The sequence below is a fragment of the Ischnura elegans genome, chromosome 8 (assembly GCF_921293095.1).
Source record: "Ischnura elegans chromosome 8, ioIscEleg1.1, whole genome shotgun sequence".
Taxonomy (NCBI): domain Eukaryota; kingdom Metazoa; phylum Arthropoda; class Insecta; order Odonata; family Coenagrionidae; genus Ischnura; species Ischnura elegans.
This window is the reverse complement of record NC_060253.1, coordinates 16,992,722-17,053,669: the sequence shown is the minus strand read 5'-3', so window position 1 is coordinate 17,053,669 and position 60,948 is coordinate 16,992,722. Positions and strand designations below refer to the sequence as shown.

General features: G+C 37.8%; 2 protein-coding genes across 2 annotated transcripts; one reads left to right on the top strand and one right to left on the bottom strand.

Moving 5' to 3' along the window:
- Positions 1–926: 926 nt before the first annotated feature.
- On the bottom strand, positions 927–33,758 carry LOC124164201 (carboxy-terminal kinesin 2-like). The gene is made up of 12 exons (XM_046541422.1): positions 33,662–33,758; positions 33,487–33,570; positions 30,074–30,223; positions 25,209–25,377; positions 18,656–18,875; positions 16,816–16,930; positions 16,638–16,735; positions 13,854–14,012; positions 10,118–10,264; positions 9,812–9,977; positions 5,340–5,476; positions 927–3,279 (listed from the first exon to the last, which is right to left on the bottom strand). Exons 1-12 carry the CDS (start codon positions 33,669–33,671, stop codon positions 3,085–3,087), a joined length of 1,650 nt encoding a protein of 549 aa, XP_046397378.1. The 5' UTR covers positions 33,672–33,758; the 3' UTR covers positions 927–3,084.
- Positions 33,759–54,851: 21,093 nt separating this feature from the next.
- On the top strand, positions 54,852–55,700 carry LOC124163781 (zinc finger protein 121-like). Its single transcript, XM_046540865.1, has one exon. It carries the CDS (start codon positions 54,852–54,854, stop codon positions 55,698–55,700), a length of 849 nt encoding a protein of 282 aa, XP_046396821.1.
- The last annotated feature ends 5,248 nt before the right edge of the window (positions 55,701–60,948 follow it).

Sequence of the window (60,948 nt, the reverse complement as noted above, 5' to 3'; positions counted from 1 at the left end):
AGGCTAAAATACCATACTTTAATCTACTATAAATATGTGCATAGTAAATTGATATGGCTGTTTCTATATTTGTGAGCTGAATCACCTGTCTAATTATGTAGCAGCCTGAAGCCACTGAGGATGAAATACAATTAATATGGGTATCCCAGTTTAGATTTTCATTTATGGAGATGCCTAGAAATTTGGTATTAGTAACCCGCTTAAGAGTACAATCCGAAAATTTAATGTAAGGGCTGTAATCAATTTTTTTCTGAGTAGGATGGAAAAATATAAAGGAAGACTTGGATTTATTTATAGCCACTTTGTTAGTTGAACACCATGTTTCCATTTTGATGACAGCATTTTGAGTGGGAACAACAATAATGCCATCACGTTTCAGTAGATGATTCGTATCGTCAGCATGCATAAAAATATTTCCTTTTAATTGTGAGGGTAGATCATAGATATATAACAAAAAAAGCAGGGGCCCAAGAATGGAGCCTTGAGGAACACCCCTCAATATCTCCTGGTGAGGTGAGGTATGTTTAACCATGTTATCGGTTATAATGGTTACTGCCTGGGTTCTTTTTTCAAGAAAAGACCTGATTAGATGGTTTGCAATTCCTCTCATACCATATATATGAATTTTCCTCAAGAGAGTTTCATGGTCAACAGAATCAAAAGCCTTAGACAAATCATAAAAAATACCAACAGTATTAAGGTGATGATCAAGACCTTCAAGAACAGTCAATAAATTTATAAATGGCAAATTCTACCGAAAGACCACCTATGAAACCAAACTGAGATTTGGATAAGATGTTGCTTTTATCAGGAATGACATTATTCTTTTTGAAATGACTTTTTCTAATATTTTAGAAAAAACTGAAAGTTTTGATATGGGTCGATAGTTTTCAATTGATTGAATATCACCCTTTTTGTGTAGAGGAGTTACAACTGCCATTTTTAGTTTGTCAGGGAAAATACCCGAGGAGAGAGAAGCATTGACCAAATGAGTGATAGGAGTAAGAAGATATCTTATGCAATCACCCTTCAGGAGGGAGCAGGGAACCCCATCCCACCCAGCTGAGTATTTTGTATTGATTTTATTGATGATTGATTCTATTTCTTTCTCACTAGTAGGGTAAAGGTACATGTTATTTAGAACTGAGTTATTTTGAGGACAATTATCTGTATTGACTTGTAACATAGATGATGTTTTCAAGGGATTGAGAAAATGTGTATTGAAATTAACTGCAATCATGTCTAGGTCTGAAACAAGAATATCATTGCGTAAATTTCTTTGGGTGATTTATTCTTTCTCAATTTTCCAGAGGTGTTATTGATTATATTCCATGCTGTTTTTGATTTATTATCTGAAGAAGAGATGGAATTGATATTACAAGTCCTTTTAGTAGTAGTGATTAAACTTGAGTAGTACTTTTTGAAAGCAACATATTGTTCCTTAATATCATTGTCATTGGTAGCTTTGTAGCTGACCACAGAGATTTTAGAATTTGTGAATTTTGTATTACTTCAGGAGTAACCCAGGTTTTATTTTGAGGCTTATTTGAACTAGCTTTTACAAGAGGAAAGCAACCATTGAAGAGCGTAAGGAAAATATCAAGGAAATTATTAAATTTATCATTCACTGATTCTGCACTATATACAGAATCCCAAGTAGTAAGTTGCAGATTGTTGCAGAAATCTTCAATGTTTTCCAAGGTGAAAATTCTTTTCTTAGAAAAGAATGATTTGGTAGACGAGAGTGAGGATATTGGTACTTCTATAGTTGTAACTATGGCCTTATGATCTGAAAGATGGGACTCAATGGCTTGACCTACACTGAATTGTAGATTGCAGAATATATTATCAATAATAGAGGCAGACTGAACTGTTTGTCTAGTGGAGACAAATATTGTTTGCTTAATATCATAAACTGAGAAAAGGTCCCACAAGCAAGTAGTCATATTGTTGACCTGACCAAAATTAACATTAAAATCTCCACAAATAATAATATAATTTCTTTTATGGAAGCATTTCTCCAAGAGCATACCCAAATTATCTAAAAATAAAGGAAAATTTCCAGGAGGTGATCTATAGACTCCAACAACAAATAAATGATACTTTTCAATCACCAGGTCCAATACACAGCACTCAAAATCCATGTCGCAGCACAGGTCCAAGGCTATTTTAGAAATGGAGGCATTTAATCCATTTTTAATATGCACCAATACACCACCACATTTCATGTTCTCTCGGCAGTAAGGGGCAGCAATAAAATAACCTTCAATGCTAGCACTTTGCACTTCGTCACACACCAACCAATGCTCTACTACACATACAATATCAGCATCTTGCTCTTTCAAAAATAACTCTAAGGTTTCATATTTGTTTCTTATACATTGAACATTCAAGGATATGACTTTAAGATGCCGCACTAGTTGGGATTTTTGGACATCGGTAACAGTGACATCCTTTTCAGCAACGGTGTGCTGAACCTGTACATGAACATAAGCTTTTCCAGGCAATGCTTTAAGATTTCGCACTAGTCAAGACTGAATGTCATTATTTGCAACATTAGATGTACGAATAGTTTGGTTTCTTTGCTCAATAAACCTATTAATCACCGCATTTACCGGCCAAATATTTGGGTCCGATACATTTTCGTATTCATCCTCTTGGACGGAGATTTTAAAGGATGAGTACGGTCCCCTAGACGTTAGTGCCATCACATCGATATCAAAATCGAATTTTGATTTCAAACACTTATCTACATCGTCCTGTTTCGTCGAAGGGTCCAAATTCCAAACATCGACATGTGCTTTAACGGCACACGCCACCAGCGGGCAGTCAGCTACAGCTTTGCCTCTCACAATAGCTCTGCGTTTTTTGCGAGGATAATACGTCTGAAACTCATCACAGTCCACTTGAGGCAACTTCAACTCTCCAGAATTGGGAAGCGCACCATGAACAAATTAAAATAGTAAATAAAATGCAATTATAACTTCTATCACAAAATAAAACGGTTTGTATAATTCCCAAGGTAAAACTTTACCATACTACAAATTCATGAACTTGAACTTCGAAAAAAAAAAGTTAAAATATTCACATTAACCTTCTCCGAGCTTGTCCAATATGGCACTCACTAACTCTGACCGCAAACCTCAGTGAGTTGAGTGTCTCTTCCAAGCATTCTTCTCTGGGAGAGATATTTATAAGCATCAGAGTCTTTGAATTTCCACCAAGGTTGGGCTGTAGCAGATGTGTCAACTTAGAATTTCTATACGGCACATGTTCACTCTGAAATAACAACATAATCTTTTTACATTCAAAGAAACTAATGGAAAATCATAAAAAATAGCCAACACATTCTACACCAAATTTCCCATTCAATAAAGTTCAACATGTGAGACACCAAACTGGAAAAGAATCACTGAGTTAGCAAACTATCATATTTTCCTTTTAGAAAATTAAAATGACACCGTCAATACAAGTCAGCATATCTGCATAATAGGTTCAACTATGGACTTGAGCCTATGGATCCCATGGTAATCATGAGGATGTAACAATGTCTAGTTAGTTCCATTTACGAATTAAAAATACTACGATATAAATCTTAAGGCCAGCTTACACAGTACAATAACCTGTATGAGCTAATTTACGAATGCAAAATTGAACCATGTAACCACCCAAATGGTGCAACTGCACCAACAGAAAATACAACCTATTCTAATTTGATTCATGCATCCATTCATTAAATGGGTCTTAATCCCTCTTTTTACTTCATTCTGTGCAAGGGGATTCTCTACTTGATGTCATTACCCCTTATAAGTCACTGCTTTCATTACCTTCCTAAGTGCACAAAAATTTCCTTCTCTAATGCGATTTTCACAAAACTGTTTCCACATAATTCCATGCAATAGTCTAATTCTGCTAACCTGATTCACTTCCTTGATGAAATCTAGGCCAGCTGAAACTGATCTTACAATGTATGTTAATCTGATCAGGAGTTCACTCATTGCTAGATGAAATAAATTGTGAAAAGGCCTAGTTACAAAATACATTAACACGTACAGGTTAATGTCTAAATGTATGAATGCGAGAATGTACACCAAAATGCACTGTGTAACCGCCCAGCTTGAGCAAATGCATGCACAGAAAATAGAACCTGTTCTCATTTGGTTCATGAGTTCATACATATTCAGTTTCTGTCCACCAAAATCAATCATGTAAACGTACATTAACTTGTACATGCTAGTGTACCGTGTAACCAGGCCTTAACAGCCTGTGTCAGCCGCATCAATCCATCAAAAAAAAAGTCCTAAATTAGTCATTGCATTGTCATCCAGGGTCCCTACTTCTTCTCTAATCTGAATGCAGCTATCATCTTCGTTAAAGAGTGGACTTCTTCTATACCAGTGTATATTTTGACGTGTTACCTTGCTGAACTAAGCAAGCATTATTAGTGTCTGCCTAATGGAGTATATACCCTTCAGAATCAAATTTGCCGATAGTGATGATGCAGCGCCTAATTGTCCCAAGTGGAAAATTGGAATCACATTGGAATGCATTAAATGGCGCATAATTTATTTACCATTCATATCAAAGACCTTAATCATACTTTATAATTTCTTTACCCCATGCACTTTTTTCGGGTACGTGCTCTAATTTCCCTCATTGATGTTACCCTAGCTTTGATTCATCGTGCTGCAAGCAGGTAAACTAAAGGGATAAAGAGGAATGGAAGGGTGTGACTGGCCATTGGCAATGGGGCAGTGTAATTTTGGCAGAGAACCAAACATAATAATATAAATCAATAAGCTAAAATAGCAAAAAGAAAGATGGATTGAGGTACATATATATTATTTTAGGTTATAGGGTTCATTGTGAAATTGTGAACCAAATATATTCATAGCCATGCGTGCCTACAACAACTGTAATTTAATCACCGACTAACAATTGTGAAAAACTACCGTATTTCTCCGAATATAGTCCCCCTCTGAATATAGTCCCCCCCCCCCTAATTTTGAGGCTTCAGTTTCGGGAAAAGTTAAAAAAATGCGCTTGAATATAGTCCCCCCCATAACTTTTACCATGGGCATTTTTGGAAAAAAAGGGGGGAATACATTCAGAGATATACAGTATGCAGTATTTGACAACCATTCATAAAAATACCATGTTTTTTTCCTCTAAAGAAACGTTTATACAAGGTTCATTAATACAAACCTACAAATTTTCAATCCTGCGAACTTCATACTAATGAGAGTCCACTGTAATCGTGGAATTACATTCTTGCATTGACAATATTGAAAATCTTTACTTTTACGACTATTTTATACCAATTGGTAAAAGGTACTTACTTTATTTGAGAGTGCTAAAATCACATTGCCAAGGTTAGATAGAGATTTGTTGATATGCTTCGTCTCTATCACTCTGCCACATTCGGAGATGTCCACCAATCTCTCCGACCCAGCCAAATCAACCAAGCTAAGACTAGCTGTGGAATACATAAATAATGCACTCACATGAAATACTTACAATTAGAGATGTGCGAATAGTATCCGCGAATACTCGAATACCTCGAATACTAGAAAGTATTCAAAATGTCAAATAATCATGCTAAAGTTACAATCTTGAATACTTTGAATTTCGCGCAATACACTGTTGCATGCACATTATTGGTAGTTGACTCGGAAAATTTTAAAGAACTCTAGTCGTTTAGTGCATTCCGCACCGTTTTAGGCAAGTTGACGAACTACATCAAATTTGTGGATTAGAGCGGTGAAAAGAGTTCGACGTGGGGAACCGAAAATGATCGTGTGAAAAAATCTGAAAATCCCCCCCCAGTTTCCCCCACCAGGAGAATCTCAGTGCCGTGGGATATTAACTACGTAGCACAATTCCCAAAATCTGGTACCCCCTCCATCCATCAGCCTTCGGCCCATACTCTGACGCTTTCCTCCTCTCCATAATCAAACAAAATGCCCCAGCTCGCGCAGTTTGTGTTACGAAGACCATAAATGAAAAGCTCCAAAAGAGAATATTAAGTGACAGGAGAATAATAGAATCGTGTTTCACCCTTCCCTCTTTCTCCCCCACTGACCTTTTTCTGCCTACCTGCTTCAAAGTTCCCGATTTATGGAGGTCAACTGCTGCATGAGTCATCTATTAGCACAAAAGGTGTCTAACAATGACTTCTGGCAATGGATACTACAACTTTATTGGATTGAAATATTAGTAATGCGCATGTAATTTCAAAAAGAATAAGACCAAACGCGACGTATTTCTAACTTTATTTAAGCATTTTACGCAAAGAAATAAATGTCAAAATACGACGGAGACTTAGCTACCAGGCAAAACTCGATATCCTTGCAGCCGAGCTTCTCGCAAGTTGATGCGGTACATTTTTCCGAAAACATATATCAAGTTACAATTTATGAGTAATGTTAAAGATCTCTATTGTCACAGTCACAAACCAAGGGATATTTTCTCAGGGTATTTGGTTTCTCCCTGATGGCAATTCGAATTCATCTTCTTATCTCATGAGAACTTCCAAAGATGGACTGAAAATAATTGAAGAAGAAGAAAATCCAGTGGAGAAGCGCGTGTATTTTGCATAACGCCTCAGATGGTCCGCTAGCACTTGACAGTAGGAGTGGGGATAAAGCGAGCTACCTGTTGAAAATAAGAAGTTGGTTGCAGCCGAGTATCAGATGGGCGTGCCGCTGAAATGGCGTTTGGTAGATAAGAATGTATACATCAGACAGAAATCCATCGTGGCAGTGTAAATGCTGAGACGGCATGCAATCATTTTTTCGCGAGGTGGTGTGTCCCCCTAGAATACTTGAAAGAGATGTTAGTTGAATCAACTATATTCCCAAATTGTTTCCATAAAATTAAAATATTCAATTAATCAGTTGAATTCCTGTTCAAATCCTGTAAAGGAAATCACAATTACCAAAAATCTTTGGTTTCCTGCTGCATAGGCAACCTAGTCAGACATTCCCGCATTCATCGTTTTTTTCGTCCATAGCCTTGAAAAATGATAGATCGAGGTTCCACTGCATACCTTTTTATTTATACATTCATCAAGCGAAATAGAAGAAGAAACGTACGTTTAATATACTTTGCTCAATTCTAGTATTCGAGGTATTCGAATATTCTAGCAATGATTTAATATTCGAATTTGATAATCGAGTTCGAGAAATCTGCTATTCGACCCATCTCTACTTACAATAAAAAAAAATCGGCCGTTACGGTGGTTGACTCACAACTGCTTGTCTTTATTTGTCCATGGAAGATCACTTTTTTAAATACAAGAATATGATTGTTACATGACCCTTAAAAGGCACACAATAAAAGCTTACTGATTCAAAAATATAAATATAGCAAGAACTGGTACGAAAAACTGGAATTTTTATTTCTTTAATGATAATTTTATTTAATGTGATGATAGATTGAATTCCATATTTAAATTTCAGAAATATATTCATATAATCTATTAATTTACTGATTTATAACACCGGAGTGCTATTTACCAACATTATTTTACACTATTCCATACATAATATTCATTAATATCTTCTCTATATTGAGGTTATTGTAATGCCAACAAATTAGGCAGTAATGCAGTGGGTAATGCAAAAAGTAACGGGTAGGTATAGTTATATTTACTTTAATCAATAGATAAACTTAAGATTAAAACAATATAGCTGATACTAATTTACATATACAGTACACTCCCGATTATCCGGGCTAATGATGGGTAGATACGGCACGAATAATGAGAAAACACGGATAACCCAAACTTACACTTAAATGTCTTGCAATTTTCTTAATCTATCTAAAACAAACATTATACAGAAGATTCCGGTTAATTGGGACATATGGGGACTTGTGCACTTGGCCCCAATCAGGCATACTATCCTGTATATGGGCATAAACAATCGTTGAAATGATGGAAAGAAGACTAAAGAATATTTATAATGCAACGTAAGTTGATTGAACTATTAATTTGATTAATAAATCAGCGAGTTTAGTTAATTTATTATCATTTTTAAGAATTATAACAATTTAGTTAAAAACATTTTTCACAGCCTCGGGCGACGCTGAATGAATGTCTTTTACTAAGTCCTATTAAAGAAAAGTCCTATCCTCTTGCGGATAGTAAAACAACAAGAGCTTTCAAAATAGGGCAAGAATAGGAACATTTGTGGAAAATAAGAGTAAATCAAGGGAGGAAAATATAAAAAAAATAGTATTCTGAAAACAAAAAAATTTAATTTTTTTGCGAGTATGGAGTCTATGTTGCCGACTCATGGCCCAATAAAGTGGCATGCTGTCCCAATTAAGCGGAGAATACTCTGGGATATTCCTCTATTGGGTTCTGTTCTCCAAGATCTGCCCCAATTAAGCGGCTGCCCCAGGTACCTAACTGGTGGACCCATGAAACGGAATCTACTGTATTATTATTTATGCAGATATTCTGTTATTGTAGAATGCTTCCCAGATTCAACGAGAGCTTTATTTGCCAGTTCGCAATCGTTTTAGTGGCGATAACATGGTTGTACTTGTATTATTAATGCCCCTGGTTTCCTTCGCTGTTTCACAAAATAAAATTTATTTGCGACCAGTTTTGAAAGCTAAGTCTTTTCTTAACCTCTGCGCATCATGAAGGAGTTTCACCATGTTACGCCAACCACCATCGCATTTCGCCCCTGGTTTCGAAAACCACACATCCGTGGCTGTGTGATCACGGATATGGAGAAGTGGTTTGTACGAATGCTTCAAGACCACTGCGCGACGTTGGAAACAACACTTTCAGGCACCACGCAACGTAGTCACCTATCGCACAAGTTGCCCGCGTTGCAACTGCTGCGCAACGTGTATCCGTGATCAAGGAGCGCGGTCGTGCACTGCGACACTTGGAAAACAGGAACACGGTGCTCCCGTAAATGCAGCTAGCATGCGATCGCTTCTATTTCACGAAGGGGAGTCTAACGGAAATAATAAGCCCGGTGTATCCTCGCATTAATGCAGTGATTCCAATGCTTTTGCGTCTGATTTTATTTCTTTAAAGGTCGCGGAAAAAACTGAGTGAGAGTGATAATCATGCACGGATAATCCACGGCCAAGATAAACCGCAGCCGGATAATCGGAAGTCTGCTGTAAAAGAATAGATGAATTCCTAACTTAAAGCCAACCTCCTTAAGAAAAAGTCCACACAAAATACAAAAGCTTGTACAATTCCAGGTTTACTAGCAGCAACTTATGGAAATTTCAACGCATATTAGAGGGGTTATACACAAAAGTTGTTCACAGTGATTTTCTGTTGCTTGCTGTAGGTTTTCTAGGCTGTATCCTACAAGTATTGAAATTGATAGAAAAGAAGTAAGAGCAAACCTATGCAATAGAAAATGAAGGCAGTAAGAGTAATACCAATTGGATTTTTAAGGATACTAAACCAGAAACACAGTCTAACAGTGTAGCACAGTAGATGATTTCGGTACTGGAAGTCTAATTTCGTGAAAACAGTATGATAAATATTGGATAAATAGAGTGAGAAGATAGGAAACTTTAAGAAGAATAGAAGAGAGTCGAATTCTCTTAAAAACCTTGGGAAATAAACAGGACCACTTCATCAGTCACATCACGAGACAATGTGCCACAACAATCAATGAATGACAGGTGGAGGGCAAAAAAATAGTAGATGTTTTTTCACTCTTTTATCTTGAGACAGCAAATTAATGGAATTAATTAATGGCGAGAGCCAACACACGGTTGCCTGACATTCCCAAAGAACAAAAGGAAAAATGATTCTTCTAACACTTACAATCAGTGCCTTTCCCAGTTTCACCACTTGTCGTTTGAATTCTAAGCTTGAATATGAAGTGGGACCTGGATGAATGGTCATTATGAACTGTAGCTGCAACAGCTCTGTTTGTCCTGGCCAAATCCAGCAGTTCATTCACTTCAACAGCTGACTTAACACTTCTGACCTAAATTGAAATATGACAACATCACATTTTAATCACCGTAGGCAATTAAAAAAACTAATCGAGGAAAATTTTTTCAACACACAATTCAATTGTAACAATTATGCCTAAGTATATTCTCAAATTGACAAACATAACATCACCTTTAAGTTGGTAACAACCATATCTCCTCCTGGAGATGTAGGATTCCTTAATTTCCATGGTTTATCAGCCTTTGAAGTATCTAACAAATCTCGTATTTGCTCATTATATATTTCAAGAAAAGAAGCCTCAACTGTAGAAGAACGGCCCTGAAATAAGAAGAGTAAAGTAATGCATTTTGTGACTATGAAGACATCTTATTCAAGAAATAAAAAATAGACCATTCAATTTCAAAGAAATCAACATAATTTATTTCTCAGGCACTCTCAGGGAACATAGAGTAGCATAAGAAGAATTAGAGGAAGTACACAAGCATAGTAACCACAAAGGGATAGCAGTAAAACTGTCACTCTGCGAAAATTATCAATGATTAGTAGCATGATGTATAATTTATTTTGCAAAATGATATAGAAAAGGTTTCTCAACTTTGTCATCATTTTTGGCTTCTGGACTCAAATAATACACAAGATGATAATGCAAAACAAAAAATCTGAGACTCAGTGAAATGCCTGCAAATGTATATTTCAAACTCTTTCTTATAATTTCGACCTGTCAAAAGCATTCGACAAAGTAGAGCACAATCGGCTTTTAGAAAAAATGAGAAAATTACCACCTCAAACAGACAGTAGACTGTATTTTTGGGTCGAAAATTTCCTGAAGGGTCGAACGCAAAAGGTTAAAGTGGGTGAAATGTGCTCCGAAGAAGCACAAGTAACGTCGGGTGTCCCACAAGGTAGCGTCCTTGGACCGCTTTTATTCTTAATTTATATAAATGACCTCCCAAATAGCATTAACTCCCATATTAGGCTTTTCGCAGATGACTGCATCATTTAAAGGAGAATAGAAAGGGAAAGCGATCGAGAAGTGCTTCAAAATGACATAAATAAAATGACAGTTTGGGTGTCAAAAAATGGAATGGACATAAACGTAAAAAAGTGTAAATTTATAACTTTTAGTAGGAAACTAAATGGACCTAGGAGAGAATATTTATATTCAGGGACGGTTATTCCAAAAAGTGACCGATGTAAATACTTAGGGGTGTATTTAATGAAAGATTTAGGGTGGGAGGCAAATGTCGAACAATTAACAAAAAAGGCGTTCAAAACGTTACATTGGGTGATGAGGAATCTTAAGGAAAGTGATCGAACTACAAAGGAGAAGGCGTATAAGACATTAATCCGGCCGATTTTAGAGTACGCGTCACTAGTGTGGGACCCGTATGAAAAGGGACAAACAGAATCCATCGAGAAGGTGCAAAGAAAGGCAGCAAGGTACGTCATGGGGAAACACAAAAAGACCGAAAGTGTCGGTAAAATGCTGAAAGAACCGGGATGGGATACACTAGAACGGAGAAGAAAAATAAATAGGCTTTGCGCACTCTTCCGCACACTGAAAGGGGAAAAGGCATGGGGGGAACTTCGGAGGAAGATTGAATACCCCAGCTATATTGGTAGGCATGATCACCAATTCAAGATGAAATGCCGGCCGCAAAGGACTAACGTAAAGAAATTCTCGTACCTTAACAGGACGATTATGGAATGGAATAGACTCCCTGCAGAACTGTTTAAGCCCTACCCTAACAATGTAAGGATTTTCAAAAAGAGGTGTAGAGGATTAATATTGGAAAATTAATATCACTGAATTTTAATACTTTCCAGTTTCATTTTGGTAATGTATTTCTCATTTGCTATATTTTTGTTTTTCTTTTTATTTTGTATAACCTGTTACCACCTGGCAAATAGCCAACTTGTAACTTGTACTATATAATAATAATAATAATAATTTACTACACCTGCAAACCGAAGTTCTACTAAAAATTGCTACCAAAGCTGTTACTGCATTTTACCCCAACAATGACAAAATAATATTTTAGGAAATAAATTGTTTTGAATGTACCTCAATCAAATTGATCCATACTGAAATAGCAAATGCTAAATAGTTTTTTATTTAATTACAGTGCAGGAATATAAACCGAGTCTGCAATAGGAATCAATTTTATAAAGATATGGTGAAGATCTACATATGTAATATCTCACGAGTCACCTCAAGGGTGGGGAAAGGATTCTTGCCTATATCCTCCTGGTAATTGGCTGCATGACTCCCAACAATACGAAGAATAACTAGTTCTTCATCCTCAGGGGAGCTTCTGAAAGCCATATCTCAATGTGGTCCGGTATATATACATCAACATAATACCCCGCAAGCCACCTACAAGGCTTGTGGCATGGGGTGTTAGGACACCAGCCATTTGCACATAAAAATGAAGTGCTCTAACGAAGTTGAGACTAGCATTTATTAAAATCCTTTTTAGTTTGGGGGAAAAACAATTTCCCATATCTATCCGTTCGGCAAAAAATCTCTCTTAATTTATCGCTTGTATCGGACCTGGAAATATGGTGTGGCTCTAGTATTATGTTCTCCTTGTCACTCTGAAAGATATCCATTAACAATTGTTCAAGCAATCTAAGCCGAGCGGTTTGGCTTCAAAAAGAATAATGGAAGGAGGCAATATGCATTGATACAGGGAACACCTTATAAAGGAAGCTATTCAGATCCTTTAAACCTTCTATCGGGCGCAATGACAGGCACAGTGCGAGTATTTTTTCATTTCTCCATGGCACTAGGTGGCATAGACACTTGACGCTCATATTTAGCTGTTTAAACATGCTCTACGTGGCCTTCTGCTTTCCGCATTTATGCCGACAGATCAGTAGTGGATTTAATAGCATAATTGAGCCAAGTAATGGCACAATAAAGAAAATTAAAAGCATTATTAGCTAAATAAGTTAGGAAAAAAAAACTCATCTTATTGAATGCACATGCTAAAATTCATTACTTGTAATAATACTTAATAGCCGAAAGAGGACGTTTAATCACAACTTGATAGATCAGTCCAGGGTCGTATGATGGCGTGCAAAGGGGCCTATGCAGAGTGCGTAAGATATCCTTTAAGGGTTAGACTACACTAATAAAGGAGCTTTAAACTTTAAATGTGTACCACTGAGCCATGCTTAGAGTTAATCATGTATTTTCACCTCTGTGCCATTCAGGCACATTGTGCCTGAACTCAGCAATTCCAGTATTGTGCCTGACAGAAGGTTAAATCCCCAACAACATCAACCGAGACTCCAGACTCCATATCAGCAATGCTTGGAGATCCATCACCACCACCATTATATGAATTAAAAAAGATAGAAAAGCAGAGCGCACCAGAGCCAATCAGATTACATAGGACCCAAGGGCATACATTTACACCTGACCACCATGAGATATGGCATTCAGAAGATTCCCTGAGGATGAAGAACAAGTCTTTTATCGAAACCTCGAGTAACATGCAGCCAATTACTTGGTGAAGAACCCGAGAATCCTATCCACAACTGATACACAGCGAAAAATCTAAGTCTTACACCTCCAGGGTGTTTAGCAGGGAGACAAAAATCCCTGACATGCTAAAGGTTACCCACATGAACACTACATGGTTATAAAAAATATATAAGTACAATAATCAAAATTATGACCACACATTCATGCAGATGGCGTGAGCTCCAACCGATCACGCACACATCTATGCAAACCCAGACTATAACACAAAGACACTTACATAGAATGCTAAAATTAGCTTATGTCTAGTAATACATACATACATGAATGGTTAGAAACACAATGAGTATACAGCAAAGAAATCATGCAGATTAATCAGACAAGAGAGCGAGGAGAAAGAATTCTAGGACGACTCACCAGTTTCTTAATCTCTTCCAGCCTGTCAAATAGCAGGTCCACACTTCGAGGTATCATGCCTCTCAGATCCTGCTCTTGACCACCTTCCATGGTGTACGTCTTCCCAGAACCTGTTTGCCCATAGGCAAACACACACACATTGTAGCCATCAATCACGGACTGAAATGAAAAATGAAATAACCTTCACTTTAAGGTGGTTAAAGTGGCATCAGCTGAAGTCAAGTGATGTCCTCAGGCTACCTATTATTTACGCAAAAGAGCTTTTAAGCAAAAGAAAACATAAATAATTAGAAATGAAATTCGAGTGCAATTTTACACCTCGGAACAATGCTAATGTCGAAAATGATGTTTTTAACGGTATTTACAGCAGTCAACATGGCTAGTTTCAACACTGCTGAGAACCTTTGCACACTGAACTTGACGACATACTTTGACTAAACACAGAAGACTCCCAATTATCCAGCCCTGGTTTATCCATTGTTGCGGATTATCCGTGCGTGATTTTCACTCTCGCTCAATTTTTTCCACGATCTTTATGAAACAAAATTGGATGCAAAATCATCTGAATTACATCATTAATGCTAGGATATACGGAGCTTATTATTTCCGTTAGAACCCCCTTCATAAAACGGATGTGATCACGTGCTAGCTGCATTCACGGGAGCACAGCGCTCCTGTTTTCCAAGCCTCGCAGTGCGCGACCATGCTCCTTGATCATAGATACACGTCACGCAGCAGTTGCAACCCAGGCGACTTGAGAGAGACGTGACTACATGGCTTGGTGTCTGACAGTGTAGCTTCCGACGTCGAGCAGTGATTTTAAAGCATTCGTGCAAACCACTTTTCTGTATCCGTGATCACACAGCCACGGATGAGTGGTTTTCGAAACTAGGCCTTACATGGACCCAGACGGCACAGAATCCTCCGTATCTAATTCGTATGCAGATAGTATCCATTGACTACCGCTCCGTCGCTTTTCATCAATGGATACTATCTGCATACGAATTAGATACGGAGGATTCTGTTACCAGACGGCACAGAATCCTCCGTATCTAATTCGTATGCAGATAGTATCCATTGATGAAAAGAGACGGAGCGGTAGTCAAAGGTAGATTCTGTGCCGTCTGGGGAGCAATAATAATGCGAGTGCAACCATGTTATCGCCGCTAAAAAGATCACAAACTGGCGAAGAAAGCTCTCAAGGAGACCGGGAAGCACTCTTAAAAAACAGAATAACTGCATACATAATAATATGTACATTGTTTGTTTTACGTAATTATGGACATTACAAGACATTTAAGTTAAAGTTTGGATTATCCATGTTTTTCAATTATTCGTGCCATCTCTCCCCATCATTAGCCCGCATAATCAGGAGTGTACTGTATTCACAATCTATGCAGCAAATCCTATATGAATATATTTATTTATAAACAAAAGATATGATAGACGTATGTAAAAGCCGGGAAACTAAATATAGTTGGGTAATTTAGGCGACGTTGGTGCAGTGATTTTCATTTTGCGATTTTCGCGCCAGAGATTACCACGCACCTTGCCAGTTTCTGGCAGTTTTTCGAAAATATCTTTCTCATTTTTTCATGAACTCATACTTTCCTGTACATACTTGGATTTTTCACAAAATTTTGCTTCTAATGAGTTCCGTCACAACAACTTCTTGCTACAAACAGCTTCACTAGCTCGAAAAAGATATATTTCTCCCTCAGAGCCCACTGTTACATAATCCTAAATTTACCGTCAAATATCTCAAAAACAGCACATGGGAATCCCTTTTTCTTTGGATCATTGAAATCACTTCTTTCAAAGAATATATGACCAAAGTTTCATCAAAAACTCGTTACTTTTAACGAGGCGCTCTAACTGCCTTTAAGTTTCTCAACATCCACCAGTCAAGGGTTGAAGTAAAAACACACCAACAAAATAGATATAAATATCACAAAATCGATCTTGAGCCCACCAGACTATACATAATCCTCATAAGATCAGGGGTAATAGGGTAGTTTCCTTCATCAAAGAAAACAAAAGGCATTGATTGCGATTCGTTACCCACCATTAGTGTATTCATAATATACAAATCATTTCGTTTTAGAAATACCAGTATAGACGAATGGCAATGGTCCATTTTTATCCTCATTTGAAAAAGGCCAGATTGGCGCCCATGCGATGCCACTCCACGTGATGTCACAGGGACCTAGTTTCTATACGAGTAGATAGGAGTTTTACATCGCCTGATCGCATTACCAATGTATGCATGAGGCACAGGCTTCCGGGAAACATCTCTTAATAATCACCTAGTAAAACTGGCTAAGGTCGGAAAGTTTTCTTCGTTTGACAAGGTATTAATAATCCTTATTTAAGCCAAGCGCTACCAGCTAGCATGGTACTCTGCTACCTGCTAGCATCCTGCGTCATATCAGCACTGAAAGCCTCGCCCCAAGGTCACCTCACTTGCAGCAGCAGGAACCAGAACAACATCACACGGAGTTTTCCTGGCATTCATACTTAGCTGTCGCGTTTTCGTGGGCTTGAAAATTTTCACTTTTCATTTAATCGCGAAAAATAGATATCGTCATTTAAAAATCTAAAAGCGTGAAATACGTACTTCAGGAGAAATAATATTTCGATTTAAGCAATAAAAAAATATTAGGAAACCACCCTATTTGTGCCACCACAACATTATTGGAAAAAGCAGGTTAGTCTTCATGTAGGTATTTTAGATTGGAGGGCTTTCTTGACTTTTACACAAATTCTAAGAAGTAAAGCTAATACCTGAACAAGTTCAGCAAGGTCTTCAAAAATTTCTTGTTGTGCTGCTGATGGAGCAAAAACTCGATCAAAAGAAAAGGAATTTTTTATTTTCTTTTCACCTGAAAGAAATAAAAATATGTAAAATGCGATCCATTAATTAAATAAAAATAGAGACATTTAAAAAAGATGAAAATTTAACCTTTGTAAACATCAATAGACTTCTCATTAGCGATGCTAATATGTTCAGTGGAGTCATTCTTTGCCTTCTCTGCAGGAAGAAGAGGTCTCACTCGGCAAAACACCCGGATGTTTCCCTAAATGGACGATGAGTATATCTGCATTAACACCAATATGTACAGGAAAACCTTACTTCAAAATCACAATGTGTAACAGTGGACAACAGTAGACCTTAGTGATACGAAAGTAGAATCAATGGCAAAACAGTCGTATCAAGAAATCAATATGGGAAATGCATCAAGGTATTTGTGAATTAAAGTCAGGTACACAGTAGTAGTAGCAGTAGAAGAAATAAAGTGTCTCCTAGTCAGTGCCACCCAGCCAGGATAGCAACAAAATGCTCACATTCCACACAAACCCAGTAATGCTGTGTGTATTCAACCACCAATTCCATTTTTTTCTGTCACTGGAGTTATTTACTAGCCATAATCTGATTTCCCAGATGCTTCCATGACTTTCCTGACTAGCATAAACTCTAAGAGCCAGTGATTACAGAAAGAAAAATTTGATCAAGAGTCATTTGACATAGTAGGCAACGTCCCAAAAAGGCACGGTTAGTTCTGTTGCTATTCTTTATATTGCCAATCTCAGAGTTTGTATATTTTTCAGGCATCAAAATTGAATGACATTTCCTGATTTTTTAATTATGTTTACTTGTAATGAGTACCTATATTTTTACCACTGCATAATATATTAGAAAATTAGATGGAAGCATTTAAGGCTGATACAAAGTTAATACTCAAAGTGATTCTTGACGTAAAACAATTTTATACTGACAAGGGAAAATGAAGTATGGCAGAGAGTGCAGCTGGCTCTGTTAACATCATCTGTGACCGACTCCATGCATTTGAAGGCAAAAATCCATTTATCTTTGAAATACATTTTCATTGGAGGTCCTGTTATCAAGTTTTTCCTTTGCTAAAAAGTGCAAACGATGTTCTCACCTTAATGCTTTTTACCCCACTGACTTGCATACAGTGCTCGTGCATTCAGAAGCATTTTTTGATGGCAAAAGATGATTTCCAAAAGTATACAATGTCTTCATTTCATATCAGCCATAGTACATATCAGGCATGTGATATCCATGAATACTACTTCTCACCCCAAATGCCCTTCCTTACATAGCATATCCCCACTCCACAACCATCCCAGAAAAGTTTTAAGTGACACTTATACCAACAGAAATTCGAACCTGGAAAATACCTACTGTGGTTGCGAGGATTGAACGCTCATTTTTGGAGTCTACAATATGCATTTGTCCAATTATAAGCCTGCCAATTTAGACAAACTATCAGCCACAAATAATGTGAGAGAAAGAGAGAGAGAGGCACTACAAATTCTTATGCTGGCATTTCAAAAGATAAAAGAAACATACAGACATAGGCAGTGGCGGATTCAGGGGAGGGGTTCAAAGGGGTCATGACTCCTCCCCAAATTTTATCAAAAAATTTTTAAATTCTTATTGGTTTAATAGTTTTTCTATCCTTGTGAAGGAGTACAACGAATGTACATGCAAGTCCCAAACGTAAGATAAATTTAAATTGTATTTATCATAGAGCGTAGCATTCCCTGCAAAACATTTTACACGGGAGATCGTCCCTCTTTCCCAGGGAGTATTCCATACATACATTTTACAGTTTTTAAGATGCGCACAAATGCTGAAACTTAGAAAATTCCACAATTGATTCGACATTTCCCCAAAATTACCCCAATATTTCCAGGCAAAATAAAATTACCTGATATAGGCTGGTTCTCACAGCACAGGACACACTGATAATACAGGATGAATACATTCAACTTACCTTCAGCTCCATTAAGCTGTTGTGCATGGTCTTGCGAGCCTCATCAAGGGTCTTCACCTTTTCCTGCAACTCGGCAATAAGTCCCTGATAGAGCTCCAAATCTCTCTTCTGTGAAGAGATTGTGCATTCGTGTTCATTGCACACCATCTGCAGGTTGATGACCTTCTCTGCCATTTGGGAGTGAAGGTGCTTCTCTGACTCCAGGCTTGCCTCAAAAATCCTGAAATTATTAATTTATGTGAGTATATCGACTCAGGAATCACACCCCAGATCATGGTTCACGGAGAGTTCATGATACTATGGCCATAAATCATATAGGTTATGCTATAAATCTCACTTTTAAGACTTGACTTTACTTTGGTTTATTTAACCTGGTTTGAGTGAGGCTGATGGTACCATCTTCCCCAACCCAGGGCTCTCTGTATAGAAATCCATGTCATCACAAAGGGGTGGCTCGCAGGGCGGTAAAATGTCTGGCTTTCAACAGAAATTCAGATTTCAGTTCATTTCTGGATCCTCCGGCGATTAACATTCAAGCCTTAGCGTCACTGATGAAGGGATATCTTCTCAGGATTTTTATAACTCCGTACAAGCCATTCAAATTCATCTGCTTATCTAATGCTATGCTATTTAGAAATGAGTGGGTAAGTTACCTACTCTTTAGGATGAAGAATTTTGCCATATGTACTGCGTATGTATGTATGCAGTAAACATATGTGGTCATGCTTCACCCTCAGCAGCCATTTCTACATACACCATACACGATAGTGCCAGTTTTGAACTTCACCTCATACGAGTGGTTACGTAACTTCCAGTGTGGGTTGACTTCAAACCAGCGAGTGTTTTTGGGTGTCGGTTTAATAAAGTCAGGTTTCATTTTTATTTGTTATATTTTTATTGAACTTAAAACCATGGCCCATACAAATGAGCAGGTGAGAATTTTAAAAGATTGAAATAAAAATAATTGAAGAAGTAGAGAACAATAAGGAGGAGAAGCATGTGGATATTGAAAATGCCTCGAGTTCTCTGCTAGCACATGTCTGTAAGGGTGGGGGTAGAGCGAGCTACCTGGTGAAAACAAGAAGTGGGATAAAGTATAGGGTCATGCAAGCATGCTCTAAAGTTTAAAATAGAATATATTGATATGAAACCATGTATTCATAAAAACATACACTTACCATTTTGCGCTCTTTCGGCATCAGTGGAGAGACTTTCGCCACTACTGACTTTCCACCAACAGGGTCCTCAAATCGCACTTCCACTTATTTGAAAGAGGCCACCATTTTTTATGTGTCTGTGTTTGTATTTGTACACAACGACATGACAACGAGCATTCGGGGAGCCAGTTGGCGCAATATGGTGCTGATAGCATCATGTGCCTCACCTCTCTGGCGATAGCATTCAAAGTGCGTAGTAATGACGTCAGCGCTAACAAATGATGGCGTCATGACCTCGCTCACAGCGCTGTGAGCGAGCTCCCCGAACAGCGATAGTACGCTTTCAGTGCTATTTGTGAGCTCCCCGAACGAACCCATAGAGCCATTAGCATTTAATTCATCATTGCGGATGATAAAACGGTAAGTGAAGTAAAAACATAACGTAAGAAAACAGCACATTGACCTCAATATGTTGACATTAAAAATTGATGGTTATGAATAATCACCAGAACAGTGATGGGCACTGTGCAAGTGAGTCAGTTCAAATGTGCGACTCAGCAGATAGAGCTGTGAGGCGAGAGTACCGGCATTCCGTCTAAAGTCGGACAGGGGGTGTGAAGTCAGACACCGAGCAGTTCTGATTTAGAAATGATATGGAAATGTTTATGTTCGGCCCACTCGCTGTGATGTAATATGATCGCGTAGCGTATAATGTTTCCTTTTGGAAGCAATCGCGACACTGCCTGTCTCGATTTAACTGGGCTCGAAGTTGTAACAAGATTAATTTCAGAAAAAATCTGGAGAAAATGTCACTGTCTAACTTTCACATGCGACCTCCGTCAATGGAGTTACAATCAGTATAAAGGTGAGTATAATCCTGAAGAATTATATTCTCTCCAAGCATAGGCGGATCCAGGGGGGGGGGCACGGGGGCACGTGCCCCCCCCAGACCCTCAAAAATATGCAAGATTTTTAATACGGTCCCATTATCATTGCATTCGTTTTGTATTGCGAGGTATCCTTGTGCCCCACCCAGAACAAAATCCTGGATACGGCCTTGCTTGTGCCCCTCCCAGAAAAAAATCCTGGATCCGCCCCTGTCTCCAAAGTATGCATTATTTACAATATACTCAAATCTAAATTTTGAGCGCCAAATAAATTTCCCGTCGTTCGTTCTTGAGTCGGACAGCGTGCGGACGTATCCCCACCTTAAGTCGGACAGAGCAACGCCAAGTGACGTGAGAAGTGTACGTGTGTGTGGTTTGTGTTTTTTTGCGCTAAGGAATTGAAGTGGTGTTACATATTTGGCCCAGAAAATGGATAAGTATTGTGATATTGAGAAGGCACTTGAGGAAGTTAGATCGAAGAAACTTTCAATCAGAGCTGCTTCCAAGAAATACCAGATCCCAAAGTCAACTCTTTCTGATCATGTTTGTGGAAAACACCCTGGCGAGCATGGAGCTCAGACAGTGTTTAATGAAGAAGCGGAGGCAATTGTGTATCTGTGCAAATCTAAGGTTTCGGAATGGGGCTTTCCATTTACAAAATTTGATCTTCATATATTGGCCAAACAATATCTGGACGTTCTGAGCTGCAATTTAAGAATAATTTGCCTGGAGAAGAATGGGTGGAAGGATTTCTCTGCAGAAATGCTGAACTCTCTTTGCGGACTCATAGAAATATTCCTGTAAGAAGATGTAAGGTATGGTTTCGTTCTATTATTTTAATTTCCAGTGCAAGTGTTGATTATATCGTGTTTTTCAAAGTTTCCTCCAAAACTTCCGCTCATATTTACAGGTTGACCCTCAGCAATGCAAACAATATTTTGAACAGCTGAGAAAGATGATTGACGGGGTTACTCCATCCAACATCCTCAATGGGGAACATGCACAATTTTTTAAAAGTGCTTTAATAAGAAGGTCCCTACCTCAAATCTAATCGCCCAAAATTTCGTGGATGAATAATGTTTTTTAGCCGAGTTATGAGTCTTTAAAAATTAATCTTCATCGGCTGCTTGAAAACACGACGTCATCGGAGCGTGACGTCACAGCACGGTATCCACTGCTGACAGACTGAGGGAGTGGATAGAAAACCGGTCTATGCAGGGGCTAAAACGCAAAATATATGGCAAAAATAATTGCTGTTCTAACGTCAAAATGCAGATTATGAATATATTGGGTTGCCAAGGCGTTGTTGAAATAAATAAAGGGGATTGTTTGGGGAGAATTGGAAAGATTAAATGAAAATAAGTTGATTGCACATTGTGATCTACGCTGCACTCCTACATCATTTGCTTAGTGGAATAAGTGTATTGCGGCATGAATATGCAATAGTAAAACGTGTGAAATCGTGTATAGTGCCCCGGCGCTCAAGTACCTCTATTTTCTCGCCGGAGAAGGTTTTTGCTTGTGTCCCAAAGGAAAAAAGTAATAGAAGAAAGTGGTTGACGATCTCCAGAATGGAGTTATACACTTTACCTACATTGTCAACGGAATATTTCTCAACGTAAGTACACTCTGTCAATTAAGTCAATTGATCCTTTAAGGAACTACTACAAAGCTCAAAGATGAGTTTTACTTCGATATCTTGCATTAAGGCTCAACCACTCTACTCTCTTAGTGAAGTGAATGGTGTGCCGTGCGATGACGTCAGAAGGCGTTTCAGGTCACGTGATTTCAAGCGATATTCGAGCACTTTTAATTAGCATTTTCTGACGTTTGTGGAGTACCAGGAGAGTTTTGACTTATATATTTGGAATCGTGAAAAAATTGTCTATTCAATGAGACTTACAAGCATGATGAAATAATTTCATGCATGTTCCCCATTATGACGAGACGAATCTGAAGAGATCCTGGCGGAAAAGTGTGCATATTTAAGAGGGGGACTAAATATCTTGAGAGTGTTTTGAACTCATCTATGTCTTCCACTTCCATCATGTTCGCGGGAACAGCAAGTGGGTGAACATTACCATTGTATGTGGTGTACAAATCAGAGAAAATGTGGGATACATGGACCCTTGGGGGCCCCAGAAGTGCTAGATATAATAGGTCAGCATCCAGATGGTTCAACGAACTTACCTTTCTTGATTAGTTTTCAAACATCGTGATGCCATGGGCAAATAGCCTCATTGGCCCAAAAATGGTGATTGATGATAATTTGTCCAGCCATTTTTGCGCGGATGAGATAAGATTGTGCAATGAAAATGACATCAGATTTGTGTGTCTCCCTCCCAATGCCACTCACCTGCTCCAGCCATTGGATGTGGCATTTTTTCGGCCACCTAAAATGGCTTGGAGAGAAATTTTAACTGAATGGAGAGCAACAGCCGATAGAAGACTCGTTACTCTCCCCAAATATGTTTTCCCTTCTCTCTTAAAGAGATTGTGTGAAAGAGTGGAGCCCAATGCCGCTGCTAATCTTATGGCTGGTTTCCGCACTTGCAGCATACACCCATTATCCCCAGAGAATGTTCTGAAGAAGATCCCCAGTGGATTAGGTACTTCGAATATTAATGAAGGGAACTCGACCGAGCAACTTGTGAGTGACTCAGTGATGGAACTGTTGGAGAAAATGCGATACGGAGGCCAAAAGAGTATTGCCCCTCCAAGAAAAAGAAAAATGAACTTGGAGCCTGGTAAGAGCGTCACATCTGCCGATGTTTTGAGGAAACGTCCGGAGGAAACCGATCTGGGCACGTCAGGTGCTAACAAGAGCAAAACATATCAAAGATCAGTGCAAATTTCTCATTTTAATGATTCAACATTGGATGGGGAATCTTCAAACGCTGTGGTAATAGCACTTTGCGAGGAAAAGGAGATAAGTGTTCCTGAGGGACCGGAAGTTGGAGATTGGGGGTTAGTTAAATTCCCCAGCAAGAAAAGAGTCAGTGGGTTCGGGGGTCCCAGGGCGGGCCCCGCAAAGGTTACGCTCTCGAGGACCGGGAACCAAGTCCGAGACTTATACGCCCGTGCCTCTCGAGAGGGGGAGGACAGATAGGAATAAAGGATTAGAGGCATCGCCGCGATGAGAGCCCGACGACGCCTCCAGGGAAAGGACGGGGAAGGAAGGAAGGGACGAGGAATCCTGCACCGTCACAAAGGCGGGCAGGTCCTACTACTAACGAAACCAAGCAAACGCAATTAATATACTAACGACCTTGGAGGATTATTCTATGAGGAAGAATAATCCAACGAAAGAAAAGAGTCAGTTATTATGTTGCATGTGTGGAAGGTGTTGAGGACGAAGAACTAGAAATTCGATGTGCACGGAAAACGGGAAAACATTTTAAATGGCCGCACACAGATGAGAGGTGTTTAGTGGATTTAATTCAAATTGAGAAAAAGCTAGAACCCCCACACAAGGTAAAAATAAGCAGAAGAGTGACCTATTTCCATTTTAATGTAGACCTTGATGGTTATAATGTTTATTGAAAGATGGATCAACAATTAATATGGTGTTTTCAATTCTTCGCTCAAAATATTTTTTTATTATGATGCAGCTCCATAACCCCCATACCAAAAATCATCCCCTAACCAGCCCTTTGACTTTTTTTCTTGATTAAATAACATTTTTTCATCAGTTGTGTGTCCAAATCCGGACAGAAGGGCCTGCAAAGACTTATTTCTGTGAAAATTAAAAGACTGTCCGACTCAATAGCGGAATGGCGGTTGGAGTCGGACACACGTTTTTCTTTTTTTTTGGTCAGAAAACATTGGATGGATTAAATAAAACGGTCTGAATGCATAATTTGACTGATTTTTAATTCTTATGTAAAAAAAATATTAGCGTAAATCAAAAACCAAACTCGTTATATGTAAATTACCAATAAAAGTGTCTGACTTTAGACCAGTTGACAGTATCTTATTTGGTGAGTCGCAACTCCCTCCCCTCCGCAGACCAAACACAGCTCCCTCCGTGCACACTGAACGTGTTGGAGTCATGAGAGGTAGAAGTCAAAGTTGTATCACATTTAATAATATTAACAACAATAAAATTACAGACGTAAAATTTTTGAATTTGAGATACGAGCAAATGTTAATACATACCTACTTCACACACCCTGAAACTTCAAGATGACAGCATAAGTTTTAAGTGTAGCCAAAAGATAGCGGTCAAGCAAGTGATATGCATGCTCTTTAGCACATTATAATCACTCTGGCCTCATTGAGAAGTTCAATCAGAATAACAGTATGGGTAAACTTTTCTCGGGATTCCCACTGGGTTAATGTTTTTATAACGGCCAACGTTTCAAGTACCGTCTCGGCACTCATCATCAGGGCTGAAACATTGGCCGTTCTAAAAACATTAACCCGGTGGGAATCCCGAGAAAAGTTTACCCACATTATTCACCGGGAAAGCTTAAAATCATATTTCAGAATAACAATAGTAAACCTCACTCATTTTCTTTTTCCAGGACTTGGTTTCTCTCCTGCAAGCGCTTATTGTCATTTTTTAATTCCTCCACCTCCAAATTTTTGCTTTTAAGGGTCTCCTTCAAATTTAACAGCCTCTCCTCAGCCAACTGGAGCTTTCCCTTCACATCCCAGGGAGCAGGCTTGGCCCTCTCTGTGAAAACGAGAATTTAAGTCATGAAATATTTAAATGACTAATGGAAAAACATACCAAGTCCTAGTTAGACCACACTGTGACACTGATTTCCAGATTTTTATGCCTGCCACACTTGCAGCACTGTCATCTTTGTCTATTTTGAATAGTGTGTTTATCAATACATATGAAATAAATTCCGAGAAGGTGAAAGTCAGGGATAGAAACAGAAACATGATGAGGAGAACGGTGCAGTGGCAGATGGATAAAGCCAGAACCCAGCCAGCACAGCCCATGCTGCATCTACATGTGAAGTGGATGCAATGAGGATGCAATGTGCGACAGGATGCGCTAGGTACCAAATATCTTTTTGCCATCCTTTCCTAGGAGTGCCTATGCAATATTTTTCATGATGTAGTTTAATACTTAAAAGATGGAACTACAACCAGTATTTAGTTAATTATGACATATTAGTTCATGAATAAAAGATAGAATATATAGAGCTTCATAATTGGAAACGAAGAAATGTATTGAGTCAAATATCTTATGCTTGAGTATTAAACATTATAAAATCTGCAAATCCTCTCGTGTTAATTATTATAAAATGTTAAGAATTATTATAACTATTCACTGTATTCTACATTTTCACGAACATACAGAACTGCCACTGACTAAAGCAGTAGACATGGACTTGCCGTCTTGTAGCCATCTTTCCCTTTCTCGACTTGTTAGAGCCTCATAGATTAAGTGTTGCATTAGGTGCATTTTATTGTGACCTTTTTTAATTCTGACCATTGCAGTGATTTTGATTATGTCCCAGTATTGACCCTTGCTCACCCATTGGCCTCTACTCTCCTGGATTTGAACTCTACTGTTGTATCGGACTCCGATGGATAGCAATATTGTACAGAAGTTATCATCTGTTGTATACGCCTGTATCTATATACTATAAATCTCAGTTACGACCACTCACCACTCATAATACAAATGTTTGGGGTGAATGAGACGAGGTACGACAAAAAGTCTTAAGAAGACCCCTTCTAAAATTGTCTGAAATCCCAGGAAAAATTATGAAAACAATAAATTTTCAATTATTTATCTGTCTATTCAAATAAAATTGAGTATGGGGATCGGTTCAAAAAATGGCCATCAAAATCCAGTGGCGGCTTAGCAATCATACAAACAAACAATCATAGCAACATATTTGTTTATGCAAACAAGAGGAGCTTAATTGGAAAAGAAGATAAAGGAATTACAATGAAAGGATGATAAAGGTAGGATATTTACTTAGTAATTTTTGAAGTCCTTCTTTTAATGGCTTCTTTCCTTATGAACAAAAATTTGATCACATGATAGCATACTCAAACGAAAAGAGGAGAAATATGTATAAGGTAAACAAACCTTCCTTAAAAAAGATAGGTAGGTAAAAATGATTTTATTTTCACTCTTTGTGATGGCGATAACGTTTTGTTTTTCTTTACATTCTATTTTCTGTTACTATCCTTTTTAATTTGCATCGTTATCTGTGAGCTGGTGCATCAAAGGCAGTGAATAATAGAATATGGAGGATTAGTGCAACTATAAAATCAAAAGTGTGGTTGTTATTAATTCCATAGTTAACAATTGTACATAATATAGTTCCTCTCTTGTTGCTGATACACGATTTCAGTAGAAAGATATGTAAACAAACCTTCCTTAAAAAATAAGTAGGTGAAAATGATTTTTAGCGTTTAATTTTTCTTTACGTTCTTTTTCTGTTATAATTCAAAAGTTGTCATCTACTTCGCACCAGATGATTTAATTTCGAATTATAGCTGTATAAAAGCTGTAAGCAGATGTTTATGTATCCTGACTCATTCAAAACTTTAAAGAGGTTTTCCTGAAGTGGTATCAATCGCGATCATGATAAATAATCTTTCGATAAAATTCTTACTAGGCCCAATTCATGTTAAGGATCTCCACTATGCATATTTTCACTAGATATTGATATTCAGTTCCAATGCAATTCTATTGCGTGTATCATCCTCTCTTAAGATTACGAAGGTAAACCGATTAGCCTGGTTGACAGTCTGTTATTACGCGTGGGGGACCCGTGTTCAATACCCTACGCAGGCACATTTCTTCTCCAATTTTTTTTGTGTTTATTTTGAGAAAACCTACATTTAAATCCTAATTTTATGATTTTCAATCAGAAAAAAAGGTTTTCTAGGAAGAAAATCTTTCATCCGCTCACACTTTATCAGGTTAATTATTCATTTGATCTTAGTTGTTTTATCAAACTAATGGGTGCCATCTTGATAGTATTTATCGAAACTACATTCTTCAAACGTGTTTGGTAAAAGCAACAGAAATATTCAATGCTCCATATGAATCCAAATTGGGATGAGTTTGATCAGAAACTGGTATTTTAAACACACCTTTTGCAGTGTTTACTCGCTTTATGTAGTGCTTTATCAATTAAAATGTAGTTACCAGCAGTTTGTTGTATTTTGTAAAGTCGTTATGTTAAGATATTAAGTATGAATTGAGTATTACAGTGGAATTTGCTCTCAACGTTTTTTGTATTTGAATGGAATATCAAAGAGACTGTCAGACTCGTAGAAATTTATTTTATTTTTTAAGTCCCTCAGAAAAATGTTTTGCTTATATAAAAATTTATTTTCATATTGTAACCTATGCACCATATGCTCGGTTCACTTGAAAGTGGAAATATTGCTTATAACTAATCAAGCCAACTGAAAAGTAAATGGCCCTCAAGTAACAAATTGGCAGACAAAAATTATATGACCTAACATAGTAACAATAACAGGCCGCACGCCTTTTTAGGGGGGGTCTGGGGGAGCAGAGCCCCCCCAGGGAGCAAAAGCGAGTTCCTCATATGTAGTCCAGTGTTCGCCTGTCTCTTGTTTTATGCTGAGTCATTAAAGTTATTCTCATGAAATAAAACGTGCTCTGATTTATCCTGAGTTGTTTAAAACAATCGAGAGATAAAGAGAATCAATCAAGCAATACAGAAATATTATTTCGACTAAGTTCAGTTTTCGGCCGTTAGATGGCAGCACATTCGTGCATCCTCCCGGCACCCCTCTACGTGCGGTGGTATCTCCGTTCCGCATCCCCTCGGCAGTGGTTGGGCATATGGATGGAATCTATATGAAAGGATGCACACTTACTCTTTGCATCTGGATGGCATTCAGCTGCCAACGAGAAATTTGATGGTTTGTGCCGGCTGGGAAGTCAGTGGGCAAAAATACGGCCAGACTGGGATTCAAACCGAGAACATTCTGATTACACATCAGATGCTCTACCAGTAGCGCCAACAGGACACCTTGATTTACCACCATTTTAGTGAGGTTTTATGTTACAGAAAATCCCCTCTGCATTGGTCCACAAGAGTGACCCATAGATGTCACAGGGACATTTCACCAGTCTCCAACAGAAGAATTGGATGACAGCCCATTACATGGTGACAACAACTTTTTTACGCATAATTCCATTGTATGATGCTTGCTTTTCCACACAGTTTTCTCCATGATATCTTCAGAAATTGCTCACTCCAGGGGTCAGTGTAATCAGTGTTTTGAAAGTTAGCCACATGCAAGGCCGTAGCCAGAACATATTTTCGGGGGGATTTATGGAATAGTAGACAAGCATAAAATTATTTTTATAAGATAAATAAAATAGTGTATACGGTTAAATATTCATAGTTATTATAAACCCTTAAAGGAAAATATAAAAATATTATTATAAAATTGAATTTAGCCTTCTAGCTTTTTTTTTGCAGCGACCAAATGAATTAACTCCTCGGTGTCGATGTCAATTCTGCAGTCCCTCAGGAGGCTCATAAGTCACTCACCTCTCTACTAATTCACAGCACTATTATTTCACACACTGCAATACACTACACACACTGCACCTACAAATTTGCCTAGATAATTATTGACTTGAGTCGCATTGGACTACTAGATGATCCTGCACCGCTATATAATATCGTCGTGTGAGCACCAAGCGAGCATAAAGTATTCATTTAATTTTTTTCATTTCGGGGGGGGGTCCAATCCCCCTTGATCCCCCCCTGGCTACGGCCTTGGCCACATGTGGTTCACTGGTGATTGGATTTTGATTGCACCGCAGAAAAGAGTAAGGGATGTGCACCTCGAAAAAAACTGTTTAATCATTTGATTTGAAAAGAACGTGTGGAAAAAAATGTTTTTCCGTTCATTGGATAGACTGAGCTTTTCACTGCATTCACCATAAATGCATCACCTTGAATGGCATAAATGGATTCTGCCAGTCTTAATGGCCAATAATAAATTTATTTACATTATTTTTCCACTGATTTCAAAGAAAAACATTTGTAATTAGGTAAATGTACTATGCTTTATCTATGATGGATAAATGTACTGGTCACGGAGGAACATATGCTGGTTACATGAGATAGGAGAATGAGAGAACGATTAGTGAGTAGGAGAAAGCGAAGCAAGATATTTTCCTTAAATAATTTAATTGTCTTACACAACGTTAGCCCATCAATAGTAACTAAAAAATGAGAAGAAATTTTAATGAATTTGAATAACTAAAACGAAAGCTATTTTATACTGCCAAACATCAGTGTTTATTTTAAAGAGGAAACCTAGCTAAATTAAAAATAAAAATTGACAATAAAAATCATCACAGAAAAAGCTTTTCCAAGTAGTTCACAAAATAAATTACTTACTCGCTCCAGGTGGAGCTATTGCCGAATTTTTAGTCTCCGTTAAATTTTCGTGCTTTGTACAGAAAGGTCGCTTAATTGCACCTGTGCGAGGCTGAAGCACAGGCCTTGCAGATCTTGGTGGATCAGGTCGCACCCGTGGCATTGCGTTACCTGGGGAGGAAAAAAAACATGTAAGAGACCAAAAAGCCATTCCCCTTTTACTGTACCTCATTGCGTCGCCATCAACAACTGTGAACTCTGAAATATCAATGCATTGGTCACTTCTGATTTCTATGAACTGACAAGTGAGACAGGTAGAGCAAATACTTGAGGGATGAAAATGCTTTTGGATGGTGGCAAATAGGTGTTTTTCATTATATGTATATGTTCGCAAATAGGTATCGTTTTCCCTGCTTTCTCGGAGACATGAAATAGATGATTTAGGTTACATACATACTAAATATTTCCCTGTAACCATTCTCTGATAAAAACTAACTCTCCATTGTGGGATGGTCCACCCTCTAATGAGGGTAAGGGAAGGATAGGACTACTCCTATATCTTTCAGCAAGGGTAGACGGAGTGTATTTTAGAACATTGGTGGGTAGGCTTTATCCTTCCTGGAGTGTAGGGGAAGGGTAGAAGAAGGGTTTGGCAAGCTTCATAGAAGGGTAGGACTATCGTTCCTATACCCTTCAGCAAGGGTAGACGGAGCTTGTTTTAGAACATTGGCAGGTAGGTCCTATCCTTCCTGGCATATAAGGGAAAGGTAGATGAAGGGTTGGGCCAGTCTCAATGAAGGGTAGAGGAAGGATAGGACTACCCTTCCTATACCCTTCAGCAAGGGTAGACAGAACATATTTTAGAACATTGGCGGGTAGGCATTATCCTTTCTGGAGTGTAGGAGAAGGGTAGAGGAAGGGTAGGACTAATATAATAACTAAAAATCCATAAATTAATATAAAAATTTAAAAAAAATCGCTAAGCAACTAAATTAAACGAATGGAGATGAGTTGTAACAGTGATTTCTAAAATTATAAGACAGAAAAAAATTAGCCTTCAAAAGGTCTTGACTCTAAGACTCGTATAATGGGAGATGATGAAGTAGCACCTTAACAACCTCGGCTATCAAGGAACTTTTAAATTGATGCTTATCAACGGGAGTTATAGTACAAAATCTTAAGATGAGAATATCTTTCACACCTGGGCCTATATGGAAGAAAGCTGTGACTTTTTTCTACAATACCTATTTCGTTTCAGAAAATAACTTCGGCATTCAAATATCGAACATCACTCTGGCAATGTCTCATTGTCAGCCACACAGATAGGTATATCCTAAAAAATTTAATGAAAGCTCTTCTAAAAGAGCTTTTCCACACTATTATAGAAACTATTGTGTATATTATTGCTTTCCTTAGGGGACTCTCATAGATTAGTTGTGCCGCCCTTCTATCTTTGCTTTCAAAGACTGCTTATGTTCTTTTACAGAACTCAATACTCTTTAGCAGGTAAAAGTAGCTGAGGAGATACTTTCAGGATATTTTTTCCTCAGCAATAAATGCCAAGTCCCAAGGAAGGGTAGACAAAGGATATCCCTACACTTGCCATACCATTAATTGAGTTAGAGGAAAGATTGACAGATGGTATGGGAAGGAGTTCCAAGGAAGGGTAGACAAAGGATAGCCCTACACTTCTCTTACCCTTACTGGCATGTAGAGGAAGGGTAGACGGATGGTAAGGGAAGGAGTTCCAAGGAAGGGTATACAAAGGATAGCCCTACTCTTCTCTTACCTTTAATGGAGTGCAGAAGAAGGGTAGATGTATCGTAAGGGAGGGAGTTGCAAGGAAGGGTAGATGAAGTATAGGCCTACCCTTCCCTTACCCTTAATAGATGTTGGACGAAGGATAGAGGAATGGCAAGCGAAAGATTGCCAAGGAAAGGTAGATGAAGTATAGCCCTACCCTTCTCTTAGCCTTAATAGATGTTGGACGAAGGATAGAGGAATGCTAAGTGAAGGGTGCCAAGGTTAGATGAAGTATAGACCTACCCTTCCCTTAATAGATGTTGGATGAAGTTTACAGGAATGGTAAGTGAAGGAGAGCCAAGGAAGGGTAGATGAAGCATAGGACTACACTTCCCTTACCCTTAATGCAGTGTATACAGATGGTAAGCGAAGGAGTTTTCAGGAAGTTTAGACGAAGGTTTGTTCTTCCCTTCCCTTACCCTCCTTGGAGGGTAGGGCGTGGGTTGTACAAGGGTAATTACCCACCATGATGGCTACTACCCTTCCTTTACCTCTCTTTTACCCACCATGGGGGAATTTATTTTTATCAGGGTTTAGGGTACACAATCTTTCAAATTACTCATAAGCCTCGCCACCAAACTTTACAGATTATATCTTAACAACCTCAAGCAATCACAAAGCCTGGGTACACAAGTATCATGAGAGAATTCCTCTAGGGTATCCTACCGATCAAGGGTCATAATTATGGAAGATGTTTAGGATACCTAGGCAGTTTATTAAAGTTAGCAAAATATGAATAGCACCTGAATGTTCTTCATATTGTTGAGCGAAGCAAATTCTCAAATATAAAGCTTCCCTGACCTTACAAAATTATGAGTGAGGATGCCACCTCTTTTTTCCCTTCCCGAGTTCTTTCCTTTGCTGTACACAAATGGAGCTTGTTCGATTCCTGGGCGGGGGGAAGGAAAGAAACGATCACGCCTAGGTCAGGGGCACCCAGCCATAAGAATAACAGGTAATAACGTCTACGATGAGCTTCAATAACCTTTTCGACCGGCAGGGTAAAAGGCCTTTCCTCTATGCACCACTATGAACTGAGTGTCCGTTGCTCTCGACAGCGGTGGCGTGGATCAGCGGCATCGCTAAGTCGATCTCAGGAAATTTTCGGCTACTGCGGTTTATCAGTTTCCTGCCCGGGACTGCAATGGTGCAGCAAGGGAGGGGTTTTGGGGGTTAAATACCCCCCCCCAGAGCTAAGAGAAATTTTTAAGTTCAATCCATTTTACTTAATTGGATTGATATTACTAATACAATAGTGTAAGAATTAATAAAATATCCCTGAGAAAGCCGTAAAACTCACCATTTTGAACCGTGTATCTTAAAATTCCGCAATTCATTAATCTCGCACCTATCGCTTATCCTGGTGGGTATTCCACACCACACACACCCCGGTATTGGCTGCATCTAAACCCCCCAAGCCTTAATTCCTAGCTGCGCCCCTGCGGGACTGTGCACCTCACCGCCTGAGGTAAATCTACTCTAAAGGCCGTTTTACACGGTACACGGAATTTAGCCATTTTAGAAATTAATGCAGCTCTAACCTGCGCAATTCCGTTCCCCGAGTAAAACGGCCTTAAGATGTACGGTCGATACACAATGAATTATTTCAAAATGTATAAAACTCGAGTTACCTGCGTATCGCCCACCAATCACGGGCACAGTTGTCTCAGGACGAGGTACACTGGCATTCGCCCGCGGTGTTCTTGGCGGCTTTTCTGCAAATGTAAGTTAAACGTTGAGGATACAGAGACGGAATGTTAATCATGATTGATTTTAAAAAATGAACTGAAATCTATGACTCTCTACCAGACGCCATTCCTGACGATAAGTAAGTAAGCTCGTAAGTTCTAACAAAGTTGCTGATCAGCAAAACACGACGAGCATGACCACATAACAACGAAACAACTGCCGTAGGCATAGGCAAAAATTCCGGTATTCGATAGTACCGAGTACTATTTTTTTCTACTTCGGTAGTACCGGCCATTATTTTTTTAGCGGTACTACCGGAGTATCGGCACTAGAAATACTGGTACTTCGACGGCGCTGCCATCTTATGTGCCATCAATCAACTACCTACCCAGCTACGTAAGCCATTTCCAAGGAGGTTGTAAATATACTATGTATTTACAACCTCCTGGACCATTTCCAAGAAATTAACACCAATTCACAATGGCTTTCAGCAAGAAGTGTTTATTTAATTAATGCCAAGGATATTTCTTAAGAAATCATAACAAGAGACAAGAAAATGTAGATGCAGATTTATGCAATAAGGGCACAACTTGTATTTAAGCACACTAAAAATAATACCATGTGTTTAATTTAATTTAAACTGATGGTATAAGCACTGATAAAGTTGATCAACGTAGGAAGAGACTGAAAAATAGCGATGCTATCACCATTATCATGATATAGGCTAAGCTTGTTTAATGTATTAACAATGTTCATCCGTTTCTCGTTTTTTTACAAACAACCAATCAAGTGCAGTGGCGCAGCGAGGGGGGGGTTTTGGGGGTTAAAACCCCCCAAGAGCTCGGAGAAATTTTTAAGTTTAATCCATTTTACTTAATTGGATTGATATTACTAATAGAATAGTGTAGAGGCCTGGTTACACGGTACATTAGAATGTACAAGAATCTGTACATTTTTCTGAATGGTTTTCTGAACAGATTCTTGTACATTCTCATGGACAAGATACACGAGTTGGTGGTTACACGGTACATTTTTTCGGACATTTTTTCGTACATTTTAAAATGCGCAACAAATTATTTCAACTTCAAATATAAACCAATGGGGAACATGCAAACTTCTTTAAAAGTACAAGAATAATAAGATCCTTACTTCAAAGGTACTTGCCGAAAATTTCGCGGATGAATAATGTTTTATAGCTGAGATGTGAGTCTTAAAAAATAATCTTCATCGACTGTTTGAAAACACGTGACGGAGCGTGCGCGCGTTACATCATGGCCTGGAATTCACTGATGACAGACTGGGGAAGTGGATAGAAAAACTGTCTATGTAGGGACTCAAACGCAAATTTGGCGAATATAATTGCTGCTTTAACGCCAAACTTCGGATTGTGAATATATTGCCCAGACGGCACAGGAAGTTTTCGTACCTGAATACGAGGGTGGACCATCAAGATACAAAAATCGCTCTTAGGAAGTTACTTAAAAGGTTTTGTTTATTTATTTCCTTTAATGACGAAAAAAGATGCAAGAGGACTGGCAAATTCATATGCATCGATAAAATTGTATCTCATCGATAAAACTGTATTCGGTCTGGGACTATTTTCTTTCGCGGGTGGTGCCATCGTGCCATATCCTCCTAGAAAGATCACATGCCTTCACAAGCTGGCAGAAGCCGTTGGAGATCGCATCGTTTACGTCACGTCTCACCACATTTCAGGGATTTTTGTGGTTAAGTTTGTGAAAAATAGAGTGTCTGGTAATGGTGAAGTTTCCCTTATTCTTTAATTTCATTCACTGGGCTTCAGAAACGTGTTTGTGAGATATTTTTGTTAAAAATGCCTTTCGTGTGTGTATTGTCGGGATGTAACGGAAACTCCGGGACATGGTTCAAGTTTTTAGCTTTCCAAAAGATCCTGAGTTGAAGAAGAAGTGCATTTGGGCGATAAGAAGAAAACATTTCACCCCTACGAAAAACTGTGAGGTATGTACTCTTTCTCGCTGTAATTATTTGGATGTAATTTTAAGTTAGAAGTGGCTTCGGGATGTTGATGCATCAACATCCCGAACTATTCAGTACTGAAGTACTATAGTACTATTCAGTACTAAAAATGGTCATTCAAAATATTGTAACAGCAATAGAGTATGTGCACTCGGGAGGAATACGAATGAAATGCAGTTTATTCGATAAAGTGTATCGTAAATATCATTACTTTCGATTAACAGCATTAATTGTTGCTTAGTTTGTTTAATAATTACTATTTAATATGCATTGTTTTCGCAACGATATTAGGCAGACGAAAACGCTCAGCTATTGGCTCCTCCATAGAGGTATCTGGAGGGGGCATAAGCGCTCTGAGGTGAAGCCAGGCATAACGGTACTTTTGCGCATTTAGCCATCATGCTCTTCCCCGCTTCGTCGATTTGCCGTAAGCTTACATGTTAAGTAAATATTGTTTTTTTCTGAAACCAGTGGCTACTGAGGTCATATAAAGGTACGTAAATATTTATTAGTGTGTTTATTTTCATGGATATTATTATCTACATCCGGAAACATTCCGTTAGGCAGATATATGCTATTTAAACTTTGCATTTGCAGATGGTTTGCTGCTCGGCTTACGGGTGCAATAATCGCACGGAAAGGAAGAAAACAGGCCTTACTTTCCACCGGTGAGTAAAATATAGAATAAAATAGTCAAAAAAATGCAATATAGCGTGAGGTGTTCGCTACACCTGATACGTATTGAATTTGTTACCTACAACGTGCTCGTGTTTGGGGTGCCTTTTAATGTGAATAGTTGATAATGTTATTAATCAACGGTAGTAATTAAGTATTTTATTTGTATTTTAAGTGTCATGTTAACTATTTTGTTGCGAGTATAATATTTTAAGTGTCATGTCCCCAGTGAAAATTTTGTATACAATTTCTATACAGGATGTATACAATGTACACATTTTGTATACAATTGTATACAGCTGTATAGAATGTATATAATGTGTAAATTGTACACAATGTATACAATTTTATACAGAATGTGTACAATGTGCACATTTTGTATACAATTGTATACAGCTGTATAGAATGCATAAAACGTGTAAATTGTATACTATGTATACAATTTTATACAGAATGTGTACAATGTGCAAATTTTGTATGAATTTGTATAAAGCTGTATAAAATGTTTACATTGTATAAATTTCATAAATTTTATGAAAATTTATACAGTTGTGTAGGCTGTAGAAAATTTGTACATTTTATACAATGTAAAGGTATGCTTACATCAATGAGTATATATCAAGCTTTGGGAGTTAAAGCACCACAACTATGCTCTTTTTCTATTCTTTACACCGTCACGCATTTTTACTTTAAAAAATGGTGTTAAAATTGTTGCTAATTATTTTTAAACTTAAGAAATTATTATTAACACTATAGAGTTCCAATAAACCATTCCTTTATTGTTGGTTAAGATTTTGAAATTGTTGCTAAAATTGTTGCTAACTTGGTTTAAACATTAGTAATCGTTATAAACATAATAGAATAAGAGTATCATTCATTCCACGTTTCTCAACCGTATAAAATGTGGGAATTCTTAATTTTTGTAAAAGTTGCTAAATTTGTTTACATTTTAGTAATTGTTATAATCAACAAAGAGTAAAGGTATAAGACTCAGCCAACTCTTCTCAACCGTACAACATGCGGAAATTGTTAAATTTTTAAAAGTTGCTAACTTTATTTAAACTTTACATTTTCTTATGAACAATGTAGATTAAGTCATTAATTTGTTGTTGTTTAACCCGTAAGGTATGTAGAAATCGTTAATGCTGGTAAATGTTATTAGCATTGTTGCTAACTTTGTTTAAACTTAGTTAATTGTTATAAACAATAGTAAACTTCAAAATAGCATTCATTTGTTGTTCTGAAACTATAGAAGGGGTGAAAATGTAAAAAGAAAAAATTTCTCGCAAAAAATCTCGCAAGTGAGCACGCATCTTATTCCCGCCGATTATATTCAAATTATCGATTATGCAAAATAATCGGATGTCCATAATCGATTCAATAATCGCAATAATCGAAAGCAAATAATCGATTATTACGTATAATCGATTTTTTTGCCCATCTCTAGTTACCGTTATTTTGTGATTGCGAAGTTAGCTGTGATGAAAAATCTTGTTTTACTAGCAAATTTTGGTTTAAGTATGCTATGGAAGGAGAAAATAATCCGTCTTCGTAGTGAATACCGACAAAAAGGGATTGAAAGAATACTGTTTCATGCACAATTGAATCAACGCCTGAATAAGTTTTTGAATTCCCGGAAACAGTGGCTTTTAGCGTCACGAAGAGATTTAAGAAGTTGCCATTGTCAGCATCAATCCATCTCTGCTGTGCTGACCATGTAAATGTAAGTAAATGGAACATTTTTTTCCATTCGATACTTATGTATGATTAATGAACCGCCAATTACTATCCAATAATTATTTAAGATTACTCATTATTTTATTCTCAGGGTAATTACAATTTAGCATGGTCTTTACTTTCGCTGGCATAGTGAAAAGTCCATTGAGACGGTTAAAGTTGAAATATCAGGGTTCTCGCAGTAGAATCCACTTTGTTAACAGTTCTTTATGACATTAAAACATTAGTCTCAACCTCAATTAACTCGTTTATGAATGATTTTTCTTGAAAATGAGTAACTATTGGGAATATGTCGAAGAATAATAGCAATTAATAAGCTGTTCTAAACATAGCCATCAGTTGAACTCTCTCCGATCATTATATATAATTATATAATTTAGGCATTGATTTGTGCTTTAGTACATTTTAACTGACATATTGCACTCAAGGGCATAAGTAACACGTTTCTAAGTTGTTTCTGTACAATAAGATTGCAATCCTTAAAATTTTTGTTATGTAATCAATTACTCGTGTTTGTTGATAGAAAAATTAGTGGTATATTAAAATCTATGGTTATCACCTGTTTGATAAGCATGTAGGCAGGATTTATGATGATTAAGTACCAAGTCTGCTAAGGAAGTATAATGTAAGCAAATCAATTGGTATTAGTGTATTTATAACAATTTTATATTTACAGGCTGCAGTAAATTAAAACTACAGAATAGCCAGCTCCTCATGTGGATGGGAGGAATGGAACCTGGGTTTTCTCACTTGGAGAGGAAAGTAGATGCTTTATTGGCTTGTGACCCAAAGCGAAAGGATGCTGATGTGGAGGAGATGAATTTCAGCCAATAGCCATTGACAGCAGATGAGGATTTCATCAAACTCTGCCGTAGGATAAGTGAAGATCCCTCATTTGAGCCAAAGGTGGTAAGTGAATAATGATAATTTGTGTGCTGCCATCCTGATTCAAACAATGTATGATTTTTTAAGGGTGCGACTCATAGACGACACTGAAATTGCTCACTTTACAAAGTCTCTCTTTACGGTAAAGTGAGACTTTAGCTAAAGTTTGTTGCAGAGTCGTTTCAAGGATCTCACTTTATAAAGTGGCACTTTAGCTCCTAAAGTCTCGATCATGCATTGAAATTTTGAGTGTTGGCAATGAATGCTGCGAAAAAGTGAAGAAAAAGATGACACACGATATTAAATGCGTACTTGTTTACATGTTTCTGGCGACTGGATTTTCGTGTTGTATTTTGCTAAGATTTTATTAAGCTGCATTTTCTCGTTTTCTCATATTATTGCAAATGTAAAGGAATACTGCGTCATTGAAAGCTTTTCCCCACCAGCTTTTTGTATGTTAATGACTGAGTTGGCTGAATAAAAGCTCGCTTTTAATTAGCTTCGTGCATAGGTAATGCCCTTCCATGTTTCCAGTGAAGTAAATATTAAAATGATGATATTTTCACGACATTTTAGTATCATTTTCTATGATTAACTGCAAACGGTTGTTTGGACTATATGTTAGTCGAAGTTTGATGGTGTATAAGTTCATTGAAGGTGGGTGAAATAGTGAAATTCTCTCGCGTTAATTTGAAGATTTACCGATCTGTGGTTGTCTCAGTTGGACGCATATTTTGAATGAGGTATGGGTGTTTGTTGAATTCTTTTGTGCTTACCATTATTTTAATTCTTGGAATGTTAACCTAAGGGGTTATATATATTAGAGAAATGTACATTCAATAATACCTACATCATCAAAACCAATGATTGAATGGCCACGCAATGAAACATTTTGAATGTGAAAATGGATTTATATCAATGAATATCTCTTTGTCTACTTCAAATGATGCCTCGACATGTGAATACCTAACCCAAGTATCCATTCACGAATTTCGTAGTAAAAAATTTCAATGAAGTCTGTGATGCTGTGTAAATAAAATTTCATAACAATCCTACATCCTTGAGAAAACATTGCTTTGCTGCAGATAATATGATTATGAAGGAAAGTGTGTTTTACTTTTTATTGCTGCCTTTCATGACGATATGTTATATTATATTTATAAACATTCAAATGCATAGACAAAAAACGAATCAGAAACTCGACTCTATAGTTTCAAAATCACAGAAACATGTTAAACGCGATATGGAGGCATAGTACATTAAGCAAATACTGAATGAAAACGCTTAAAATGCAATGCAAGGTATAGAAGCTAGCATTTGGCTGAGCAAACGACATGAAAATCAAGTCTTTGCGTACGAAGGCTATTGACGCCAATGTAAACAGAATTTTGCTATCATATTCAAATATCTTAGGAAAATTCTGGAACATAAACACATAAATAACCTAAGAACTTAACAATTAGCTTGTATACAAAATCAACATAAATTATGCCAACCTTTCCAACCACTTACTGTGTTGTAATTATCACACGACCGATAGAGACCGATAGATAGACTTCAAAATATAAATAATGGGTCATGTCCATCAATACCGACTCGATATATTTTCAGGGAAAAGAAATATATTACGTGTCTGGTTATTTCTTAAAACACCATTTTTCCTCTAAAGTGGCGTTTATGAAACGTAAAAAGCAGACTTTAGCCCGGCTAAAGTATACTTTAGCCTAAAGTGCCGTCTATGAATCGCACCCTAAATGAAAGAACAATTAAGTTTTTGTAAGAAAGTTTCATAAGAGTTTCATTTGTAAAAAAGTTTAAGAAGTATATCTTGAGCTCGCCAGACATTCGTAGGTGCTTGGAATTCAAAGTGCTATAAAAATACTCAAGTACAACATAATTTTGAAGTGCGCATGGATTAATGTCCAATGAAATATTAAAAAATTATGGTATGATTGGATTTTTGTTATTTCATATGCACTTGTGCACTCATACTACATGTGCATACTAAACATGACAATTGTGTTAATTTCTTTGGTGAATTTTTCTTCTGGCTGTCAACATGATTTTTGTTATTCTTGTATTAGCTGATAACTCTTCATTGATCTGGTATTTTTTTTATCTCTAGATGCAATGTTTGGTAGCAGTTGGTAGAAGAAATGAATGAGAATGAATTTCTACAAAATATGTTGTGTCGTCTTAGAATGACAATGTACCAGAGCTGTAAGCCCTTACAGGCAAACTTCAGAAGAAATCGGTTAAGAATTCATTTTATAGCACTCCAGTGTGTCCTGTTATTTTTCGTGAGTGCATCCAATAAGGTATTCTAAGATTATTATAATAATTGATCATTGAAATGAACTTCTAACATATTACATTAAGTGACATTAACTATGTTTTGTATAATTTCATAGGTGTATGCAGAAGGGTCTACCGTGATGCATCAGATGTGGAGCTGAAAGGGTGTCTGAGTAATTGGCTCAACCAGGCTAAAGTCGGGAAAATAAGAAAGTAAGTAGTCACTTCTCATCTCTCTGCCACACTAATTCGATCATCCCAGACATTTTCTTCATATTTTCCATTCCCTCTTACAATAGGTATACACTATAATGTTCCATGATACATGATATATCATTTCACAAGGAGTAATTACTATTTTCTCTTCAGGGATTGGCAGAATAAACAGACCGAGGATCAGGCTGATGAGGACAATAATTTTGCTTAATAAGTTCATCAGTAACGATCTATAAGTATGTAACCATGTAAGTTCCATGCACCACCTTGTACTCCCATAACTAAACAAGAATTCAAAAGAATGAAGTTTTAATTTTACATCCTCAAAGCCAATCAGCATACTTGTGAATGTTTTGATAAAATTTGAGCAATATGTTTTTACCTTTTGAAGATTTCTGTATTTTCGTTATTACCATGTGTGGCCTAGGGGGTCATAAATTTTTAAAAGTGTTTCTGTCTTTGATGTTTCCTATTCAGTTTTTTTAAGTATTTCACTCACTTCATTAATAATGATTAACTATCAATGACTCCACCGCTGCCTCAGCATGTACATAATTAATGAGAAAAATAAATTCTTCAGCATTTATTTGTTGCCCATTTTATTAAATAAATTTAGCTCCCAAATTCTGTGCAAACAATTGATAGAGTGGAAATTTTTAAATTTTGTTGTTGTAAATTGATCATTATTTAGGAGAGCATTTTCTTTAGCAGAAATTTTAAGCCAGTTTTTCCTCAGCAAGTGTCACTACAGAAATGGTAGGTGTGGAACTAGTTTTCCTAGTATGTAGCAGGTGTGACACTACACATTTTCAGCAGGTGTGATGTGACAAGTTTGCTGCACGTTTGAAAAAGCGTAACTAGGAGGTTTGATTCAAGCTTGCAGGCTTGTCATGACAAGCTTGCTGCAAACTTGCAACTTTGTCGTGACAAGCTTGCAGCAAGTTTAGCATGCTATCTGGGATCAATGTTAACACACATAAAGAACTCAGAACAATATTTCAATTGCCAGCTCACTGAAGAGTCAATGAACTAATATTTTCCACCAACAAGAAGGTAAAGTTAGCACCAATTATCAATGGGAACACAAATTAAGAACTCAAAAGAGTCATCTAATTGCCAGCTCACTGAAGAGTCCATCAGTTAACATTGTTCACACACAGGAAGGTAAAGTTCACAACAATAACTTGTATTATAATTCTAATTCACAACTTGCGGCAGCGGGAAGCAGAACGACGTCACGCGAAGTTTTTCCTGGCATTCACACTTACCCCTCGCACTTTCGAGCGCTTGAAAATTTTCACTTTTCATTTAATCGCGAAAAATGGTTATCATCAAAAAGCGTGAACTACGTACTCCAGAAGTAATAATGTTTTGATTCAGGTGATAAAAATATTTGGAAATCACCTTATTATATCCATTTTATACAAGTGTATACATGTTATACAATTGTATACATTTCATACAATTGTGTACATTTCAAGAAATCTTCGCGTGACGAAAATTTTGTATACAATTGTGTACAATTTTATACAGGATTTCCTGTATAAACCTGTACACAATTGTATACAAAATGTGTACATTGTATACAAATTTGGCTTCATACAATTGTATTCAGTGTATACAATTTACACATTTTCATACACTGTATACAATTGTATGAAATGTATACTTGTATGAAATGTATACAGTTGTATACATTTCATGCAATTGTATACATTTCATACAATTGTATACATTTCATACAATTGTATACATTTCATACAATTGTATACAGTGTATGAAAATGTGTAAATTGTATACACTGTATACAATTGTATGAAGCCAAATTTGTATACAATGTACACATTTTGCATTCAATTGTGTACAGGTTTATACAGGAAATCCTGTATAAAATTGTATACAGTTGTATACAAAATTTTCACTTGACAAAATAGTTAACGTTAACTATTTTGTTGCGAGTATAATAGTAACGATGGGAAATAATGCGACTGAAACACGTGTCACACACATCTTTTAGATGGTTGTAAGGTATTATGCGGAGTTATGTGGTGTTCTGTAATTTTTCAGTTAAAATATTGAAGAAGACATAGCAGTTATGAGCCAATTAGGTAGAATACACTTCATTGTTACAAAGAATATGCGGGCAGTTAACAATGTCAATTTTCTCATAAGTCCAGCTTCTGCCCTTTTTAATTACCGTAAGGCATCACAGAACACTGTTAATTACGTTATTTGATTGTTATTCTCAGCATATGTTAAACTTTACGGGGCAGGAAGTGGTAATTATTGCTAGTACCTTAATTTAAATACATTATCTATAGTAATATTTTTTGGAATTGGTGTATTTATAAAAATAATGGTTATTGTAGAGGAAATTTCTTTCCACCTATACATATTCACTTTCGCAGCCTTTCTACTTTTTTCAGGATATCCTTGGAAGTTTGCTGGTCCTTTTATTAAGCCATTTCCGAAAACCTTTCACCATTTACTTTCCTGTGATGAATCACGAAGAGTGGCAGTTGCTCACTGGAAAAATTATGAATTGCAATCGCCTTAGCTGTTTGCATTTCGGTTTTGCATTTTTGGCCTCACCCATGCATTGTGTATGTTTACATTTGCTGTTGATCTGCCAAAGTTGAATCTTGTACTTGAACAATGTGAAAATTTTTTGTGTCGTGAATTAATCTTTTTGTAATTTGCCCATTAAATGAATTTTTATGCTTGATTTTGTTTTTCTTTGAAAATCATAATATTTCGACCTTTTCCTCAAGTTAAATTTAGAGGCACGCACTCAGACGAGTTCACTCGCGTGCAAAGGGGCATTACTTGATGTAGTATGGATATTTTCCAGGGGCTTGGGTAGTAAAAATGAAATAATTTGTATCGAAAACGTAGTGATTTCGCAATCTTTCGTCCGTCAATCTTACTTGAGCATGGTCAACTGCGGACGTACGCACTCGTAGTGCATTAACTTGCATTACAAGAGGTAGCACCGTTCTTTTTCGGGGGCTTTGACAGTGAAAATGGAATTATATGAAACAAAGTCGTGAGTTATTTCTGCGTAATGTCGTAAAACTTATTTTAACTTCGGGTTTGGTCAATATTTCTATCGTACAGGAGCAGTTCATGACGAGGTCAATGGCGATTACTATGTTCGTAGAAGTAACGACGGTGCATAGCAACATATATTCAATCGATCTTTAATTTCCGGATTAAGATTCATTAAGTTGAAATTAATGCAATTTTCGAATTGCCAGCCATTGTTTAGCTAGTAATATTGAGTCAATTATGCTTGACTAAACACCTCATTGTCTGTTGATTATTGTCTTCCTGCAGGTCACAAGGGCTCTGATCCAGCATAAATTTATTCATCGTACCTTTCGCGAAAAATGCCTAAAGGTATTATTTAATGAGTTAAAAGCAAAAATTTGTCGTTGCCCCGTAAGACTCTGTGTTATAGCAGGGCAGCGCATCATGGCTAAATGCGCAATTTGGCCACGCCCCCCTGGCTTCACTTCCCGCTATTGGAAAGGATAGGGCGCGCCCCCTCCAGTAACCTCTATGGGCTCCTCGGTATGTGACGTCATTCTGGTCTATCTCATCAGCGTGCAAGGTGTTTATCGTGTTATGATCGTGTTTATGATTCAATTAACTACGTGTGCATTGGAAAAAGTTGGTGGATCTGATCTGTGTAAAGGGAAATACGTTTAAGTGCTTATCATGGAATCAGGTTTCGTGAGGGTTTCTTCAAATAATATCCCGAAGGTGGATGCTTCAATGATTGACCGTGCTGATTATGTTGGACTATACCTACATGCCTCGGCACGAAGTTTTAATGTTGAACTGGAGCTTTTTTGTTGTCTTGTCTCATTCATAATAAAGACAAATGGACGGGAAACCTCATCGGAAATTAGGTCTAACATAAGTGAATTAAGTAAGATTGTTTACAGTAGGTAATTGGCCAAAAGTTTGTTAGCACGAGTCGAAGGTTTACGGAACTAAAAGTGCCGGTAGGTAGATAACTATCGATATTTGTATTATTGTCATTTCAAATACCGATCATAATTTAATCTATCTATTTAACTATTTTCTATTCTATTATTATTTAACCTACTGACTCGCGAAAAATAATTTTTCATATTCAGTTATGGCCCGTGGTGACTGGATGAATATCCATAGTTAATTATTAAATTGCCGTTACTGAGCTGGGTTCTTCTTCTTCTGGGCTATTTAAGGTTTTAAACGTAAGCAAAAATTACTGAAGTTACATTTTGGTCCAGTTTAAGCAGTAATCTGATCTTAATTTCTTTAAAAAAAAACGCACTTTTAGTCGACGTATTTGTTCTTTCGTAGAATTAATGTATTCAAAAGCAGAGTTCTGATTATCTCAATGTTTCTTCAAGTTATTTTCAGTTCGCTAACATAGATATGTCAGTCAGATGTACATTTGCTTGGTTGAGGTTTATGAATAGCATTTGTGAGGTATATCTAAAAATTGGTTATTAAAAACTTGGTCCGGATGAATGACGGAAATCTCTCGGGCTGGAAATCAAATGTTTGATAGTTAGATCAGACGATTACTTTTCATTCATTCGGTTTCAATATGCTTCTCGAAGCATTTGTTAGCACAATTTAATAATTGGTTCATTTTATATTTCTTCACAGCATAAGTTTATTGGTTTTCAAGGTACAAGTGTCTTGTTATGACTATCCATTAAGCGAGGAATCCCTGCGCGCGGTGCATTTCCAAAAAGTAGTTCCGACTTGTGATACGTAATAATGAGCTTATTTCACATCCTATTTGGAAAATATTAGCATCACTGTGTTTGGAATTAAATTACAAACATTTTGAATACCCAAACTATCACTTTTTATCGAAAATTAATTTTCCGTTTTTTAGTAGTACGGGTACAGTTACTAAGTTAGTTACTAATTAGTGACTTAGTTTTCACGAATTAAGTCGTACTATTTTCAAGGATCATCACTGTTGAAGTGTCTCTTAATTTTAATGTCACTATAAATCTGCAAACGAACGCAAATGCGAGAACCGAGGAGTAAGAAATACGATTAGGTAGTTCGAGGTAGAAAAGTTGATAGAGTCTTGTCGTCAGCGTAACCGAGAAACAAATGAATTAAAAGATGTAGATGATGGCATTTACACACTTTAAATCTAGTTCATAAGGCATTCCATGGCTTCTTTCCAAACTCAGTATACGCTGTGGAGGGGCTCACCCTAAAGAACAAGGAATGCCTGAGAACACGTCGAACAAAATGACGTCACAGCCTTGAGAATATGGCCGACTGGTGTTTCAGCGCATCATTAATTTTGCAAATTTTAATAATTAATATCTCGCTTAAAAAGTACCTCTCTAATCTCAGACTCGGAATTTAGCCTAATTGAGGTGTAAATTCTTTTTTAAGATCACTTCCCAAAAATGTGCACATACTCTATTCTTTTGAAAATTCTTGCATTTTAGTTGTCTTTTTTGTATTAATTCATTCAGTAAACGTGTGGTTAAAGGAGAAACTAGGAATAAGCTGCCGAGTTTATAGGATCGAATATTGTTTCTTAGCTTGCCCTATGGTGTATTACACGTCGGCTTTTATCATTTCAAATTATCTTATGCTATAGTTTAAAACAATAAAAATATCAGGCATACAAATATTTACTATATTTACGAGCCTAGTAATTTGATTTCTCATGCAGAAATACCAAAAATTGGAAATGATTTGACCTAATAAGTTACATGGTATTTTATTATTTATTAATTTTAGGTGTGTGAGCTTCACATCGCACCTTGTGATATCAGAAAATAATCTGTGGCCTTGGAGGGAAGACGAGGAGAAAATTCTTGCTGAATTGAAGGTACCCAGATTGGAGGAAGGTACCATTGCTTCACTGTTACCTGTCGCCAAGAAGACAGACATTGTGGCAGAAGTGACATATTTGTGGATGTGGATTTGATTTGTGCAAGTTGATGCTGTGATAGTGGACGTTCATCGGAGAAAGTATTGAAGATAGTTTTTTATGTATCGACCAGTCCTCTTTTAAATAATTTTCTATTCGAAAGAGAATAAGAGTAATTGTTTCGCTAAATTAGATGTGGGATAGAAGAGAAAATTGGAAATATTATTGTGGTTGACAATAGATAATACATAATACAGACATTGTGGCAGAAGTGACATATATGTGGATGTGGATTTGATTTGTGCAAGTTGATGCTGTGATAGTGGACGTTCATCGGAGAAAGCATTGAAGATAGTTTTTATGTATCGACCAGTCCTCTTTTAAATAATTTTCTATTCGAAAGAGAATAAGAGTGATTGTTTCGCTAAATTAGATGTGGGATAGAAGAGAAATTGGAAATATTATCGTGGTTGACAATAGAAAATACATAATATATGTATTGTATTTCTGTGGGTTTTTTCTTTCCTGCATCTTTAAAATTTCTTGTGGTGGTGACTTCATGCAAAGTAAGTATAAAATCGGAGGTGTGATCTAAGTGATACCATGTTTTATTTTACAAGTGTTTATGCTGGTGATTTGGCAGGACTTTCATATTTTTAATAGGTTGATACATTTACTGCAGTGACCTAGAGACTTTTACTCATCCCAAATAATTTTTCAAATACTTTAGCGCCTGATATGGGTAAGTTTTAGTAGCTGAGACTGAACTATACGTTAATTTTTGCTTGCATTTTGATGAATTCGATCATACTAATAGCAGATGTGTCAGCAATCCTGTTTCATCGGCAATTTTTATTTAAAAATTTTATTTCGTCAGGCTTTAGGGTAATCTTTTTAATGCTCGTGGGCTATGTGATGTCTTATTTAGTGTCAAAATTAATAAGAATTTACTCTTATTAACATCTCAAGGTTTCCAAGTAAGTACGAGCCACTTAAGAATGCTGGGGATGCGTGAATTAGCCTTGAGAATCTCATTTTTCGCAGTTATTTAAGTGGCCGAATAAGTTTTGTAAGTTCTCAATAGGTAAATAATACTGTATCATGAATTCTAAATACCATGATATAGTATTATTTACCTGTTGAGAACTTACAATTCATAATGATTCGTATTAAGGTTCTCGCTAAGGTCGGTAGCTATCGATTGTGTTGCGTTCGATACATTTTTCGATCGTGCGAGTTACGATATATCTAATTTTCGACCTAATCGATTGAGATTAGCCTGAGTGCTGTGTTCCTGCGCGCTTCGTATCCTATCGTACGTGCTTCGTAGCGGACATTCACATGCTGCGTACGCGCTTCGTCAACCAGGCCGCGAATGGAAATTATCCATTGACGAAAAGCGACGGAGCGGCACAGTATCCCCGTAGTCAATGGGTACTATGTACATACGAATTAGATACGGAGGGTTCTGTGCCGTCTGGGTGGGTTGCCAAGGCGTTGTTGAAATAAATAAAGGCGATTGTTTGGGGGACTTTGGAAAGATTAAATTAAAATAAGTTGATTGCAGATTGTGATCTACCCCAGACGGCACAGAATCCTCCGTATCTAATTCGTATGCAGATAGTATCCATTGACTATCCGCTCTGTCGCTTTTGTCAATGGATACTATCTGCATACGAATTAGATACGGAGGATTCTGTGCCATCTGGGACGTTACACACCTACATCATTTGCTTAATGCAGTAAGTATATTGCAGTATGGACCTTCAATAGAAAAACGTGTGAAAACCATATAAATCGTGTATCCCATAAAACCAAATAAAGTGCCCCGACGTCTAGTACCTCTATTTACTCGCCGGAGAAGTTTTTTGCTTGTGTTCGAAGGGAAAAATAAGAGGAATAAGCGGTTGATGATCCACAGAATGGAGTAAAATACATTATCTATATTGTCAACGGGATATCCTCAACGTAAGTACACTCTTAAATCAGGGTTACCGCAGGATTTTATCAAGTTACTTATTTCACTTTGTAAACAACTCTATAAATGTACCTATCATTCTACCCATTGTAGGATAAAATTATAAGGAAAGTGGCTGTTTACGAGAATAAATACTGATTACGATTAAACCACGGTGAAAAATAAGGAATGTAATGGGCGGCCGGCCTCTCATCACAAAGAGCCCCTAACAAGGAATATTCACGAAGTGTCTTTCGCCGATATCGTTAAAATTTTGTTGGATAGTAGTGTTCCATAATAAAAGCACATTTTCAAAATTTCTCGTGCCCTTAAGCCTTGTGATATAATAAACAGGACATAATAAAGGCAGTTGAATTTTAGACTTGAAAGCGAGTGTGGCGTGATTTCTCTCCATCCTTCTCCTGTGACTTGGCGCACGCTACAGGAATATACGAGAAATATGAGGCTTTTGGCAAGGTAAATTCAAGGACAATTGCATGCCGATTTTCTCTGATTGGCTCGCAGTGACGTATTGCAGGAAAACTTCGGGTATCTTCGACTTCCCCCACTACCGCGGAGGGGAAGGCACGAAAATGTTTTCGTGGAGCCTACTGAATAGCAAATTACGCGTCTTCGAATGTTTACGCGGCGTAACCACGTAAACGGAATCTTTCGTCTTCGCGACCAGGTAAAGAGTTACTGAATAGCCCTGCTGATTACCATAAATTAGACAATTTTCGCAAAATCGTTTAACAAATTATAGGTGTTGGTATTTAGGCGCCTCTCGCTAACTAATTATTTAAAAAAAAAATTTCCTATCCTTGAATACCCGAATGTCACCGAAATCTGATTGAATATGGAATAAGAAAAAAATAAAGGTGAAGCATTTATTGCCGATATTACATAATTTCATTCAATGCATGTAATCACAACTGCATTAATGGTCTCTAGTTGTCTCGGTACAATAGGGTAGTTTCCTTATCAAAGAAAACGAAAGGCATAGATTGTGATTCGTTACCCACCATTAGTGTATTCATAAATGCAAATTGTTTGGTTTTAGAAATACCAGTTTAGACGAATGGCAATGGTCAATTTTATCCTCATTTGAAAAAGGACAGATTGGCGCCCACGCGATGCCATTCCACGTGACGTCACAGGGACCTAGTTTCTATACGAGTAGATAGGAGTTTTACATCGTCTGAGGTTACCAATGCATGCATGAGGCACAGAGCTCAGGGAAACATCTCCTAATAATCACACATTTAAAATACCTAAGGTCGGAAAGTTTCCTTCGTTTGATAGGGGAATAATAACCCTCATTTAAGCCAAGCGCTACCAGCTAGCAGGGTACTCTGCTACCTGCCAGCATCCTGCGACGTATCAGCACTCATAGCCTCGCCTCAAGGTCTCCTCACAGGGCGGCAGAATGACGTCACGCGGCGTTTTCCCAGCATTCATACTTAGCCGCCGTGTTTTCACGCGCTTGAAATTTTTCACATTTCATTTAATCATGAAAAATATATATCATCATTTAAATATCTAAAAGTGTGAAATTCGTACTACAGGAGTAATAATCTTTCGATTTAGGCAATACAAAAAATTATAGGAAACCACCCTATTACTGTATATGTTCAGCTGTGTATCCTAGGGGGTATGCATTTTAAAATGTTTTCGTGTCCTTGGTGGTTGCATCAGCCCCTTCTCTTGAGATGGGATACAAAAGTAAAGAGGATGGAGGTTGTGAATATATGTACAGGAGGGGGAACCACTGGTTGCGTGCGTGGAGCAAAGTGTGGCTGGAATGGGGGTGATATAAGTAGGATTAGCCACGCCCACTTTTACCAAAGCATTTCCAATCCCATGAGCGTCAATACAGTAAAACCTCTATGTAGTGAACCTCTTTACATCATAAACCTCCATACATCATAGCACCCCTACAGTCCTGTCTAATTTACATGTAAATTTGTAGGCAAACCTCTTTGTAGTGAACCTCTTTATATCGTAAAACCTCCACTTATCATACCAAGGAGATACCCCCGAGACCGCCTTACTTCCTCCGCAAATCATACCGAGACATTACAGACCATTAATGCAGCCGCAATTACGTACACGGAACGACATTTTCAGCGATAAATGATAACCCTTATTTTTTCTCTTATACACCTTTAATATGTGGTAATTTTCATATTATTAATTAGTTGTGGTTCTGGTTCAGAATGAGAGCATACCTAACTGTAAATAAGAAAAAAGGTATCCAATTATCGTAATCATTTTAAGTGACTGTTGAATTAAGAGAGATCACGTTGTTTTCTCTCAAATCATGGCAAAAAGCATGCGATAGTACTCGCTTTCTGTAATTATTAAATAATAAATATATGTTCACTGATGCATGCATGAGTTTTTCATCATCACTGGTCAACAATCCTAGGATTGGTTTGCCGCAGCTCTCAACTCTATTCTCCTAGAGTGTTTAAACACATAAATATAATGGTTTAAAAGACAGTTAGTGCCTTTCATTTCCAAAGGATATGAAAAAAATGGTGCCTATCACTAAAACCTCTCTATAGTGAACCTCCATACATCAAATTGCCCGAATTTTGGTCCCCTCCATTAAGATGTAAAGAGGTTTTACTGTACTTACTATATGGTGTAATTTTTGGTCATAACTCATCAATACATCAAAATAAACTATTAAACGCACAATGTAAACCTTTTTCCTTACTTCATTGGTAGGCTTCGCGATGTTACAACTCAAACATCTTTTCCAAGGGAAACATTAGTATCAATCAACATGGTTGTTGAATGCAATTAACAAACATATTTTCATTAAGGAACATCAACAATCGGCAAGGTATTTTGAACATTACACATATAAATTTAATAATAAAAAAATAAACGCCAAGCAATCGAACATAATACAAAATAAAGCTGAAATAACAAAATACAGATATTCTTTTAATTCTCACATTTTGCATTCGCCGTTTAAGTAACATAGGCATGCAAAGGAAAACAGAAACAAAAGAGGGATGAGCGACCGCTACTCGTTTCGTTTACTTTTTGACGGCAACGGCGTGGTGTCGCATGGAAACATCCTATTTCTCTCTTTTGAGCTATATTTTTGTTGGAAAAATTTAGTTAAACCTGATAAAATAATGATGGCAGATGCAGAAAATGATACGTGTGTCAAAACTTTATCCAGGCAAAAATAGCAGTGAGTACTGAAATTAAACTTGTATCCTTCACGTTTAAGACACAGGTAAATTTTTTGAGACCAAATTCAGGAAAAAATTGCATCTTATAAGCCGTCCAATACGGTAATAAATAATGCAGTAGATTCCGGTTAATTGGGACATGTGCACTTTGCCCCAATTAAGCGGCTGCCCCAATTAGGCGAACTATCCTGTAGATGGGCTTAAAAAAAACTTTTTAACTGCAGAAAGAAGACTAAATAATGTTTACAATGCAACATAAGTTTAATATACTATTAATTTGTTCAACAAATCAGCGATTTTTGTTAATTTATTATCATTTTTAAGAATTATAACATTTTTGTTAAAAATATTTTCCACAGCCTCGGGCGACGCTGAATGAATGTCATTTAATAAGTCCTATTAAAGGAAAGTCCTATCCTCTTGCGGATAGCATAACAACAAGAGCTTTCAAAATAGGGCAGGAATAGGACTGGTTTCTGTTCTTCTCACTTGGGTTCTGTTCTCCAAAATCCGCCCCAATTAAGCGGCTGCCCCAAGTAACCGGTGGACCCATTAAACGGAATCAACTGTATTTTAAAATGGTTAGATTAAGCAGTAAATGTTATGCTCCATTCCGGTGTAACCATCCTCTAAAGATGAAAACTTAATGACAGAACTTAATGACGCTGGGCTGTAGCTGCTACCTTGACACCATTTTCAAATGGGTGCTGTGCCGATAAATGTCTTGCTAAGGAGAAACTGTATATGCAACTGCAAGGGGTAAGGGCCAGCCAATCAGAGATGCCAAGTGAAACGAAGCGAAAATGTTTTGTTACCCCTTAGCGAAAAAACTGTTGGATTTTAACAGTTACTGTTGGATTTTCTACAGTTACTGTTGGATTTCAAGAATTACTGTTGGATTTCAACTATTACTGTTGGATTTTAATATTCACAAATTTACGACCATGGTTTCAACGTTAGACGTCATCATCAGGTGAACTCTAAAGAGGTCCATATCGCATCCTTTTACACGAGGCTTGGAGGGGTAGGGAGGAAGGTACCTAACTGATTGGTCAACAGGGAAGAGGGAGGGGGAAATAACTTGGTCATACGATAGAAAAAAGTTAGGGGGAGGAGGCTCCCTTGGGGAGGGTACAAAAACAAAATCACTTTGATGACTGTTATCTAACAAATGTCATATCATTCACCTGATGATGACGTCTAACGTTGAAACCGTGGTCGTAAATTTGTGAAAAAATATTAATGTGAGGGCACAAAGTTCTTCTTTTTAATTTTAATAATGAATCGCTTTCACCAAGTTATGCCTCAAACAATCAATTTAGTAAATTCGTTATTTTGACAATCGGAGGTAAAAAAATCAACAATACAGATCCATTAACTGACACGGTACGGTTTTCGGCCATGAGGAAACTGGAAATAATACTTTTATTTACGAAAATTAAGACCGTTGACGTAGTGACGTTGTAATATTAACCCCAATAGGGTGGTTTCCTATTATTTTTTTATTGCCTAAATCGAAAGATTATTACTCCTGGAGTACGTATTTCGCGCTTTTAGATTTTTAAATGACGATATCTATTTTTCGCGATTAAATGAAAAGTGAAAAATTTCAAGCGCGCAAAAACGCGACGCGTAAGTAGGAAAGTCCGTGCGCCGCATTTCTGGTTCCCCCTCTCTCCTTGTGAAGTGACCTTGATCGAGGCTCTGAGCGCTGATAGGACGCAGGATGCTAGCGGATAGCTGAGTACCTTCCTGTCTGGTAGCGCATGGCTTAAAAAAGGTTTATTAATACCTTATCAAGCGAAGAAAACTTTCCGACCTTAGCCAGATTTAATAGGTGATTATTAAGACATGTTTCCCTGAGCTCTGTGCCTCATGCATGCATTGGTAACCTCAGACGATGTATAACTCCTATCCTCTCGTGTAGAAACTAGGTCCCTGTGACGTCACGCGGAGCGGAATCGCATGGGCGCCAATCTGGCCTTTTTCAAATGAGGATAAAATTTGACCCTTGCCATTCGTCTAAACCGGTATTTCAAAAACCAAATAATTTGTGTATTATGAATACACTAATGGTGGGCAACGAATCGCAATCAATGCCTATCGTTTTCTTTGATGAAGGAAACTACCCTATTGGGGTTAATATTACAACGTCACTACGTCAATGTTGTAATATTAACCCCAATTTGGGTTAATATTACAACGTCACTACGTATTCCTCGTTATTACGAAATTCTCGTTATTGCGAAGTCGTTTTTCATGACGGTGATTGGAACAATATAAATCGGAATTGATCATTTGGTAGAAGAATAGGGCAATCAGCACGTGGCGGTCCCTCAGCCTCTCCACGATAAACTCGTGTCGAATAAAAATACACAAGAATACTTGATTACACGACACTCGGTAAATTGGGGCGACACCAAAATGGTGAGACTGTTATTTTATGTTGGGGCGACACCAAAATGGTGTTATGACACCATTTTGTTGTCGCCCCAATTTACCGTGTGTCGTGTGATCAAGAATTCTTGTGGATATTTTTTTCGACAGGAGTTCACGCTGGAGAGGCTGCGGTATTGTCACGTGCTGATCCACACGGGGGAGAGGGCGTTCCAGTGCGCCTCGTGTCCCAAGGCGTTCAGGACGAAGAGCGACCTCCGACTCCACACCCGATCCCACACCGGAGTCAAACCGTACGAATGCCGGGTGTGCGGGAAGCGCTTCTCGGTCTCGTCCAACCTGGGCCATCACATGAGGGCGGTCCACGCCGGAGAACGGCCCTTCAGCTGCGACGCTTGCTCAAAGACCTTCACGTCCAAGGGCTCCCTCCAAAAGCACATGGAAACGCACTCGAGCGGCAAGGGGTTTTCGTGCGCTCAGCGCAACAAGCGGTACAAGACGAAGGCGTGCCTCACGAACCACGTGCGCAACGACCACAGATCCGGGGTGGAGGAGAGACCGTTCAAGTGCCGCCTGTGTTCAAAGGCGTTGCGCCTGAATGCGATCCTGAAGGCGCACGAGATAACGCACACGGATCTGAAGCCCTTTGCGTGTGAGGTTTGCGGGAAGGCCTTCAATACGGCGAGCAACCTGAGCACGCACCGCAAGCTGCACTTGGGCAATCGCGAGACGTTCAGCTGCAAGCAGTGCAACTTGAAGACGGTGAAAAAGGATTACTACGTGGACCACATGAAGAAGAAGCACGGAGGAGGGGATGGGGGAGTTGGGGACCGCTCTGCGCACACTTCAGACGAGAGCGTTTCTACGCGTCACTGACTGACCGTTACACCCTGTTTTTGTTCATGTATTTCCCCTTTGACTTAATACAAATCAATTTAGGAACTTTCTGGAGGATTACACCAAAAACAAGTTAGTGAAAGCATACACTGGCTATGGTACCACCCTGTGACCCCAATAGAACCGGAGATTTTAAACATCAAAGTCGTCGTCACTGACTGACAAAAATGAAACTCCGTTTTGTGACATTGTCACATTTCTTCGCATTGCTCTGAAATTATGCAAGATAAAGAAAATCCACGAAATACGTAAAATAGTTCTAAGTGTTGCCCAAACGTATGCAAAATCGTGACTTTGTGTAAGTAATGGTTTCCTCTCTTTAGCCATAAAATTGGAGCGTCACTGACTGACGGGAATTGTCACTGACTGACACATGTGAGTTGATGCGTGTTAACTTTTCTTTTTCATGGAATGAGCATTGCAAAATATATGTATATTGAATACAGAAATTTATTTAAAAGAAACAATACAGTTGCATAGTCAGGGGTATGTCCAGGGGGTCCGGACCCCCCCCCCCGAAATTATTTTCACAAAAGAAAAACACAATTATTTTCCTTCATAAAAAAGAGTTAAAATTAATTTAGAACCCTCTACTTAGTACCCTGTTTTTAAAACATTTTCCCCCTGTGTTAGACCTCCCCCCTGAACGAAATTCCTGGCTACCCCACTGAAACATAAGCACATAGTATGTATTTTATCCAGTAATTTTGCTTCGATTTCTATATTCTCGCTTAAAATGGTGAGTACTCCTAGCACTATGATCTATTGCGTAAGGAGACATCTTAATTATATTTATAGCAACTAACTCCACATGGTGAACAAAGAGTGTGTTCCGAATGAGTGAAATGCCGTGCCACTGTTAGTACAGCATTTCATTGGAGGCAGAAATGCCGTGTACAGGGATCTCTGCAAATTTTATTTTCATGCTGTTTTAATTACACACTCACACTGCATTTATTACAGGAGAACCCGACTTAAAAGCTTCCCAGGTCATGTTTCTGCCTTTGCCCCCAACTACATCAACACCACCCTTTCCATGATCTGTTACGACTTCATTGACGCTCTCTATTCTTCCTGTTTAATTCCTCGCGTTCACCTCTTTATTTTTTCCTCTCACGATGCTCGCGCTGTCTCTCTGCTCCCGTCTTTGCCATCTTAATAAATCCTGACATATGTTACAATTAAGGATTTCAGATCTCAACAATCATTCTGCCCCTATGTCCCGCTTTCACAACAAACGTACCGAAGCGACGCGACGACAATGAAGGTGACGGTGATACGCGGCATGCCGAAGTCAACAATTGGCAAAAAAATAAAATATTCCGCTGCATAAACAAACAATTTACCAAGAAAAATAAAGCTGATATAACATTATTACTCGAGGAACATATTATGCCACGAATTTAGTGTACCAGTCGAGGCCTATGAAGCGCACGCACCAAAATATGAAACTTGAGCAATACCACAGGTTAAAATGTCAGTCAGTGACGGCCCTCAGGAACAAAAACGGTGAATGCTGGGGAATTTTTTTATTCTGATCTTTCATCCTTGGGATGGACTTGATTTGGATACGAAACGATTTATCTCCCGCATCCCTCGATTTTGGTCAGCGGAAAAAAATGTACTATGTCAATTGTCACTAACTGACACCAAAACGACGCACTGTTGCGTTACATTCCTCTGCATGACCATGTGGCTTTCAAGTATTGATGAAATGGATTGGTAAGACACAGTCATGATAGGGGAGAATGGTTAACTGTAAATTTTCATAGAAAAATGTTATCATAGTTGCGAAATCTTCAGTAATATAATGGCTCTGTAAACGGAATCATTTGCTCATGTGATACGAGAGCTCAATTCCGCGGCGTTTTCGTAAAAAATGGTTGCAGTATGGGAAGAAACAGGTACGGATTATTAAAATTTGGAATATTTACACCATGTCAGGACTTTGAACGGTCCATTTACCTCAAATTGAATTTTTGAACCCTGGTATGACAGTTACGTAGAAACGCTCACGACAGTGAATAGTACGCAGACTGTCAAAGTTCTTCTTTTTTATTTTAATAATGAATCGCTTTCACCAAGTTGGGCCTTAAACAATCAATTTAGTAAATTCGTTATTTTGACCTTCGGAGGTCAAGAAATCAAAAATGCGGTTCCATTAACTGACACGGTTACGGTTTCCGGACACGAGGAAACCGGAAATAACACTTTTATATACGAAAATTAAGACCGTTGACCCAGTAAGGTCACAGTCAAGAAGAATAGGAAATGGGTTACCAACAAAGGTGTCGATCCATGGGTTTTAAAGGGTGCCCAAGTCATTTTAGGTCATTTTTGACCACTAATTTTAGTAAATTCTTAACCTTTTCCCTACTATACACGTATATATACGTGTGGACGTTTCCTGACCCGGGAAACGATGGCCATATATTTACGTGTGAGATTTTCCTAGCCAGGAAATCGAAAGCCGTATATGTACGTTTTCTAGCTCTCCCCCTTTTAGGACGGTTGCGGGTTTACGTCGTCTTTGTCTCGGGACCCAACGCTTCGGGGTTTAGGATTTACCCTCGGAATCCGGGAGCTGGTACCCGGTCCTCTCCTCTTTTAAAACCCCTCTTGGCGGTAAGGGACAGCGGTCATACAATTGTTTGTCCAGTCAGTTTTCGAAATAAATATTTGTTCATTTCTCATAAAAAATAAACTAAGAATTGAATTATTTGTCTTTTGAGCAGCTTTTACTATTTTTAAACGAAATTCTACGATAAATATGAACTTATATCTGGAGTTATGTATAAAAATCAACATGGAAATTGCTGCTGCATTAAATGCGTTGAATTAAGGTTAGACATTATTTTTGGAAAGTGTTTTAGTTGCGTAAAAGTTTAACTGTTTCATGTAGTTTTACTCCAAGCTGTTTTTCTTTAATTGTATTGTCCATGTTTTCCCTGTGTAAAAATTCAAGCATAAACTGATGCTGTCAGCCATATATCTGTTTGTTTCTTTCTTTCGAACTTTACCTCATGTGGGTGGCTATGCCTCAGTATCCTCAAATGGATTTATCACCCAGTCTGGAATTTCCAACAATAGGAGATCATCAAATCTTTGCGTCATATCGTTATGTATGGTAGCTAAATGGTCGCAAAAGACGCTCAAATCATCATCACATAAACCAGCTTACTCTTCTAGCTCAAGCAAGGAAGGAAATTGATAAAGCTCGCAACAATCTATGCTTCGTTTCCCATGTGCAAGAAAGGCTTGGAAATATTCTTTAACCGTTCTTCCTTTAAAATGTATGAAAACGCATGGTTTAAATTACTTCCACGGAAACAAAGTAAACTTTAGAAACAAAGCCTGAAAGCCAAGACAACACAAAGGTTACGGAACCTTAGCTTTTGTCATATTGTCGGGACCCTCCGGCGCCCCCCTGCCGCCCCTTTGGCACTTTTCGCCCCCATAGACTACAGCAATGCCCCCAGGGGACGGTAGCGCCCACTTTGGGAACCACTGGTGTAGAGTAATGGGGAGGTTTCCCATAATTTTATTGCCTTAATCGAAATATTATTACTCCTAGATTACGTATTTCACGCTTTTAATTTTTCAAATGACGATGTCTATGTTTTGCGATTAAATAAAAAGTGAACGTTTTCTAGCAGGTGAAAACGCAATGGCTAAGTATGAATGCTGGAAAAAGCCTGTGTGACGTCATTCTGGTTTCTGCTGCCACAGTGTGAGGCCACCTTGGTGCGAGGCCATGAGCACCGCTACGATGCAGACTGCTATCAGGTAGCGCTTGGCTTATATAAGGATTATTAATACCCTATCAAACGATGGAAACTTTCCGACCTTAGGCAGTTTTATTCGGTGATTATTAAGAGATATTTCCCTGAGCTCTGTGCCTCATGCATGCATTGGTAATCTCAGACGATGTAAAACTTCTGACTACTCGTATAGTAACTAGATCCTTGTTACGTCACGTGGAGTGGCATCGCATGGGCGCCAATCTGGCCTTTTTCAAATGAGGATAAAATTGACCCTTGCCATTCGTCTAAACTGGGATTTCTAAAAACCAAATAATTTGTATATTGTGAGTACACTAATGTTGGGTAAGGATTCGCAATCAATGCATTTCGTTTTCTTTAATTTCCGATGTAAACTTTTCCGTGTTCACAATAGCCGGACGTTGCTTCGATAATATTTAATACTTCGTATTTTGTACTCTCGGTTTCTGCTTGATGATAGCATTATGTTAATATGTGTCTATTTCTTATTATTTTCAGTAAATTGTTTCCGAGTGAAAATAGTGCAGTGTCAGTTATACGAGTATGGAAATTCTGGGAATTATACGTATTACGTCGGAGGGATATCCTGAGGGGAGAAATGGTAAGTGGATTTCATTTTTTAATATTTTACATTATTTCATTGTGTTATATGCCAAAAAGTTGCCATTGGTGTGCTAATATTTACTTCAAATTGAAGAAATTGTTTTTTATTTGCACGGGATTATATGCTTTCGTATACGAATTGAAGATTTTATTTTTCTTTGGTTTGCTCCTCCGTGAATGGAATTGTTAGCACCATTGCACGGAAAATTCAAAGTTAGGACGATAGATCGTTTTATGCGATTAGATTTTTTTGTGTGGATCTCAAGATGGAGGTGACGGATTTTTTTTTCAATTTTCCGTTGCATGGTTAATTAATTTGTTTCAAAACTAATCATTTTACCACTTAGTGGCTTCTAAAACTTGATCTACACTTGAGTATTCGTCATTGATATTAGCGTCTTATGAATGGGCTTTATGAGTGATCTTCTGGGTGTTATTTCACTTGGTGAAGGATTGGCCTTATTGGCCTTTTCATATGTTCTTGCGTCGATCTCTAATGTATGTTTGAAATCATGGCGAAGTCTCCTAACATAACTTTTACTTCTTCCGAATGCATTCTGTTATTAAATCAGTTAAAGAATTCTTTGTCATTAGGAGATCCTTGCTATAGATATACAAGGTTAACTCCCAAACAACCTATCCAGCTGTTTCCATTTACACTACGAGACACCTACCGTCACTTTATATTTTTACCAAGTCATTCTAACGGGCAATCTTTCGTCGAAAATTCCAGATTTGGAGTTAATTGCCTCCGCAATAAAAAAGGCAACATAATGTTAAGCAAAATATATGGCTGAGAGTACGATTGAATGAAGATAACTTGGCTGCTTACTACTTTACGA

Coding starts and splice junctions, on each gene's coding strand:
- LOC124164201 (XM_046541422.1), bottom strand. Junction 14,013..16,637: donor ACCTTGCTGAACTTGTTCAG/GTATTAGCTTTA, acceptor TTTTCATTTCAG/TCCGTGATTGATGGCTACAA. Junction 9,978..10,117: donor TGGTTGTTACCAACTTAAAG/GTGATGTTATGT, acceptor ATTTCAATTTAG/GTCAGAAGTGTTAAGTCAGC.
- LOC124163781 (XM_046540865.1), top strand. CDS start 54,852: ATGGTGAGACTGTTATTTTATGTTGGGGCGACACCAAAATGGTGTTAT.